Source organism: Hordeum vulgare, chromosome 7H, assembly GCF_904849725.1.
Source record: "Hordeum vulgare subsp. vulgare chromosome 7H, MorexV3_pseudomolecules_assembly, whole genome shotgun sequence".
NCBI lineage: Eukaryota > Viridiplantae > Streptophyta > Magnoliopsida > Poales > Poaceae > Hordeum > Hordeum vulgare.
Window position 1 is genome coordinate 597,662,105 of NC_058524.1, and position 72,089 is coordinate 597,734,193.

The 72,089-nt window shown below is 43.2% G+C and overlaps 4 protein-coding genes and 2 pseudogenes across 4 annotated transcripts; 2 read left to right on the plus strand and 4 right to left on the minus strand.

The window, feature by feature from the left end:
• Positions 1 to 550: 550 nt before the first annotated feature.
• LOC123411329 (phosphoglycerate kinase, cytosolic-like) lies at positions 551 to 9,907 on the minus strand. Its single transcript, XM_045104262.1, has 7 exons — positions 9,762 to 9,907; positions 9,478 to 9,685; positions 8,970 to 9,047; positions 8,602 to 8,862; positions 8,156 to 8,473; positions 1,133 to 1,291; positions 551 to 1,046 (listed from the first exon to the last, which is right to left on the minus strand). The coding sequence occupies exons 2-7, from the start codon at positions 9,670 to 9,672 to the stop codon at positions 852 to 854; spliced, it is 1,206 nt and encodes a 401-aa protein (XP_044960197.1). The 5' UTR covers positions 9,673 to 9,685; positions 9,762 to 9,907; the 3' UTR covers positions 551 to 851.
• Positions 9,908 to 17,283: 7,376 nt separating this feature from the next.
• Positions 17,284 to 18,816, minus strand: LOC123410289 (peroxidase 2-like). Its single transcript, XM_045103196.1, has 2 exons — positions 18,388 to 18,816; positions 17,284 to 18,273 (listed from the first exon to the last, which is right to left on the minus strand). Exons 1-2 carry the CDS (start codon positions 18,733 to 18,735, stop codon positions 17,536 to 17,538), a joined length of 1,086 nt encoding a protein of 361 aa, XP_044959131.1. The 5' UTR covers positions 18,736 to 18,816; the 3' UTR covers positions 17,284 to 17,535.
• Positions 18,817 to 28,752: 9,936 nt separating this feature from the next.
• Positions 28,753 to 30,296, plus strand: LOC123409443 (BTB/POZ and MATH domain-containing protein 2-like). The gene is given in 3 exon segments (XM_045102344.1): positions 28,753 to 28,843; positions 29,334 to 29,386; positions 29,388 to 30,296. Coding segments are annotated over 3 exon segments (1,053 nt in total).
• Positions 30,297 to 32,141: 1,845 nt separating this feature from the next.
• Positions 32,142 to 33,638, minus strand: LOC123409429 (peroxidase 2-like). The gene is made up of 2 exons (XM_045102337.1): positions 33,336 to 33,638; positions 32,142 to 33,187 (listed from the first exon to the last, which is right to left on the minus strand). The coding sequence occupies exons 1-2, from the start codon at positions 33,552 to 33,554 to the stop codon at positions 32,369 to 32,371; spliced, it is 1,038 nt and encodes a 345-aa protein (XP_044958272.1). The 5' UTR covers positions 33,555 to 33,638; the 3' UTR covers positions 32,142 to 32,368.
• A 4,121-nt stretch (positions 33,639 to 37,759) lies between these two features.
• LOC123413611 lies at positions 37,760 to 38,574 on the plus strand (annotated as a pseudogene).
• A 6,070-nt stretch (positions 38,575 to 44,644) lies between these two features.
• Positions 44,645 to 45,676, minus strand: LOC123412731 (annotated as a pseudogene).
• Positions 45,677 to 72,089: the final 26,413 nt, after the last annotated feature.

A 72,089-nucleotide genomic window follows, 5' to 3' on the forward strand; every position in this document is an offset into this window, starting at 1 on the left:
TCAGATAGTGTGAAAAGTTTTGTCTTACCAGACCGTAACACTATTTCCAAGGAATAAAACACCACTATTTTCCCACAAAGAAAAGAATCCTTTCCGAAAAAATAGTTTCATGTAGAACTAGAAGTCTGCGTATACTTCAGCACAATGTTCCAAATAATGCATTTTCTTTTGATAGGCCCCGCAAAAATAGCACTAAAGATTCTGAATGGGCGAAAACTGCCGAAAATGCTGAATGGAGGCCGGGCTCCATGGAGGCAGAATTTGAAAAATTGGAAATTCATACTTATATGTTTCAAAAAGATTTAAAAATATATTAAACATACATCCAGAGACGTAATGTACATGCGTGTAAATTTTCATGATGAAATACATTAAACTAAGATCTACACAAAGAAAAACAAACCTGTGGCTTTTCAGCACTTGCACCGTCATTCTCAAAATTCATAATTTTTTTGCAGTTCCCAATATAAGGTATTTCGTCATAATTTTTTACATGCATATACATTACATCCCTGTATACATGTATATTCGTTTTCAAAACTTTTTGAAATTGAAAAACCGCACCCCTTTATTCTCACAACAAGAAGTCAAAACAAACACAGCTCAAGCCATGCAGTATACAGTGTTACATCGACCAATAAAGGTTTGCTTGTGCCAAATAGTCTGACAAAACCTTGAGAGATGTTTGCTCCCATTGCGTCGGAAGTCAAGCTTATTCACTACTGATCGTCTGACAAAACCTTCAGAGAAACCTCTACTTCTATTTCAGGATACACTCGCATCTGTACACCAAGGGTCCGAACAATAGAGTGGAGTAAAGCTAGGTAACCACGTCTTGCCACCAGCCTAGCCTATGCGTCGTCGAGAGCAAGGACGCCTGGGAGAGTCTTGCCTTCCAGCAGCTCCAGGCTTGCGCCACCACCGGTCGAAATGTGGCTCATCTTACTCGCCAACCCAGCCTTCTCGACGGCAGCAACAGAGTCGCCGCCTCCGATGATGGTTGTCACGCCTTGTGCTGTGATATCAGCCAACTTTTTCGCGATTGCCTGAAGAAAGAATGCATGTTTTAGCAGCAGAACACAAACTCGCATGCGCACTGTAGAAAGTGCATGTGCTGAAAATGAGTACTCACATCGGTGCCAGCAGCAAACTTCTCAAATTCAAAAACTCCCATCGGCCCGTTCCAGATGACAGTTTTGGTAGTGTCCAAAGTTTCACTGAATTTCCTGATAGAATCCGGGCCAATGTCAAGGCCCATCCAACCATCAGGAATAGCAGAGGCAGGAACAGTCTGTAAATGGCGTCCGGATGAGTACATGACAGCTAGCAAATATCTCCATTCCAAACCATGAACAATTGTGTTGAGTTTGTGTCCATGTACAACGCAACGTGACATACTTCCTCCGTTCTTAATTAAAAAGACTTATATTTAGGAACAGAGGGAGTACATGATACAGGATACAGATAATGCCAGACATGTATGACAGAATCACACGACCATGCATGTCTTGCTCTGCCAGTTATGAACTACTCCCTCTATAAACTAATATAAGATCATGTACATACCTAAAGTAGTAATCTAAATATTTTTATATTAGTTTACAGAGGAAGTACAATTACCTATGCCAACATAAAAAAATTGGGTGCATATTCCACATTAAGTACATGTGACACTGAATTAGGATCAAATTGTTGAAATTAGTGATGGGCCTTAGGCCCATAAGAGAATTTCAGAAAAATTTCCAAGGGCCCATGTAGGTGGTGGCATGACAAGGTGGTGGAAAGTTTAGTCCCATCCCGTTAGTGGAGGAGAAGTTGGACCCCTTTATAAGGGTCTCTCTTCCACATGCTATTGGATAGTGAGAAGAGAAGGTGCCCTCGCGCACTCCCCCGCCGCCCGCCTCGTCACGACGCGCCGCGGGTTGCGGGAATGAGCCGAGCTCATACCTACACGCTTATTTTTGTCGGTCAGGAACGGAGAATACGTAACAGACACGGCACGATCCGAGACGTCGGATCGTTCCTTCTGCTGCTGCCGCCGGCGACTCCGTCCCGTTTACCGCATACACGGTCGACGGGAGAGCAGGCCTCCGAAACCCCGCCTCTCCGGTTCCTGTACGGGAGAGGGGCGATTAGGTTTTTGGGGAGCGATCACGCGACTGCTCGCCTCCGTCCGTCTGCTTCGTCTACGTCCGCGTCGTCCTCGTCATCGCCATGTCTTCACCATCCGAGGCCGATCGTCTCGCCCTTGAAGCTGAGAAGAAGAGAGCAGTGGATGCTGTTGCGGCTACGGCCGCGGCCAGCACCAACGCTGCTGCTACGGTCAATTGGCCTATTGGAGGGTATGACTCGTTTATCCTCATGTTCGCATTTATCCTAGCAGTACTACTTGTCTGCATAGATGTATCCACTATATGCATAGTATGTGCTAGGCTAGCTCAAGAACAGTACATCATTAATCTAGTCAATGCCATGCTAGTTATTATCTCGTGGATTAATATACTCGGAAAATTGCCTATTTACTCAACAATCCAAAAACCTAATTTGTGTAGGAATTTTTCGAGTAATGGTTTTGCTGCTCCGCTGAAACCGGACAAGTTTACCGGTACTTATTTCAAGCGTTGGCAAACGAGAACCACCTTATGGCTCACGGCTATGAACGTGTTCTGGGTAGCCGGTGTCACTCCAACGGGAACGATCTCTCCTGAACAGGAGAAGATGTTCGCGGAGGCCACCGTCCTATTCCTTGGAGCAGTCATAAGTGTGATTGGAGATAAGCTGGTTGACGCATACTTACATATGCATGTTGCCAAAGACTTGTGGGAGGCGCTCGAATCTAAATTCGGGGCCAGCGACGCTGGGAGTGAGATGTATGTTATGGAGCAGTTCCACGATTACAAGATGGTTGACAACCGTTCTGTATTGGAACAGGCTCATGAGATAATATGCATAGCTAAAGAACTTGAGGTTCTTAAGTGCAATTGGCCGGGCAAGTTTGTCGCGGGCTGTATAATTGCTAAGCTCCCTAATTCGTGGAGGAACTTTGCTACTACTCTAAAACATCAGAGGCGTGAGTTCTCAGTAGAGGACATCATCGGCCATCTGAGTGTTGAGCAGAACTCGAGAGCAAAGGACTCCAATGGAAAAGCGGTGGAAAGCTCTTCTGCTGCCAATATGGTACATCAGAGGAACTTCAATTCCCACAAGCCCAAGGGAAAGAATTCTGTCCAACAGAATACCGACTTTAAGAAGAAGGGAAAGAAGCCCTTCAAGAAGAATAAGAAGGGAGATGGCTGCTATACTTGTGGTTCAGAGGAACATTGGGCGAACAAATGCCCAAACAAGTACAAGAAGCCGGCGCAGGACTCCAAGTCTGCCAATATGATTGTGGGCAACAATGAAAGTGGTGCATCTGGGTACGGTAATTTACTTGCTGTATTTACAGTTTGTCAGTCCACCGATTGGTGGGTGGACACGGGTGCAAATATTCATGTGTGTGCTGACTTATCATTGTTCTCTTCTTATCAGGCCACCGGTCGCGGGTCCGTATTGATGGGGAATGGCGCGAGTGCTTCTATTCTTGGTGTTGGCACGGTCGATCTGAAGTTTACTTCGGGAAGGATCGTGCAGCTGAAGAACGTGCAACATGTCCCCGCCATCAAGAAGAACCTCGTTAGTGGTTCCCTTGTGTGTAGAGAATGGTTTAAGTTGGTATTCGAGTCTAATAAAGTAGTAGTTACGAAATATGGACTTTTTTGTTGGAAAAGGTTATGAGTGCGGAGGTCTGTTCTGCCTTTCCCTCGCAGATTTTTGTAATAAAATCGTGAACAATATTCATTCGAGTGTTAATGAATCTGAAGTTTGGCATTCACGTCTTTGTCACATAAGTTTCAGTGTTATGTCGCGGCTAGAAAAACTGAATTTAATCCCGACTTTCACTTTAGCCAAAGGTTCTAAGTGCCATTCGTGTGTGCAAGCAAAGCAACCTCGCCAAGCCTCACAAGGCTGCAGAGGAGAGACACTTGGCACCATTAGAACTCATACATTCTGATCTTTGTGAGATGAATGGTGTGTTGACTAAAGGTGGAAAGAAATATTTCATGACATTGATAGATGATTTCACTAGATATTGCTATGTGTATCTGTTAAATACTAAAGATGAGGCTCTACACTACTTTAAAATCTATAAGGCAGAAGTTGAGAATCAACTTGAAAAGAAAATTAAACGAGTCCGGTCTAACCGTGGTGGAGAGTACTTCTCAAACGATTTTTATTCCTTTTATGCGGAACACGACATTATTCATGAGAGGATGCCTCCCTATTCACCCCAGTCAAACGGGGTTGCCGAGCGGAAAAATCGTACTCTAACTGATTTGGTTAACGCCATGTTAGATACATTGGGTTTATCCAAGGTATGGTGGGGGGAGGCTATATTGACCGCGTGTCATGTCCTGAATAAAGTTCCTACAAAAGATAATGAAGTCACTCCTTATGAGGAGTGATCGAAGAGAAGGACGACACTCTCGTACTTACGTACTTGGGGCTGCTTGGCGAAAGTCAATGTACCGATCCCCAAGAAGCGTAAGCTTGGACCAAAGACTGTGGACTGCGTTAATTTGGGATACGCTAAGAATAGCTTAGGCTATAGATTTCTAGTAGTGAAATCTGAGGTACCTAACGTGAAGGTCGGTACAATAATGGAATCGAGGGATGCTACATTTTTTGAGGATATATTTTCCATGAGAGATATGCAAAGCACTTCTAGACAGGAATCTGAGATAACTCCTGAGCCTGCCATTCCTATGGAATACTATGAACAAACACATGATGAAAATCCTGAGGAGGATGACGAGGAAGCCCGTGGTAGGGGCAAGAGACAAAGGACTGCAAATACCTTTGGTGATGATTTCTTCGTATACCTCGTGGATGATAATCCAACTTCTATTTCAGAAGCGTATGCTTCTCCAGATGCTGATTACTGGAAAGGTGCGGTTCGTAGCGAGATGGATTCCATCATGGCTAACGGGACATGGGAAATCACTGATCGTCCCTATGGTTGTAAACCATTGGGATGCAAGTGCGTGTTCAAAAAGAAGCTTAGGCCCGATGGTACGATTGAAAAGTACAAGGCTAGGCTTGTGGCCAAGGACTATGCCCAGAAAGAAGAAGAAGATTTCTTTGATACTTACTCACCTGTGGCTAGACTGACCACCATTCGAGTACTACTCTCATTGGCGGCCTCTCATGGTCTTCTCGTTTATCAAATGGACGTTAAGACGGCTTTCCTGAATGGAGAGCTAAATGAGGAAATCTATATGCAACAGCCAGATGGCTTTGTGATAGAAGGTCAGGAAGGAAATGTGTGTAAGTTGCTGAAATCTTTATATGGTCTGAGACAAGCACCTAAGCAATGGCATGAGAAGTTTAATACAACTCTGACATCTGTTGGCTTTGTTGTTAATGAAGCTGAAAAATGTGTATACTATCGCCACGGTGGGGGCGAAGGAGTTATACTGTGTTTGTATGTTGATGACATACTGATATTTGGAACCAACCTCAAAGTAATTGAGGAGGTTAAGTCTTTTCTGTCTCAAAACTTTGAGATGAAGGATCTTGGGGTGGCTGATGTTATCTTGAACATCAAGCTGTTGAGAGATGATGAGGGTGGGATTACACTTCGGCAATCCCACTATGTTGAGAAGATTTTGAGTCGCTTTGGATATTCAGACTGCAAAATTTCTCAAACACCATATGATCCTAGTGTGCTTATTCGAAAGTTTAAAGGCACAACTATAGATCAATTGAGATTCTCTCAAATTATCGGTTCGCTTACGTACCTAGCTAGCGCAACGAGGCCTGACATCGCGTTTGCTGTGAGCAAACTTAGCCGGTTTGTTGCAAACCCGGGCGATGTTCATTGGCGTGCTGTTGAAAGAATTATGCGCTACTTGAAAGGTAATGTCTACCACGGGCTTCACTATACGGGATACCCATCGGTACTTGAAGGGTATAGTGATGCGAATTGGATCTCTGATGCTGATGAGATGAAGGCCACTACTCGGTATATGTTTACTCTTGGCGGTGATGCAGTTTCCTGGAAGTCTTGCAAGCAAACGATCTTAACGAGATCGACAATGGAAGCAGAATTAACAGCATTAGACACATCTAGTGTCGAAGCAGAATTTCTTCGAGATCTTTTGATGGACTTACCTGTGGTTGAGAAGCCGGTTCCGGCTATCCTTATGAACTGCGATAATCAGACAGTTATTGTCAAAGTGAAGAGTTCAAAGGACAATATGAAGTCCAACAAACATATAAGAATGAGATTGAAGTCTGTCAGACGTTTGAGAAACTCCGGAGTGACAGCGTTGGATTACATCCAAATGGCTAAGAATCTGGCAGATCCCTTTACTAAAGGGCTATCACGTGTTGTGATAGATAGTGCATCGAGGGAGATGGGTATGAGACCCACATGAGTTGCCATGGTAGTAACCCAACCTATATGATCGGAGATCCCGTGAAGTAGGACCTGGGAAAACAAGCCAGTGGTGAACTGAGGAGAGTAACTTTACTAACCCACTCCGTTGGAGATGCAATGCTCTCGGATACTGTATGGTAGGATGACTACTGTCTTATTGTGTTCTAAAGCTTATGTGTAAGTAAGATGTTGTCCTACAGAGCGATCTTTGGAGGAACACACCTATATGAGCTTGACTGCAGGTCACAGTCTATGAGATTTGGGTGATCTCTAATAAACTCATGAATAGGCAAGGAGTATGACTAATATGCTCCACACGAGGGGTCACCTTCGGCAGTCTAGTACTAGTAAGACTTGTGGTGAAGCTCCTTTACGTCAAACTGACAATTCAAGGCATAGTCCATTGTTCAGTTGTAAAGGAGTGTAGCTACTTGCTCTAGGTGAAGCTCAACCTTAACAGGTCTTCACTAAAATGATGGTATATTAAAACAGTGATTGGAACGAGGGAACACGATGTGCCCTTGAGATTTGGTGGGGGATTGTTGAAATTAGTGATGGGCCTTAGGCCCATAAGAAAATTTCAGAAAAATCTCCAAGGGCCCATGTAGGTGGTGGCATGACAAGGTGGTGGGAAGTTTAGTCCCACCCCGCTAGTGAAGGAGAAGTTGGACCTCTTTATAAGGGTGTCTCTTCCACATGCTATTGAAGAGTGAGAAGAGAAGGTGCCCTCGCGCACTCCTCCTCCGCCGCCCGCCTCGCCGCGGGTTGCGGGAATGAGCCGAGCCGAGCTCATACGTACGTGCTTATTTTTGTCGGTCAGGAACGGAGAATACGTAACGGACACTCGGATCGTGGGCTGTTACCGACTCGGACGTGGGTTGGGGCCACGTCTCTCTGTCCAGTCGCCTATATAAGCAGGCTAACGCCTACCCTAGCCGTCACGAGAATCAGATCACATCTGCCTCACGCGTTCGTTCCTTTTGCTGCTGCTGCCGCCGGCGACTCCGTCCTGTTTACCGCGTACACGGTCGACGGGAGAGCAGGCCTCCGAAACCCCGCCTCTCCGGTTCCTGTACGGGAGAGGGGCGATTAGGTTTTTGGGGAGCGATCACGCGACTGCTTGCCTCCGTCCGTCTGCTTCATCTACGTCCGCGTCGTCCTCGTCATCGCCATGTCTTCACCATCCGAGGCCGACCGTCTCGCCCTTGAAGCTGAGAAGAAGAGGGCAGAGGATGCTGCTGCGGCTACGGCCGCGGCCAACGCCAATGCTGCTGCTATGGCCAATTGGCCTATTGGAGGGTATGACTCGTTTATCCTCATGTTCGCATTTATCCTAGCAGTACTACTTGTCTGCATAGATGTATCCACTATATGCGTAGTATGTGCTAGGCTAGCTCAAGAACAGTACATCATTAGTCTAGTCAATGCCATGCTAGTTATTATCTCGTGGATTAATATACTCGGAAAATTGCTTATTTACTCAACACAAATAGTACTTGCATCAGCTGGTGCCCCCAACACTAGTATTTTCTTTCATTTATTCTACCTGACTTGTATGAAATGGTTGTGTGGTTGCTTGCTTTATAAATAAAACGGGACTAAGGCCTTTTTCGGTATAATAATGCTTGCAATGAATATAAAATCTAATGCACAACCACTACTATTGAATGATCATACCTTGCTCTCGGCATCTGCAGCAAAATTATTTGCTACTACAATATCAGTGGGAAGCAAAAGAGAGACTCCCTTCGACTTGGCCTTCTCAATAAGCGAGTTTGCCAGTTCAAGCTTGTCATCCTCCACTAGAGATTTTCCAACAGCATGACCCTGTGCCTTGTAAAATGTGTAAATCATACCGCCACCAAGGATGAGGATGTCAACCTTCGCCAAAAGAGACTCGATCACCCCAATCTTGGTCGACACTTTTGATCCACCAACAATTGCAGCAAATGGCTTTTTCGGGTCGGCAACAGCCCCGACAAGATAGTCAAGTTCCTGCAGTGAGGCAATCATGCATTATCTAGGACACTTAGCTCAAGAGTGAAATCAGTTGCACTGATACTGTAAATAGTAGCAGTGGAACATTTTCAGTAGTTCATGGACCAATGCAACTTCGGCAGTACCTTCTGCATAAGAAAGCCAGCGACAGCAGGCCTCAAATACTTGGTAACCCCCTCTGTTGAAGCATGTGCTCTGTGTGCAGTGCCAAAGGCATCGTTTACATAAAGATCAGCAACGGATGCTAGTTTCTTGGCGAACTCAGGGTCATTCTTCTCTTCCTCCTTGTAGAATCTAACATTTTCTAGAAGTAAAACACCTCCATCTGGTAAAGCAGCAGCTAAATTCTCTACTTCCTCACCGATGCAGTCATTGGCCATCACAACCTTTTTAGAGCACATGAACAAATCAAGAAAATATAAGATCAGCTAGGGCTTTAGATTAAAGTAAAAAATAAGCATGAGTTTTAATACTCTTAACACTTATGACGTACATCAACCCCAAGAAGCTCAGACAGGCGTGGAACAAGAGGCTTCAAGCTGTACTTCGGGGTGACACCTTTTGGACGGCCCTGTAAAGCCAATAGCGTTAGTACGTACAAAAAAAGTTAGTTTTTGATGAGCTTTTTTGTTCTGAAAAAAAATATATGCAGTTCCTTGTTGGTTTAAGTGTTAAAAAAATAAAATTCAGAAAATGCCACAAAAATAAACAGTTAAGTGGCATGAGGCTGAGCTCTGAGCATTTCTCAGTATACAGCTCTGTGCCATCTCATATTCTCATTCATGGATCAATAAGTAGTAAGTAACACATCATTGTTAGGAGTAAAACAAATTAAGTACTCCCTCCGTAAACTAATATAAAAGCATTTAGAATACTAGTTTAGTAATCTAAATGCTTTTATATTAGTTTACAGAGGAAGTAGTAAGTAACACATCAATAAGTATATATAAGCAATTTAACACTAAAATACTAGGTGACAGGCGTGCTCTGCTTTTGCTCACCAGATGGCTGGCGAGGACGACCTTGGCGCCCTTCCCCATGAGGAACTTGATGGTGGGCACGGAGGCGCGGATGCGGTTGTCGTCGGCGATCCTCTGGCCGTCGTCCAGCGGCACGTTCAGGTCGGCGCGGAGGAGCACCTTCTTCCCGCCGAGGTCCTTGTCGCCCAGGGTGCCCACGCTCCTCTTGGTCGGCATTCCTTCCCCTCCCCTGCACCAAATCCGACGCCGGGAACATCAGAATAGTCCGCGGAGGAACCATGGGCTCGGATGACCGGGAGATTTACCAGGCCAGGGATCGGTCGGGGTAGATGGGGTGATTTCAGCCGCGAGGTGAGGTGGATGGGAATGGAGTTTGAGTCGAGGAAGGGAAAGTGTTGAGCTTTCTGCCTTTCTCTTCTTTCTTTGTTGGCGCTGTGCCGGTCAGGCTCACGAAGATACAGAGGCATAGCCAAACGGGCCGATTTTCACGTGCCTGCCAAGTGACGGGACTGGCTTGACATGGGACTAAAACGTAGGCGTTTGAATGAAGTGAGAGCTTTTAAGAGCAACTCCAACCAGTCGACCAAACGGATGATGATTTTAATCGCTTTACGTCTGTTTGGATCGTTCGCTGGCTTTGTGTCCGTTCGGTTTATGATCTAGATTGACAGCGCGTTCAACACGTCGATTCATATTTGTCCGCATGATCAGCGAACCGTCGATTTTTGAAAAGTACAAATATTTTGCATATTTTTCAAAATCAAATGATATAGAATAGTTTCACAGTCGAAAATAAAATATAGCAAAATTTTACAATCCTAATAAAAACTAAATTGTCTAAAAAATACACCTATTGATTGCCAACATGACCCCACATATGCTCAACCAAATATTCTTGAACTCAATATGAGTTTCCAAATCATGCATTTCATGATGAAATTGGATGAACTGTGCAAACGATGCCGCTTATCCGCCATGCTGAGGCACCACATTGTCTCTCTGAAACTTAAAACCTTGATCGTGGAGACGTTCTGGGCACTCATCCTTTACGATCATATTGTGCATGATCACACAAGCAGTCACCACTTCTCACAACTTCTTGGTGCTCCAAGTTCTAGCAGGATACCGAACTATGCCCCATCGAGATTGCAGAACACAAAAGGCACGCTCGACATCCTTCCTAGCACTCTCTTGCTCTTTGGCAAATCTTTTCCTCTTCTTTCCGACGGGGTTGGAGATTGTCTCCACAATAGTGGTCCACTATGGATAGATTCCGTCGGCTAGATAGTATCCTTCGTTGTAGTTGTGACCGTTGATGCTAACATTGACCGGCGGGCGGTTGCCTTCGGCAAGCCTTGCAAACACCGGCGATCGTTGAAGCATGTTGATATCATTGTGGCGATCGTTGAAGCACGTTGATATCATTGTGCGGTCCCGTCATGTCAAAGAAAGAATGTCAGATCCAGAGATCTTGAGAGGCCACAGCCTCAAGTATGACAGTGCAAGCCTTGACATGGCCCTTGTAAAGGCCTTGCCAAGCAGAAGGGAAGTTCTTCCACACCTAGTGCATGCATTCTATGCTGCCAAGCATCACTGGGAAGCCCCGGCTAGCATTGGTCACCAACAAGCGGGTTGTGTCTGCAGCAGTCGGCTCTCTCAAGTACTCAGGGCCAAACACTGCAATCACACCCTTGCAGAATCTGTACAACGACTCTAGACACGTAGACTCATTCATACGGATGTACTCATCGATAAGATCATCGGGTACTCCATAAGCAAGCATCCAGATGGCTCCATTGCATTTCTGATAAGATGAGAAGACAATCTTTCCAATGACTTCCTCTTTGCACTCGAAGTAGTCATCGTATCCGACCACGCCATCTCGAATCCGGTTGAAAACATGCCTAGCCATACGAAAACGACGCCGGAATTTCTGATGTTTGAACATCGGATTACTTGTGTCAAGTCCTTCCATAGAAGGAAATGGCCGCTAGGGAAGTACGGGAGGAGGCTGCCGGAATTGGGCGGCGGCGGCAGAGACGACGTGGCTGGGGCGAGGCAAGGGCTAGCTGTCAGCGCTGTCGGTAGGGGTGGAGAACGGCCAATGGCCAGGGGATGGAGAAAGCGAGCGTCGCCCGCGTCCGCTTTCTGTCCGCGCCGACCCAAATCATGCCCAAAATTGGGCCAGAAATGGGACGGCAGGCGGACTAAAAGCGGATGCTCACTAGGGCATTTAATGCTAATAACTATGGGAGTTACTAGAAACGGTGGCTTTAACTACAACGTTACTCGTAATGCGGGTATTCATGGGCCTTCATGTAGGCGTTTAAGTCCTTGGCCGTTGCAGTCCCTTCGTTGTCCCTGCCTAGCTGTGGACCGAGTGCTGGGGAGCGTCCGACTGCCGCAAAGCAGGCCGAGTGACCTCATGTGACCGAGTGAGGTTGAGACTATCACGATGACTTGTAGGACACTGATTTCCTTACGGGTACTCAGGTGGTCCGTATGGAAACGGGTCCATAGGCCTACCCCTTAAGTATAACCCCGTCAGCCCATTTGGCCTGAGACTTTATTGCTTTCTTGGCTTCGAACTTGATCTCCAACGGGAGGAGCTCAATCGCCCATCTGGCCACTCGGCTCGTGGCATCCCGATTGTGCAGGATTTCCGCCAAGGGAGCATCACTAATGACCGTGACCGAGTGATCTTGGAAGTAATGGACCACCTTCTTCACCGTGAGATAGATTCCGCACACAAACTTTTGATAGTGTGGGTACCTCCGTTTTCAAGGGGTCAAGACTTCAGAGATGTAGTAGATTGGCCTTTGCACCTTGTGTGCTTTGCCTGCCTCCTTGCGCTCGATGGTGAGAACGGTGCTAACCACTTGGCTAGCGGCAGCGATGTATAGGAGCAGGGGATCCCGGCTGCTCGGAGCAGCTAACACCGGCTGGGTGGAGAGCAGGGCCTTGAGTTGGACGAATGCGACCTGCGCCTCGTCGGTCCACTCGAATCGGTCGGATTTCTACATCAGTCAGTAAAGAGGTAGAGCCTTCTCACCGAGTCTTGAGATGAAGCGGCTCATGGCCGCAAGGCAGCCCGTAAGTCGTTGGACGTCGTGGATGCGCTCCGACAGTCTCATCTGGACGATGGCGCCAATCTTGTCGGGGTTGGCGTCGATACGTCGTTCGGAAACGAGGAATTCGAGTAACTTGCCGGCTAGTACGCCGAATGTGCACTTTGCCGGATTGAGCTTGATACCAAAGCGCCGGAGGTTCGCGAAGGTTTCGGCGAGGTCGGTCAAGAGGTCGGAACCTTTTCTGGACTTGACCACGATGTCGTCCATGTATGCTTCGACATTCTGAATGATTTGCTTTTGAATAATGCGCTGGAAAGTGGCACCAGCATTATTAAGACCGAGTGGCATCGTGATGTAGCAAAAGCACCCGAATGGGGTGATGAAAGATGTTTTTATTTCATATGGTCCGTATATTCGGATCTGGTGGTACCCAGAGTATGCATCCAGGAACGACAAGCTTCCACATCCGGTAGTCAAATCTATGATATGATCTATGTGAGGAAAAGGGAAGTGATCCTTAGGGCATGGATGCCCGATTAAGGTTCTTGAAGTCAATGCACATTAGGAGTGAATTGTTTTTCTTTGGCACCAGCACCACGTTCGCCAACCACTCGGAGTGGTAGACCTCACGAATGAACTCGGCAACTAGGAGTCGAGCGATCTCCTCGCCAATAGCCTTGCGCTTCTCTACGGAGGAGTGGCGCAGGTGCTCTTTGACGGGCTTGTCTTTTGGGTCCACTCGGAGGCGATGCTCAGCCAGCTCCCTGGAACCCCCCTCATGTCAGAAGGTTTCCATGCGAAGATATCCCAGTTCTCGCGGAGGAATTGAATGAGCTCGGCTTCTTATTTCTCCCCGAGTGAAGTGGAGATGTTCGTCGCGGAAGCACTTGGATCGGTGGTGTGGATGTGGACTTTCTTCATCTCGCCGGCCGACTGAAAAGCGGACTCAGTAGTCGGCCGCTTTGCTTTGAGCAGATCTGAAGTGTCCACTGCCTTCTTGTACCCGTCTAGCTCGGCCGCGAGGACCTGCTCGTTGGTGATCTTCGAGCCTTGCTGGAGGCATTCTTCGTCCACCTTCCGATTGCCATTGACCGTAATTAACTTTCGGCCCTGGCATCTTAAGTTTAAGATACACGTAGCATGGACGGGCCATGAAACGTGCGTAGGCAGGCCTACCCCGGATGGCGTGATAGGCACTTCGGAAGTCACTACCTCGAAGGTCAGCTTCTCCTTCCTGAAATTTTTCTCGCTCCCAAATATGACATCCACAGCTTCTCCTTCCTGAAATTTTTCTCGCTTCCTGAAATTTCCGCTTAGCGATCTACACGGGTATGTAGATGCACTCCCCCTCTCGTAGTTGTTAGTCTCCATAGATTGATCTTGGTGAGCGTAGGAAATTTTTTGTTTCCCATGCGACGTTCTCCAACAATATTAATTTTCGGAACAAATCTGAATGTCATTAAGGAGGTCAAGGATTTCCTATCTCGTTGTTTCGAGATGAAGGATTTAGGAGTAGATGATGTTATTCTGAATATCAAGCAGCTGAGAAGTGATGATGTTGGGATTACATTGCTTCCATCTCACTATGTGGAAAAGATCTTGAGTCGCTTTGGTTATAGTGACTTCAAGCCCTCTCCAACACCGTATGATGCTAGCGTGCTGCTTTGAAAGAATCCAATAATTGCTAGAGATCAATTGAAATACTTCAGATAATTGGCTCGCTTATGTATTTAACGAGCGTTACGACACGTGACACCTCTTTTGTTGTTAGCAAGCTGAGATGGTTTGTCTCAAAACTTGGAGATGATCATTGGAAAGATCTAGAAAGAGTTATGCACTATTTGAAGGGCACTACAAGTTATGAAATTCACTACACTAGGTACCCAAAGGTACTTGAAGGATATAATGACTCAAATTGGATCTCTGATGCTGATGAGATAAAGGCCACGAGTGGATATGTATTCACTCATGGTGGTGGCGCTGTTTCTTGGAAGTCTTGCAAGCAAACCATCTTAACAAGGTCAACAATGGAAGCAGAACTCACAACACTAGATACACCAACGGTCGAAATAGATTGGCTTCGTCGGCTCTTGAATGACTTACGTGTTGTTGAGAAACCTGTATCGGGTGTTCTTATGAACTGCAACAATCAAATTGTGATCGCCAAAGTGAGTAGTTCAAAGGATAACATGAAGTCATCAAGACATGTTCAAAGAAGGTAAAATATGTCACGAATATGAGAAACACTAGAGTTATTGCATTGGATTATGTCCAAACATCTAAAGACCTGGCAGATCCTTTCCCTAAGGGTCTATCACGTAATGTGAAAGATAATGCATCCAAGGATATGGGTATGAGACCCACAATATGAGTTGTTCATATTGGTAACCTATTCTATGTGATCGAAGATCCCGTGAATTAGATGTGGAAGACAAGCTGTTGGTCAACTAAGAGGGAAGTATCCATACCATTGATAATACCACTCCATGAAGGTGCAATACTTTCCTAATCTGCATGGCAGGTTGATATATATTTTAATGTGTTCTAAGTGGTTTATTAAAGCAGAGATGTTGTCCTACATGACATCTTTTGAAGAACACACCTATATGAGTCTGATTGTTAATGTCGCAATCTATGAGAGTAAGGTGCTCTCTAGTAAACTCATGAAAGGCCTCGGAGTGTGACGCATAAGCTCCACCCGCGGGGAAGTCCCACGGTATCCTAGTATCGGTCAAGGCTCTGTGTGAAGCTAGATTCACAGAAAACTTGCAGTTAAAGGCATAGTTCACTGTTCAAATTGCTTACTAGTGTAGCAGAGAGTTCTAGGTGGAAGTTCAACTTAAGAGTCTCCACCGCAGTACCAGTATATAAATAGTGTTTTGAAACTAAAGGAAAATTTTATGTGCCTCTCGGATCTGGTGGGGGATTGCTGGAATTTAATCCATATGGACCAGCCCAATCACCATTTGTAAAATTCGTAATAAATCCTAGAGGCCCACTTAGCCCATTCGTGCAAGGCAAGAGGTGGAACTAAAGTTTAGTCTTACATTGCTAGTTTGGTAGGAGTTGGACCTCCTTATAAGGGAGGATGTTTCCATACATGTATGAGCATGAGAACAAGAGAGACATACATGTGTGCTCCTCCTCCTCTGCCGAGTGCCTCGCCTCTCCACGACGTGCCGCGGGTTGCAGGACTGAGCCGAGCCGACGAATAAATTTTTGCCACGCACGACTGGTATACGGAAGATCGCTCGGGAGCTGAAATGTTTTGCTATAGTGGATACTAAATATGAACGCTGCATCCTTCAGCTGTTGCCTGTTCGTTTCGTCTCCCTCTTTTGCTTCGCCTCCCGTCACTGCATGTTCACCTCCTTCTCTTCTGCCTATATAGGAGAGGTCGCTCCTCTCCAGAGAGACACACGAGAACATCATCTTCCTCACGCCATCGAGTCACAATCTCTGAACTAATGCTAGGTTCTTCCCCATGCCGGCTTGCGGCATACACCGCAGACTGAGACAGTAGGCCTCCGAAACCCCGCCTTTTTGGGTCCTGTACACGAGAAGGGTGATAAGGGTTTTGAGGAGTGCTCTGCGCGACTACTGGCTTCTTCATCACTGACACCACGGATGGCGACAACCACTTTTCGGACGATGACTTCTTCCCCTACATTAACAACCTTTTCGACAACATGGCCGGTGACGACGTCAATGCCAATCCCACTGCTGCTGTTGTTGCTGTAACCTAGTACGTGTTTGTGTTCTTCTTGTTTGAATTTCTGCCGCAACTTCTTGTTCTAGATATGTTCCATTCCTATTCACCACTTCATATGCTATTTGCATACTCTCTGCATGATCGCATGACTTGTCCTATGATTGATATGATAGTCATGATTTATCTATCTTTTCTGCTAGTAAAATCGCATGGTGAATCGCTCATATTTCCAACACAACTTACGGGCACTCTAACCACTAAATCCACCCATGATTTCAACTATACCACCACCACCGTATGTTTTCCAATCAGATAAGACCACATCAGCATGTAGGTTGTAATTCCGTAGAATTTGTCCGTAATTGTATCAAGTTCCCCGTGAGTATGTCCGACATCACTGGTAGGAAGATACCGATGGGTAGAAGACCATGCCCTCAAGGGAGCATTTTATAATTTGGATCGAAAGCATTAATGCTCGGGTTTTGCGCAACAAATGCGCTCCGTCCATGGTCTTGCTAAACTTGATCAAGGAGATAAACTTTGGATGACCAGGGGCACGAAGTAACTAGGGGTTTTGATGTCCGGTGAGTCCCGTCGCTGTGTGTGGGTCACCTGTAATACAAACTCTATTCTTCTATTAATCAATATACAAGACAAATCTTTTGCCTCTGTTTGAAAAAACATTTAAGTAGTCCAATTCATGATCAAAGTTTAGTTTTAAGATGCGTGTGTGCCTTATTCATTGGAATGGAGGCAGTAAGTAACATGAACCCTTATTCATTGGAATATGTGGTAGATATTTTGATGTGTGAGGTCTGTTTTAAATTTTAATTTATTTGGACATCTGAGCAACTCTTGACAAAAAAGTCAAATCGGATCAGAACAACTAGTGAAAAGTAAATCTCTTTTACAAACCTCGATTTGTCTTTTTTACTTAGAGCTGCTCAAATGTTCAAATAAATTGAAATTTGAAGCATTCCTCACGCATCAAATTATATATATTTCTAATTTTTTGTTTTATGAGTGCGGATGCAGATGAGCACAAGAACAGAAACACAGCTCTCATTATAAACGTGACGAAACCAACAATGACACTTATTAAAAAGTGATCGCCAGGAAAGCGTTACATTTTCTCAACCGGGCAATCCCGCCATGGAGCCAGCCAACCACCATGCATTACTACCACTTCCTCTGTCCTTAAATACTTGTTGTTGGGGAGAACTAGACTAGTTCTCTCCAACAACAAATATTATGATACAGAGGGAGTAGGTAGTAGTACTAGACTACTAGCCAACATTAGTTGTTGACTCTCCAGCATACCTTTCTGATCTCTGCATCTTTCCCGCGTCTGGTTTTGATCCCGATTTTCCCCATATTCTCCATGGCTCTCTCGAACTTCCTCTCCCACATCCCTGCCTTGTTCGCGTTTTCTTTCACCTGCTTTATGGTTTCGGTCGAGTTAAGCACGGCGTCCGATGTGAACAGCACTTTCCTGTCGATAATGTCCTGGTAGTACCGCCTATCCAGGACGTCGGGGGTCACATGGTCTTGGTTCACGTTGGTGTCGTCGTCGCACCGGGCCCTGAGCTTGGCGGCAAATGCCGGGTCCATTTCAGAGAATCGGCTGGAGAAGAAGGCGCACCGGGCGCGGCCGATGGTGTGCGCGCCGGAGAGCGTGACCATTTCGTCGGAGGTGAGACCCTTGGCCCTGAAATTGCTCTGGAGCACCGTAGCGCCGGAGAAGGGCCCGGGCAGCTGGTCGGTCTCGTTGGCGAAGGACTCGCGCCCGTCGAAGCGGCCGCCCTGCATCCGGATGTTGATCCTGCGGTTGCTGAGGATGGAGGACGCATCGCGGGCGGCGAAGGCGACGATGTCCGCGCATGAGACTCTGCCGGGGCAGGCGGCCTCGATCGCCGCCTTGGCCGCGTCGATCACCTCTAACCCTCGCAGGCTGTTCTTGTTCGGTTGGCCTTCCCTCTCCGTGTCGCTGTTGTTGGAGTTGGTCTCGGTGAGGAGGACGGAAGCATCGCAACCCTGAATATAGTTAACGTAAAAGACCTCATATATGATCATGTTGATCTTCATATGTACACAAACAACAATGCAGTTAGTATACAAGCTAGAATCGACTAGGTGTGTCTAGTGTACCCGAACGAAGCAGTCGTGGAAGAAGAGACGGATGAGCCCCGCACCAATGCCAGGTTCCGCGGCCACGGCCTTGCTCACGGTAGCCCTCACGATCCCTTCCGCTCTGGGGCAGTACGACGACCTCGAGCTCCTGTTGTTGTAGTACCCGAAGCCGAGCCCTAACCCCGAGGGGCGAGGCACCAGCTGCCGCGGAATGCCGCTCCTCATCCTGGAGCCCGGAGGACAGAGCCGCGGGTCCTGGATGGGTAGCCTCAACCAGCCGTTGAAGCAAATGATGTCGCCCTCGCATGCCGGGGGCTCGGCGAGGAACGCCACCAAGACGATGAGCGCTGCGAGCTTAGTCGCCATCTTCTTTCCGCACTAGCTGCTAGGCGCTAGATATACATCATAGATGGTCGTGTACGCTGAGTGTTCTTTGCTCCGGCTGAGTACGGCGGATGGCATAATTATAGCTCGTCCCCGACGACGACGAAGGCAATAGGCCACGACTTATTGTATGGGCAGCCACGTTTCGTCCAGCTGGGTAGTCAGTTTGACTACCTAATTTTTCTTAGGCTGGTCACAATGGAGAGTAACATAAGGTAGGAACCTACACACTTTTCTAGACTATGTTCCTATACCTCCACAATGGGGAGTAACATATATGTAGTGTCAATGCAACAATGCATTTATTAGGCTATAGACTCATTGTTTGTTGGAGTGTGTGATGTTTCGGTAACTAGCTAGTTACCACAAGCACCTCTCTCTTCATTAAATATGTGCCACATAAGCAAAGTTGTATTGGAGTGTGTGATGTTACTGCTAAGTTCCTCCCCATTGTGACCAGCCTTAGCCCTCTGTCAATGCTAGTTTTTTTAACACGGTTTTATAGTCATTTTGGTCACGTGTCATATTAGTTAATAAAGAAAGAGAATAACCTTGTTTGGATACTCTAACTCGGTTAGAGGTTAGAGTTAGATTCTAACCCTGGACTAACTTTAAACTAACTCTAACCAAAGAGGTGTTTGGATGATAGGGTTAGATTGTCAATAAAGACACTTTTTTCAACCATTTGACTCCTTTAACTAGGATTTGGTGTGGTGGAGGTAGAGAGAAAAGTAACTTTTTTTGGGCCCCACCTAACTCTGACCCAAATAGGCACCTCTTGGGTGTGTTAGTTTTTTTGGATGAGTTAGAGGGTGCTTGGATACGTTTTAGTCTCATGACTAAAAGTAATGAGACTAAAACTTGCTAGCCACACCCATGCTTGGATCCAAATACTAAAGAGACTAAAATTGAGTTAATGAGCATTTATTATCCTCCAAACCCTCCAATCCAGAACTTGTCTGAGGAGTTAAATGAGGAGAGAGAGGACTAATGCATTTCTTAGTAGGGGTACCCCTGACTAAAAGATTTTAGTCTCAAGACTAGTTTTAGCCTCTCTTTAGTCAAGGGTGCTTGGAACTTTAGCCTCTTAAAGAGACTAGTTTTAGTCAGACTAGTTTTAGTCTCTTGGATCCAAGCACCCTCTGAGATGCATCTAACCAACTATAACCCTCCTGTTTGGATGTTTTGGGGTTAATTTGGTCCAATCTAACCAACTCTAACTCTAACCCATGGAACCAAACAGGGCCAATGAAGTTATATCTTAGCTACTACCTCTATCACAGTTTAGAAGGCGTGTTTGGAAGTTCTCTGAAACCTAGGTTGTTATTGATTGGTTGTGAGATGAGTTAAAAAATAGCATTCATACTATGATGCATATGGAAGTAGTACAACGAAGTACTAATTAGCTAATAGGAGTAAATGCAATGCATCTTAAACCTTGTCTATTGTGAAAATGCACGTAAATTTAACTGTGCTTCTAAACCGTGACGGAGGGAGTAACATACAACCGGTCATATGCAAAAAATGATTCTAGCCCAATCATAATATTCACGCACTTAAATGTAGATACAACTCATAAAAACAATGCATTGACATGGTTGTACTCCCTCCACCATAATTTAAAAGGCATGCACGTGTATCTAAATCCTCAATTTGACTTAAATAAAATATATTGTTTAACAAAAAATTATATCATTAGAAAATAGAACATCTAAATTTCTAATGATGTATTTTTTATATACATGCCTCTCATCAAGTTGGTCAAATTGACGATCTAGGTACATATGTCAAACTTGTAAACTGAGACAAAAGAAGTATTTTAAATTATTAATGTTCCTATGATAATATAATAAAAAACGATGCATTGATACAGACCTTATATGAAATCAGCATATACTATCTGCGTATCGGTTAGTTTATTGGTTCCTTTTGTATTTTATGTTAAATTTTAATTAAGAATTTAGCTAATAAATTAAAATGCATGTTACCAGAACTTATATCTTCTGATTCATATTTGTATAAAGTTGTCAATGATATTATTTTTGATGACATCCATTAACATTTTTTTAGTTAAGTTTGAAATCAAAATTTAGCATAAAATATAAAGAGGGCTAATAAACTAGACGAATGTAATGCATGTTTGGATCTTGCGAAAAAATACTATAAATTCACATACTGTCACCATCTCGGTGTATAAGTCATCTTACGAAAATTAAATAATCCCAAAATACTTAAAGGCGGTGCATTAATTTTTATCTCATTTCTTGTTTTTTGACATGAATAAAGAAATTAATCTATAAGTGACGCGGGGTGTGTATGTTTTTAATAACTTTAAACTAACTAGCACGACATGCAATGATCAATTCATTACATGCAATGATATTAATTAGTAAATTAACATTAATTCTTCAAGTTTTTCTTTTCGTGTTGATCACGGTGCACAACATAGAATGAATTATACATAGAGACGGGGGAGTATTTAACTACAGAATTGAAAATTGACTACACCAGATTAGGCTGGCCATAGTGGGAGTAACTTAAGTAGTACTTCCTTCGTGTCTTTTTAGTCTGCATATAAGATTTGGTCAAAGTCAAGTGAAACAAAGTTTGACCAAATATATATCAAATGATATCAACATCTATAATATTAAACATATATGCTATGAAAATTAATATTATGGTGCATCTACTAATATTGATTCAATATTATAAATGTCGATATTTTATTCTATAAATTTAGTCAAAGTTTATGACTTTGACCAAATCTTATATGCGGACTAAAAAGAAACGAAAGGAGTATCATATACTTGGGACTAGCAAACATGCTGATGTGGCAGACAATTAAAGTTGAGAGAGATGGTTAGAGTAACATAGGTAGATAATGTAACATGTTAAATGCTATGCTACTATGTGTCATGCATATCAATAAATAAGGTCATCTATGATACTAATTTATGAATGTAGTATCATACAATAGTACTACTATATTAGAGCAAGTACAATAAGGTACAATCAGCAGGCTGTAAGGATTAAAATACTATATTTTTGCTGAGTTGGATGAGAGGGAAGAGGAGAGAGAATGGAAACAGGCTCTTCGTGAAGAGCCAGCTCTAGCACGTGCCCCAAGGTATTTTGTGAGAATGAAAGGTGAGCCATATATGATAAAAGTAGTACTCTTTTATAGCTAACTATTGTACAAGCTAGCTATAAGATGGGCTATAAGATGGCTTATAGCCAGCAGTTGGCTATACTATTAACCATGCTCTTAGTAGGTGCACCATAATATTAATTTTCATAGCATATAGGTTTAGTATTATAGATGTTGATATCATTTGATATATATTTGATCAAACTTTGTATCACTTGACTTTGACCAAATCTTATATGCATGATAGTACTACTCCCTCCGTCTCGGTGAATAAGTCATCTTACGAAAATTAAATAATCCAAAACACTTAGGCACGATCCATTAACTTTCACCTCGTTTTTTGTTTTTTGACATGAATAAAGGAATCAACCAATAAGAGACGTGGGGCATGTATGTTTTTAATGACTTGAGACTAACTAACACAACATGCATTGGCCAATTCATTGCATGCAATGATATTAATTAGCAAATTAGCATTGATTTCTCTCGTTTTCTTCTTCATCTTGATCACGGTGCACAACCTAAAATGACTTATACACCGAGAGAGAGGGAGTACTATATGATACTCCTCACTATGACCAGCCTTAAAGTTCTCACACCACAAGCGGCGCACGTTGCGATGGACGTGAATTTCAATTGGAGCTGAAGCAGTTGACTGGCGACGTTCGATACCATGTCTCGATCTTGTCGTGGTGCGATCAAGTTGCGTTTTGACTCATTGATTGCGCGTCCGTCTCGAGAGGTGCTGACCTCGCTGTACATTAACTCCGACATTGGATCACGGGTCAACCGGTGCACTAATTAACTTCGGCATGCAGGTTGCATTGCTCTTGCATGCATACTCATGTTTCGTGCATTAGAGCATGCTCAATAATACAGCCTAGTGTTGGGTAGCTATAAGATGTTGTTATATTATTTACAATCAATATATGTAATCATTTATATAATAAGATTAGCTATAAAATTAGTTATAAGATTAGTTTTTCTTTTTTTGATATTTCTATCTATTTCTTCACATTTATTGTAATCTAGAAGCATGCATATAGTTACTCTCTTGTATAAGTGTCCACTTCCTTTACTTTTTTTACTTCTCTCTCCTCCACGGCTCCACATAAAATAATGTCATGTAAGCGTATTATAGGCCAACTATTGTGCTAGTTCCTGTTCGAGTGCGTTTGGTTCCGAGCCAAAGTCAAACTTACCAAAATAATTAGGATGTATTTGGTTGCCTGCATCGATTTTGGGGTGTTTGCATAGACTTGTCATATGGGCATGGTTGAGGAAAAACTGGCTCTAATTAAATTATACCATATGCACATTGTTTGATGACCCGCGTATAGGTTAGCTACATGAGGAAACTAACTTTGACCCACTTTTTTGTTGGCCAGAGAACATTAGGCGTACATAGGGCACGTTATTTTATTACAATCTGTATCATGTGTTGTCTCCACTTCTCACTAGTAATGATCTCACAACACACGATCTTAACAGTTTCACTCTTACCTAGGAGACAAATTATGGTTCATCATAGGTAGTACTATCAAATGATAGTACACATTATTAAGAGCCAAATCGTTGAATGGGGAAAATTCATCATCCATCCTGTTCATGTTCCTCTTACCTGTTCTGTTGCCGTTGTTGTTCCTCCCCCTCTTCTGCTAATGTCCCTCTTCTGTTGCTGCTCTTGCTCCTCTTCTTCTTCTTCTTCATGAAAAAGTATAAACAAAAGTAGAAAAGAGAAACAAAAAATAAAAACCCAAAACATGAAGAAAAAAAACTATGGGCCGGCCTAACTGGCGGTTCCCTTCAGCAACTCAGTGGCTCCTATCGCGTAACGGGAGGAGAGCAACTAGTTGGCGAGCGCTCCTTCGGGAGCCTCCCAACGATCACTCCCAGGGGTCGTAACTAGGAGTATTTTCAGCCGCTCTCACGTGTTGTGCTCTGAACATTTTCTTTGGTGTTTTTCTACTTTTCCGCACGTATTTTTGGTTTTTAGGTGAGTTTTTTCCAGGGGTTTTTAGTGTTCCGGTTTCCCACCGGTCTTTCTTAGCTTTTGGATGAAAACATACAAATTTTTCTTGAAAAATGTGTTTTTTTAAAGTATGGTTTTTCTTTCGCGAGAGGCACGGTCGTGCTTCTCCCAAACAAAAAAACATGTTTTCTTTTACTCGAGAGGCACTGTTTTGTTTCCGCAAGAGGCACGAATTTGCTTTCACGAGAGGCACGACCGTGCCTCTTGAAGACAAAAAAACGTGTTTTTTTCCTTTTTTTCATTCCTGAAAGGCATGGTTTTGCTTCCACGAGAGGCATTGGTTTGCTTCCGCGAGAGGAAACAAAACAAATATGTTTTCTTTTTTCTTTCTTCTGCGAGAGGACTGGTATTTTCTTCCGTTTTTTTCATGAAAAAAGTTCATCAAAATTTATCAACATTGGATATAGTTTTAAAGATCTCGACCCGGGGAATCCAACGATGAGAACGATTCGAGGACGCACAACTCAAGAGATAAAACTTTTTAAAAATAAGGATCTATGAAAAAAAGGGAAACCTATCAGATTATGACAAGTGTGAGACATACGGTGCGCCACTCGTGGCAACCTGAGGAGGTGAAAGTGATCTTTGAAAGGAGTACTACTCAATTAGTGATTTCGGAAAAATAGCCGGGCTGCTATTTTATACCAATGGAGCGAACGGCTGGGTAGATGGGATTCTAACAAATCCTGACCCGCTCGCATCGATGGTAAGGAGATGGTTCTAAAAAATCCGGTTCTCGTATTGATATTTGGCATGACCCTGCAAACCGACTAGTGCAACACGAAAAGTGATTACAGCAAAGGGACTGTTAATGTTTATCTAAAGTGGAGGAATTGATAAACCTTTACACAGGCGGGTGGGATGAACAACTTCTACGGGATTGCTTCTTGCTTGTTGATGTGCAATGAATCTTGCAAATTTCACTTAGTAGTAATCTAGAGGAGGAGTTTGTGGCTTGGAACTACACAAGATCGTGGACCTTTTCCGTCCGATCAGCTAACTATAAGGAACTTGATCACCAGTTTGGCGACAGGCTCTCTAGTTCCGATGGACAAGGAAATACCCATGTCAATTATATATGGAAAGAGGCTTGGAAACTTAAAAATCCGTGGTATTGGCATGGAAAGTTTTACACAGAGTCTTGTCAAGTTTTGGGGTATTGGCTGTACGACATATTCTGCTTTTGTCCCAATGCCCTCGCTGCAAAGTTGGGATGGAAGATACCCAACATACACTCTCCAACAGTCGAGGAGTTCAGAAGGTCTGGTCGCAACTGGGTCTAACTGATACAATACGGAAGGAAATTACTGAGGACAGATACGGCTCTGTAACGATGGAAATTCTTCTCAAGCTAGTAGCAATAAGTGATGGCATTCCTACGACAAAAACTTGCATCTTTTGCAGCTTGGTTCTTGTGGTGACGGCAACAACAGATTGTGAAATGGGTGTGAGCACAAACACCGGAGAAGACACCCATGTCCATCATAGCGTTAGCAACCAATTACATCAGATCACTTACCTCTAAGCTGTCGCTGAGGCTAGGAGATCATATGTGGAAGAAACCGACTTGTGGCATGGTGAAGATGAATGTTGATGCATTTGTTCATGCGGATACACTTTCAGGAGCAAGTGTACGTGTGGTACGAGATGATAAGGGCGAAGTTATTGCTGCAGTCAAATGGTTCATACAACATGTCCGTGATGCTGATTCCGCTGAACTTCTTGCTACCAGAAATGGCATTTATCTCCTATCTAGCATTGGAATCACTAAAGTGGAGGTTGAATCTGATTGTTCTTTTACGATGGAATTCATACAACTCTTGAACAATTATATGGGGCCTGACAGTGTTGTTATTGCGGAGTGCGAGCAATTATCTATCGACTTTACTAAATTTCCTTTTGAGCATTGCTTTAGAGAAGCAAATCAGGTAGCTGATGAGTTAGCTAAACAAAGCTTTAGGACTAGATCTTGTGGTTCGTTCGGTTCTTCAGCCCCGGATTTTATTTTTCACATCCTTATAAACGACATGTCTATTATATGTCTCATGGCTAGGCGCAGTGCCTCCACGTGGAGATTGAGGCGCCCGATCGATGTGTGAGCCACTACGTACGACTCATTAGAGCATCTCCAACAGCTTGTTGGTTAGCTTGTTGGTAAAATATGCCATGTCATCAGCCAACACCTTAACATACAACTACTCCAATGGGTTGTATCTAGTTTGCCCAAAAAATGTGAGGTAATAAATAAGGTGCTCTCTCATTCTATATTGGAGCTTGTGCAAGGGTGTTGATTAATTAATTTACATACAACCTTACTCTCTTTCCTCATTTATTGTAAGACACATTATCAAAAATTTCATGTATTAAAATTACCAACAACTATCTTATAACCATTGAAGATGTCCTTAGAAAAGCAAACAGACCAGCTAGTAGTGGTCATGCACGGTGATCGTTGGTATTCTACGTTCACTGATATCGTTTGTTTCCAACATGCACCGCCCAATGGCCTAATGGTATGCACTCTAGCCTCTTTACGCAAGGAGACACAGCCTCACTAGTTTTTAGGACATGTTTTTTTTTAAAAGTCCTAAAACTTTTTTTTAGTCCCAACTAAAAAGCCCTAGTCCCTATTCGTTTGTTTCCAGAAAGAGTTAAATACACCACGGGTGCCTTAACTTGTCATGTTCGGTCAGTTTAGTGCCTAAAGTTGAAAAATACATGAAAGTGGTGCTCTAACTTGTCCGGCTGTGCAAATACGGTGCCTCGTACAGTATCCAGGCATATGCCTTGCCCGCATAGCGAGCCACTATGATGACGGCCCGCATGTCAGTGACCGGGAGCATTTTTTACATCCAACCCCTCACATTTTATTTATTTACTCATAATTGTATCACATACAGATGCATACTGATGGGTCCAACCTGTCAGGTTTGGATCCTGCATATCAGCTACACCAAGCACGGTTGTATGTGCAAATCATAGATATAATGAAAATTATAATAATGATACCGTGCAAGATATTAAAGAAAAATAAGAAAGAAAAAAGGGATCTGAAGTTTCAAACCTAGGAGCTCACATGTGCCACCCTTGCAATCTAGCCGATAAACCAAGCAAAATCTTATGTTTATTTAGAGCATTTAGTTGGAATTTTCCTATGAATTTATTTATCTCACCCTCTAAAAAATGTAAACATTATTTCTCCATTTTAGGCATCACGTGGTGTCGTGCCTCGTGGTTATATTGTTCACCGAGGGACCTCTCATTTGATGCCTAAATGAGATAATTTACTTCTTAAACATTTTAGTATCAAAGGAGATTTAGGGAATGTGCTGGTGCATTTGAAAAAAAAATGCTTTTGAAACATGTGTCACGGGTATTATAAAATTATAAACTTATATTTGAAAGATGTTTGTCATGCGTTCAGGAAAATGACAACATGTATTTTTATAAATGTTCAACGTGCATTAGAAATGTTATTGTGTAAAATTGTTCTTACATTTCTACAAACACATTTAAGATATTTTAATACATTTCTAAAATTACTATTATTACACACTAATTTCTAATGCACATCGAACAGTTACATTGTCAATTTTTCTGTAATTGTGTATTTTAAAAAATAGTAATACAGTGAAGATACACACTAATTGTCCGTGCTTGTGGTCTTGCATGAAGATACATAAATTTACACAACAATTTTCAATATACATTGAACTGTCTAAAGACACATAAATTTTTTAAAACGTTCACGTTAACCTCTTCAAAGTACACAATAATAAAGATATAATAGATGTTTAAAATACACAATAATGCCCTACCGATAATTACTGTATATTTATTTGGTAAAATTTACATATCATGAAAATTAAACATGATCTTGATTTTTTCTATAAAATTGATGCAAATGTGTTGAAGAATTGCAGAACGATACGCCGAATTGGTCTGTATACATTTCTAGCTAATACTACCACGTATAACTTAGTTTGGCTCGGTGACCAGCATGCTATTGCATTAAGCAGGATGTCCGAGCTTCAAATTTTCATCCCAACAAAAATAAAAAATTACTCGTTCACTTCCAGCCACTGACTCGTGGGCCGCCGCCATGCTGGCACGTCACACGGGCAAGGCGTACATCCGAATACGGTAGGAGGCACCGTATTTGCACGGTCGAACAAGTTAAAGCACCATTTTCGTGTATTTTACAACTTTAGGCACCAAACTGACCGCACATGACAAGTTAAGGCACCTTTGATGTATTTAACTCTTCCAGAAACTAAAGGTCATTAAATGACATGCAAAAATATCATGTTACCCCTAGTAATGTACTACTCCCTCCGTTCCTAAATATAAGTCTTTGTAAAGATTTCATTAGTGGACTACATACGGATGTATATAGACATACTTTAAAGTGTACATTCAATCATTTTGCTTCGTATGTAGACATCTAGTAAAATCGCTTAAAAGACTTATATTTAGTAACGAAGGGAGTAGAAGTTATTAAATGACATGCTAAAAATAGAGGCACTGTTGAAAACAGTGCCGGAAAAGTTCCAAAAAGACCCTCTCATAGGGACTTCTTCCTTTAGTCCCAAATGCCCCCTTTTAGTTCCTAAAAGTCCATACTGTTTATTTCACATGGGACTAAAATGAATCTTTTTTAGTCCCTACAGCAAAAAGTCCCTGTAAAAAACCATCCCCTTAGTAATACCACTGCTTTTGAAGGTTACCGTGCTCCACCATTTTTCTCACCCGCAAGGCCGCAACCTCCACTTCACAACTTCCTCAGCTCTCCCCACCCTCCACTTCTCCAGATTTAGCCATGGCTAATGCTTGCACAAACCTCACCGACACTGTGCGCTCTGTGCGGTTGTTCAAGATCGACGGTTTCAACATTGTCTCTATTGGATTTAGTCCCACATCGGTTGTGGGAGGAGACATAACACGACTTATAAGAGTGGGGGTGTCCCCTCCTAACACGCTAGTCTTTTGGAGGGAGAGGGCCCAAGGCCTGTCATAAGTCGGTGTTGCTCTCCGGTTCGGCCTGTTGACGCATGTGGGTCGAAAACGAAGGTGTTAGCGGATCCGAGATTGCGTAACAAGTGGTATCAGAGCCCAGGTGCCCGGAATAAATCTCCGTGGACTCACGGACGGTCGGTCATGGTAGGTGGGCTGGAACGCTGGTGTTAGCGGACCCACCAAAAGGTGGTCATGTCGGTCATGGGTGACCGATGTGTGAGGGAAAGATTGCTGGGTTTAGTCCCACATCGGTTGTGGGAGGAGACACTCTTTTGGGGGAGAGGGCCTAAGGCCTGTCATAAGTCGGTGTTGCTCTCCGGTTAGGCCTGTTGACGCATGTGGGTCGAAAACGCTGGTGTTAGCGGACCCGGTATTGCGTAACAGTTTCCTCCACCCTTGGCCCCCACGGTGAGACTATCAAATCCAGGTGGGATGTCTGACAGGTACGAGTGAGAAATCCATTGCTATCCACCTGGTTGGTTCCCTGATTGGGTAGAACTCAACCTTAAGCTGCTGAGTGAAGCCCGTACTGGCGGTGTGACGGCGAGCCTAAGCTGTTTCCTGGAACATCCGAGGATGGAGGATGATATGGCACAGTCTGAAAGGAGGGTGTCACATGTGTTCAAACGCCACGAAGATTGCCCAAATCGACTCAAGCTCGTGCAAGAATCATCTCTACCACTGCCAGCTTGTCCCCAGGATGATTACTTGATTGTGCGGTGCACCATCACAGTTATGAAGGAAAGGTCGGATGCGGCAACCACGGTGCCCGTGCCGACCTCCAACTTGCACCACCACCTTGGTGAGCTGCTGCGGAGCGGCACCGGAGCCGACGTCACGTTATTCGTCCGTGGTGAGTCCTTCCTTGCTCACAAGCTCATCCTCGCAGCAAGGTCCCCTGTCCTCATGGCTGAGTTCTTCGGGCACATGAGGGAGGCAAGTTCTCCAAATGTTGTGATCGAGGACATGGAGCCGGCAGCTTTCAAGGCCATGCTGCACTTCATCTACACCGACACCGTGCCTGAACTTGATCAAGAGCTGTTAAACATGGCGCCTATGGCTCAGCATCTTCTTGCGGCTTCTGACAGGTACGGACTTGGCAGGCTCAAAGTCATCTGTCTGGGTAAGCGCTCCGCTGGCATCACCGTCGACACGGCAGCGACGACTCTGGCTTTGGATGAGCAGCACCATTGCTCGCACCTCAAGGCCAAGTGCGTCGAGTTCATCATCAGCACGCCTGCAATCTTTGACGCCGTGGTGGCGACGGATGGGTACAGGCATCTGGAGGCAAGCTGCCCTGCAGCGCTTACTAGCATTCTCCTCTCTGTGCGTGGGAGAGTGTACTGAAGGCGAAGCTGTAGGTGTTTAATTACTCCATTATGCATTTTGTTACTTCCTTTTGATGGAGTACTATATTTCCTTTTGATGGATGATTTACTAGAACTTAATTATGGTGTTGTAGAACTTAATCATGCATGTATTTCGCCTCATGATGACATCTATCCTACTCCCTCAGTTACGATTTAGAAGGCATGTTTAAAAATTCTATAGAACGTATGTGGTTATTAATTGGCAGTGAGATGAGTTAAAAAATAGCATTCACAATACGCATGCATATAAAAGTAGTACAACGGAGCACTAATTAGCTGCTAGTAGTAAATGCAATGCGTCCTAAATCTTGTCTATTATGAAAATGCATGTAAATTTAACCATGTCTTCTAAACTATGATGGAGGAAGTACTTCTATGTGTGTTTATGAGCAACTGTCATTCCACTGCGTGTTCTACTTAAATTTGAAGGATTTGAGTTCGTGCTAAATGCTTGAGTGTGTGCAAAATCATAATTGCCACGGTTGTTTTGTTATCCCCGTGCATATGCCCCCCCCCTCTTGCATATAAGGATTTGAGTTCGTGCTAAATGCTTGAGTGTGTGCAAAATCATAATAATAACAGGTTATTTCTTGCATATAAGATTGCAGCTACTTGTTCAGTTCTTTTTGAACTCGATAAGACTTGGTGAGAACGGTTTCATCGGCCATTATAGTAACAGGTTATTGCTTGGTCATATTGAGGTAATGTATAGGGGGTGTTTGTTTTCAAGGACTTTTTGGTGTAGGGACTAAAAAAAGTCCCAAAAAGTCCTATGTGAAACAAACAGGAGAGACTTTTAGGGACTAAAAGGGGGTATTTGAGATTATTTGAAGAAGTCCATATGGGAGGGTCTTTTTGGACTTTTTTGGCACTTTTTCCAACAATGCCCCTACTTTTAGCATGTCATTTAATAACTATTACTACATTACTAAGGGTAACATGATCTTTTTGCATGTCATTTAGTGACCTCTAGTCCCTATTTAGTCCCTGGAAACAAACGTGTAGGGACTAGGGACTTTTAAGTTGGGACTAAAAAAAGTCTCGGAACTTCTGAAACAAACAGGGCCATAATTTGACTTGAAGACTATCGACCGAGCAAAGTTAGCTCATTTCCATAACAACGGCGATACTGTAACGAAAAGGCCCCGTGTCGCTCCCACGAGCGGCCCGGGCGCAACCCTAGGCGCCGCCGCCGGCACATACTTCGTTGCACACCTCCCACACCGCCGCAAGAGGGTGTCGCCGGGCAAAGCCCACGCGTGCGTCGATGGCGACGGGGCTCTTCTCTCCCCTCCTCCGTGGGGCTCTTATCCCCCTCCGTACATGCATCGATGAACCAATACCTGCATTTGGCGTCGGGGCTTTGTCGGGGCTGTGCGGGATGCTCCCTGATCAATCCATGGCTTGACGGAGCCGTTGGTGGCTGGAAACACCAAATCCGACGACCGCGACAAACAGGCGTTGATCTGCAACTTTTCGACCGACCGAGGCAAGAGGAATTGGTGGAGGTCAATCTCGGGCATGTGGCAGCCCGCCGGCATGATCCCGACGTTTGGTATGGTTGGAATCATAGGTGGAGTATATTTTTGCTGAGTTAGATGAGAGAGAAGAAGAGAGAGAAGGAAAGCGGGCTCTTCGTGAAGAGCTAGCTCTAGCACGTGCTCTTAGGTGTTTTGTGAGAATAAAATATGGGCCATAGATGATAAAAATAGTACTCTTTTATAGCTAACTATTGTACAAACTAGCTATAAGATGACTTATAGCCAACAGTTGGCTATACTATTAACCATGCTCTTATGATTGTAGTGTCTCGGCTCATGACTCACGATAATGATGTTTGATGTTTCTAATCATTTGTAATACATTTGTAAAACCGTAATTTATTGCCTGTGATACATATATATATAGCCATAAAATACAAAACCAATGGGAATCAAAAGAATGGATAGAACCAGAAAAAACACAAGATTATTGAAGACACACTGCCAGGGGGCAAAGTTTCTTGGTTGGCATGCATATGCATGCACCGATGTATTACGTACGACTTGTTTAGTGGAGAGGGTGGCTGGCGATGCTGCACTTCTTCCTGATCCCGCCCTTGCTCCCGGCGGGCATGGAGAGCTTGCTGAGCTTGAGCAATGACTCGGCGAAGTCCCCGTCCCAGAGCGTGGCGTTGTCGGCGTACTCGTGGACGTGTCCCCTGGCCTCGGTGTGGGTCATGAGCTGCCAGTCGGAGTTGAAGCTGACGATCCTGGCGAGGTTGTTGTGGTAGAAGGTGTTGTCCAGGACGTCGCTGATCTTGCGCACCCGGCTGGTGAACCCCGGCATGAACCTGGCGACCGTCTCGTAGTCCTCGTCGCGGACGTTGTTGACGACGGCGGGGTTGGCGCCCTGGTGGCACTTGTGGTTGAGCAGGTTGCGGTAGGCCGGGTTGATCTGCTCCGGCGGCGCGGTGAGGCGGCCGGTGAAGGAGGAGCAGTGGCCGACGCCGATGGAGTGCGCACCGGACAAGATGACCAGCTCCTCCACGTCGAAGTCCTTGCGGGCGAAGTTGTCGATGAGCTGCTGCACGGTGAAGGTGGAGTCGGGAAGCTCCGCCTGGGCCTCGGCGGCCGAGGACACGAGGCCGTCCAGGCGCCCGGCGGGGACGTCGAAGTGGATGTTGCCATTGCTGAGGGCGCTTGCCGCGTCCCGGGCCGCGTAGATGAGGATATCGGAGCAGGAAACCACTCCCGGGCACCTGTGCTCCACGGCCGCCTTGATCTCCTCCAGGAGGTCGAACGCCGCCAGCCCGATGTTCACCGGCGCGTCCTTCTCCGGGTTAGGGTTCTGGGGGGACGCGTCGAGGAGGACGGAGGCATCGCAACCCTGCATGCATGTCATCGTTAATTAGGCACGGTTAGACACATACGTCAGCAACATAAGGAAACTCAGATGAAAATGAAAATGAAAGTGCCTAGAACTCATCTAAAAGAGATATAATTTGATCTCATCCACAGTGGCGAAATGTACGTACCCTGACGAAGCAATCATGGAAGAGGAGGCGGACGAGGGCGGCGCCGGCGCGGCGGTTGGTCTTGAGAGCCCTCCTGACGTGCCACTTGACGACGTTCTCCACGCCCCGGCACTTGTTGTCGTAGTACCCGACCACCAGCTCGCCGCCCTCCGCCGGCGCGGCGAGGAGCGCGACCTGGACGGCCACCAGGGCACACAGGAGAACCACCGCGAGCCTCATGTTTCCTGGACTATCGAAGCGAGAGAAGCTAGTTAGCTTAGCTTACCCTAGCTGCTTCGTTAGATGATGTGATGCTGTGGGCTCAAGGCTCGACGGGGGTATATAAAGCCGGGTTCGGCTAGTTTTTTAACGGTTGATGCGTGGTTTTCCGCACCTATTTTTATTCGAAGGAACGGTTCATGATTGAGTACAGCACCGAGAGCCACCGATAACGAGAGCCCAACAGGAATGTTACCACCGATTGTTATTTCATTTTTGATATGAACCATGCATGTACCCGACTTTGAAAATGTGACGCTGTGTGGTGGTATAAACAATACTATCTGCACGGGGTATTGCTGATCTGGTTACACGAAGATACAATACACATATGTACACCACACACACCAGAACACACCACTTGACCACTACACATCGATGATGGTCTGCAACCATCCAAACACCGGTGACCTGGCTCCGCTCGAACCTTCCCTTCTGTATGCATGTTCAAATGATAGATAGGAATATATACCGACCCGGCAGATATAATTAATTGATCTAAACGGTGCAATCCATCATTAGCCAATGAACAAGACAAGGCTACTACCAAGAACCAGAACGGGAGCTATCAACGGAGTGTTGCAACGTCGCGATCATGCATGCGTAAAAGAACAAAGGGATCGATCGGAAAGGTACGTAATCACGGAGACTGTCGGCTAGGCCGTCGTCCTACCCCTACCCAACCGATCCCCATGTTGACACTTTGACTCGAGAATCCCGTTTATCCTCTTAACAAAAGAACACATTTCCCATATGCACACGCGGCAACCTCCGTCTTCTCATCAACAATCCCCGCATGTTGTGCCATACGTTTGTTCGCGCGGCTCACGCAACGTAAAAACCACTTGTTTTACACCGTTCAACTACCTCGTCGTGCATATGATATGACACGCGAAATGAGGGAATAAACAAGCTACCACATGGCCCGGATAAATGTGCTGATCGTGCGCACCTACCACATGCATTCCTGCCACCCTAGAAGTCTTCGACCAGAGAGACGAACAGAGAGCCTTCTTGCCCTACTTTATTTCAGTTCCAGCTAGAAGACGATAAACGTATTCGGGTTGAAGAGAACTAGCTAGTACACGGAACACGCCACTTGCCCAACTTCCATGTATTATTCGCTAGCTGTTCCCGTAGGCGCACAGGCTAGCACGTTCATTGACCTTCCTTCTTCCTACCCAACCCTACTTTCCCTTAGTTTTATGTATATATGTATCATGAGGAGTGTGGTAGCCACTCGCTGTTATGCCAGTTACCCCTATATCCACGCCCTCGCTTCAGAATTATTTAACGAGATGGTGTTACAGCTCGTGGCACGTAGTTTTTCCGTTGACGTGATGAAGCACAAGTAGTTGAAGACACAACTGTCATATTGATTTTGTCAATTTTGGATCGAGACTTGTAAATGGTAAGAGTGAATTCCGGTTTTTACCCCTTGTTTTGATATATTTTTACAGTAATTACCTCATTTAACAGGATTTCATCCGTTTTACCCCATTTAACCAAAGTTCTGCCACAATTTAACCTATTTAAAATTTTGTGAGCGTCTTGAAGGGAAAGTCTCAATTGTCTTGCATACCAAGTCGATGATTTTTTATGTCTATATTGCTTCATGTTGAACCAGTCCTCGCAGCTTATCCCGACCCGAACGGCCCGATATGATCGCATCAATACAGTTCGTTCACGAAACCGGCCAATGCATAACTCGGTTTTAGCAGGGTGATACGTATACACGTGATCTTCTAAGAAGCATCTTAATTCTGCACGAATCAAACGCCTCATCGGTCAATGCATGAGTCACGAAAATTTAAGAATATACAAATTGCTATGATAGTGATGATCAAAATCATGTGGAAAAGGATACGAATGAGAGGGCAATAGACCCCCATCTATTGAGCACAACCTGATAGGGTCCAACTATATCGCTAAAATAGAAAGGACAACTAAGCATATCATGATGGTGTCACGTATATGCACACGCTCATGCCGACGTCGTCGAGCTTGACGGAGTCGTCAGACTCCATGGGATCGTATCTTGCCTTGATGTTGCGGCCATACAGCCCTACTCGAGAAGGTATGGAATCGCATCACCATCGCCATCATCGTTGCCTGACAATCCCTAACCCTATATTCAAGTGAGCCTGATGGGTGCGTGTAGTCGGAAATCTGGACGGGCGATGCAATCAATTAGGGGCGAGTGTGGCGCGGTCGACTTAAACATTGTACGTTGGACGTGATGCGAGCGACCTACATTAGATCGGGTCTGATCGAAAGAAGTTGTGATGACCGGTTCAGTAGAAAGAAAAATAGGCAGGAAAACAAGTTTAAGTGATTGAATGCTCATAAAGTTTTAAACGGAATAAATCGTGGTAGAACTTTTGCTAAATGAGGTAAAACAAATAAAATCTCACTAAATGAGATAATTAGTATCAAAACCGTTAAAATAAGGGGTAAAAAACGGAATTCACTCAAATGGTAATGACATGGGAGATTCTAAGTGGACCGATAGATTACAGAGGTTTCTTCTAAATACTAAAGTTCTTTTGGAAGGTTTAGAGCATCTCCAACAAGCGTCCAAAAACTACTCCATGGGTTAAAAGCGCGCGGACCATAGGTAGTATCATGCATGTCAACTAAGCAATTTTGATGAGGTGACATAGAATTAAATGAAGAAAGAGAGGGTTGAGTATACTATGCATTACGGCTGTAGTATCATACGCTAATATCATAAGCATGATATTAGTATATGATACTCCCCATTACAACCAGCCTTAGCCGATTTATAAACAACTACTTTACTCCGGTGCTATCCAGCTCATCGGGCAAACCATACAGCGTGGACAACTAGCTTTTTTCAGAGAAAGAAAAAAACACGGCAAGCCTCCCGACCACGGTTTTGGGTACCGAGCGAGAAAAACGGATACCGGGCGGTACCCGTGATTCTCGCTACCCCTTGAAAATTGGGCATCCCGAGCAAAAAAAAAATCAAATTTTTGAAATTTTTGAATTTGAACGCTGAAACAATAGCTAAGTAAGGTCCAATCTCATGTAAATCATGGTAGTTCTTTTGCTGTGGTGGTTAAAGCTTAATGCTAGTCGACGTCAGGTCACGCGTTCGAGTTCCAATTCGCGCATGTTTTTTGCGTTCTCTAGTATTAAGTTGACGAAATCTAAAAAAGAAAATTTGCCAAAAGCAGGGATTGAACCTACGACACAGCAAGTACTTAGAGCAAGTACAATAGAGCTGAGTCAGCTGGCTATAAGGAATAAAGTAGTATATTTTTGCTTAGTTGGAGGATAGGGAAGAGGAGAGAGAAGGTAAACGGACTCTTAGTTAAGAGCCAACTCTAGCACGTGCTCCTAGGCATTTTGTGAGAATAAAAGGTGGGTCGTATAATAAATAAGTAGTACACTCTTCTAACCAACTATTGTACATGTTAGATATAAGATGGGCTATAGGTGACATGGCATGAGCTTACAACCGGCAGCCGGCTCTATTATTATACTTGCTCTTAACAGCAGGCTAGTTACCACTGTGACAGGAAACGGCTCATGTTCAACCAGCGTACAATAGCTATCCATTACATGCTTGAAAATTTTGGATTCAAAATTCGTTTAAAATATTTCAGTTGGTATTTGAACGGTATTTCACGTATCCACGGTATCCGCATATTCCGGCGCCCCTCGGTAAAAAAGTGCAGCCCGGTAACCAAAATCTTGCTCCCCACCTGTTGAAAAAACAACTCTTTTGTTTTCCACTTTAGCTATACGTAAGTCCTTCGAAAGTTAAATTTGGGTCAGTCAATTTTTTTGGCTGTTCTTTTTTTACTGACCCCTGTTTTGGATCAGTCAATTCTTTCACGCGATGCCTTTGTTTGGCCAATCTAACTCCTGAGCCCTCCTCTTTCTCTTTCTTTAGAACATCTCCACACCTCCCTCCTCCCACTTTCCCCAACAACCCCTTGAGGGCCATTTTTCTGCGTCGGTTGTAAAAGAATGCCTAGCCGTGCACCTAGAAGCTTATTTTTCGTTGGATTTGGCTAAAGTTTCAGCCAGCGCTCCGAGGCGGACCCAATGCGTTCGGGGCGAGCTGGGAAGACCGGCGTTATTTTTCAGCGTGCAATTGGCCCACAGTCAGTCACATTTTCCCTCGGTCTCCCCTATTTGCCGTCGTCAGCAGTCCAGCTCCAGGACCTAGCCACAACAATGGCGCGCTTGGTGATCATCCTCAGCTCCGAGTTCCCGGACCCGCAGGAGGACTACCGGGAGGAATAGCAGGACGACGCCGCCGACGCGTCGGGCGATAGCTTCGAGATCGCGTTCGCACGCAGCTGTCACCTACGGGCGGGAGCACCCGGCGGAGGCGCTCGCGGACGACCTCTTCATGCACGGCCGCATCCTACAGGCCTACCCGGTGTTCCACCGTCGCCAGACCCACGACGACGCCTCAACCTCGTCCGCCACGACGCCACCCTCGTCGGACAAGTCCACGGGCACGGGCGAGGCCACGCGCCGGTTTCACCTGCGCGACATCCTCGGTTCCAGCGGCCGCTCCCATAGCGACAGCAAGGAGAAGTTCATGTTCCCGCAGACCACGCTCCCGCCAAGCCCAAGCCCAGCGCGCAGGCTCTTCTACAGCAAGCCCGACACCACGGTCGGCCCCGGTGGCGAGAGGACGACGACCAACACAAAATGTCCTACCTGCCCTACCGGCTGGCCATCGTCGGCTTCTTCGCCACCGCGCCCACCGTCGCAAAATCCCACGCCACCCTGCTCAAGTCCGACGCCACCTCCTTCACTCCCTGGAACCAGCTCCTCACCTCCTACTCTCTCACCCCTCTTGGCCTCGTCGGCGCGTGCCAGGTGTTCGACCAAATTCCCCACCCGGACGCCGCCTCCTTAAAGCAAGTACAATAGGATGATGTAGGCGGGCTGTAAGACTTAAAATAATATATTTATGATGACTTGGAAGAGAGAGAAGAGGAGAGAGAAGAGAAGCGGGCTACAAACTAACAGCCGGCTGTAACACATGCTCCTAGACACTTTGTGAGAGAGAATGATGGGCCTTGTATCAATAAAGTAGTACTTATTTACATATAGCTATTGTACTTGTGGGCTATAAACTTGGCTATAAATGACGTGTCAATATCATATAGCCAGCAGGTGGCTGTACTATTAACCATGCTCTTAAAATCCCTCGTTTAGTGGCTGGGGGCGCAACGACTGAGAAACTCACCCCCAGAGCAAAATTAGGGTCGGCAAATCTCAGTCCAGCGCAGAAATCGTCCCTAGTGTGGCACAACGGCTGGAGATGCTCTTATCTTATACTACTTGACCACGGATTGATGACGAGATGCACATACATATTATTTATTGTGACAGATGCATGTAGAACACAATGTCATATAGTCTCTCACTTTGTCACAAACCCTTGCCTATTTGTTTTTAATTTTTTGGTCCCCCAAAACAACCTGCCCCTTGCTTCCATATCCCTCTCCAACAACTGTCATATCTACCTTCAACTATGTTGATGTTGCTTCCTTGTTGTGATTTCCAATCATGTTACTTTCAGTTATGTCTTTGCATGCATTCTCCAACTATTGAGGTGGTTCCCATCATCTAATTCGGCTCCAAGAAGCACATGCCCCTGTAGACCAAAAATGTTATATTTTTCTACCTATAAATCTGAAAGAAAAACATAATTGTGCTCATGGTGACATCCAGCTGTTTATTAGTAAAGCGTAAGCATTTTGACGTGTGCAAAAAGAAAAACAAGTCCAACACCCAATGTATTACACTTAATTTGTTTTTTCACTAATGAAGTACCGTTGACTCGTTTCACATGAAAATTGTCAAGCATGCTTGTTAAACTAATATGAGCATCTAAAAACATATATTTTTAATTGATTGTTTATTTGGAAATTTATGCTCCCCAAAGGCAAAACGGCCCTCTCGTATGTGAGCTAGAACCTCAATGGGATTTATGCTGGATATTCAACATCATTGTAAAAATTAGTTTTTTTGTGGCACTGTTGTCAACCTCTCTTGTTAACGTTGCCTCTGCCCTATCCAGGATTGAGTCATGTTCTCTCGCCTTTTTCCATCTCCTTGCAGTAGTTGTTTGTGCACATTCTTTTGTCGGCTTGGTGACTACCCTTTATCAAGTCACATTCTTATCTCGTTATGGCAATGGTTTTCAAGGGAGTACGTTCCCATATCACATATGTGAAAGATATATTTACAAGCAAGTAGATGTACCAAATAAGAAACAACTATTTTGTTGATTCTCATCCATGAACTCACAAAATCAATTCCGCCAAGATAGCTAATGGATTCCAACAGTATATAGAAAAAGAGGTTGCCAAATCTCAGTCAACTAAGACTAAACAAGTCTTAGTTGATGCTATATTCGTAAGATCTTACATGGAGATTTGTGGATTTCTTTCTTCTTGTTTATATGCTCTATTACTTGACCGGGGCATGGTTAAGTCTCTATGATCTAGCCACACCCATAGAAAAAGGAAACTGTTTGCATAGCAAATTTCCATTCAAAATACTGAGAAATGGTAAAATAGAATCAATAGGAAGGGGACGGGACACAAAAATTAATCCAATAAAGAAGCTACTTTTACAGAAGTAGTCAACGAACTATTGCCTCATTGCGTAACTCATTGTGACACACACTCTTCACTAATAGGTCTGATGTGCAGTACCTTTTGGGATTTTTGGTTCCGTTCTTCTCGGAGCGCAGTTGCCATGTTTCTTTGAGATAATATTACTCAAACATGTAGGGGTAGTCTGATATATAGAGGCAAAATCACATGATTTAATTTGGGTGGTCATGCATGCATAATCAAGTGCACTATCCTGAAACTGAAATCAACGTTCGCATACAAGAGTAAGCAACTCACCTCTATGACACATCAATAATAAACCAACACTTCATTTTGTGGTCTATCGCTGGCCTACGGCGACAACCCAAAGTTATCATAGAATCATGCTCTAACTACCATCATGCTGGTATGTACAGTCTAGAACATGTACATGGACTTGTAATGAGGATGCAAAAAGGAGTAAAATCGGTCTTTCTACCTCAAGGTACCTATATACATCTAATTAGAATTCATATTTATTTTTGACAAGTGAATTCATATATCCTCTAAGTGTGTAAAACTGAACTGAAATGCCATCAGTACACTACACTGAGAGGTGGATTATGTAGAAGTATTGACACCTTACAAATGAACAGCCATGGTTAATGTATTTGGAGGAGATCCAGGCAAAGTTAACTGATATCACATGACCATGATAAGCACCCAACAAAGTTTACAGTTGACAAATCACTAAACTAAAAGGAAAATCTAATATGACCTACCTCATCTTCGGCTAACCATATCACTCGCGGAATCATGTTGCAACCAGAAGGTATGACACACACCGGTAAATTTGATCCAGCACAGTGCACTACCAATACTATTGTAAAATACCATATACATTCTAGAGAGCCACTTCCACAAAGGAGAAAGTCAAGAGTATTTTTAGTCTGAAGAAGAAAGGACAATTTTTTTCTTTATGACCCACACTACCATTTAGCAAGCAACCAGGTTGAGCTATTTGGAACCTACATACTCAAGAAACAAGTTTAATCTCCTTTCATTCTCACAACCAACAGATTAATAGATAATTGCCATAAATGGAACCGTTGTACTTACATGTTTGAAAGAAGAAGATATATATGAATGTTTCTTCATAAATAAGAACTGCACAAATATATTACAATAGAGTTAGCTTAACTGATCTTTCAAACAAATTGAACTTCAATGTGAATCAGAGCAGATATATACTTTTAACTGTCAGAATAGTGCACATTACTTACCTGCATTTTCTTCTCACAAATATTTTAAATCAGGATCACCGTTAACTAATGTATGATTGTTCACTACATATTGGAAGCAGAAGCAGTTGATACCTGATAACATCATACAATGATCCAAGCAATAACACATGTAGCCCACTCTATAAAAGTTGTTGCTTCACATATGCAGTAACGGGGTGGTGAGAGGATTGATATAAACAAGAAGTTTAATTTATATTATACAATAAAATCTATACTTGGAGAAGGAATTTTGTTATCAAACCAAACATGTAATTAGATGATATGGTAATAACTACACAGACAATGGCGGACGCATCAGGTGTGCATCTACCTGATGCTGACGTGACTAAGAAAATACACAGCCTCACGCACCTACTTCTAAAGCCGTTGATTGCTTGAAACATGCGGGCAGCATATCAACTAAAGTGAGTGTGGGCAGCAAGCACGAATATATACCATGGTGGCGGTGAACTGAAAAGCCATGGATCAATTTGTCTCTGCAGATTAGAGCGGCAACACGGGAGATGCCTTTGCACCATTGAGGTAAACCTGATTGGTCTTCTTTTTTTGGATGCTTGACTGATTCTTGCATGTGGCGTATCCCTTCAGCGACCTTTTTTGGCATCGTCAAGCTGATGTGGTGCAGCGGCCATACTGTCATGTAGAGCCAGGCAACTCCAAAGCTGGCAGTGCTGCCGAACAAGCTCCTCCTCAGAGCATCCGAGCTCTTCGTCACCGCTGCAACCACCCATACTCTCGCTGTCAGATTGCTCGATGTCGCAGCCACCTCCAATGAGATCCACGTCGCTGCGACGCGCCGACGCCTCTCACCCTTGCCGTCGTGATCGAGGGCTGCGCGGCCTCGCTGCCCTTGCCGATGACGCCGTTGCCAGACTCCTCTGAAACCGCACGCGCAAGGCCGTCTTTGAGGAGATCGGATTGGGAGAGAGCGGACGGAGACGAGATCGGGAGAGAGGACAGAGACGAGATCAGGATCGAGGGGTGGGCGATATGGAGGCGTGGGAGGTTGTTTTTCTTTTCGTTTTTACCAGAACGTGGGTGCGCGGTGGGTTGGTTTCCAGATTATATTTATCGTGCGACCCTGAGATTTTTTTCTGTCGATGGTTGTCGTGGATGGGAGATGGTCGAACCATCACGACGATGATAGATTCCCCTTTAATAATAGAGATGTATTCTATTTCTATGTGTTTTTGCTTTAAAAAATTTATATTCTTTATTAGTTCGTTTTCCTTTTTTTTATGTTTCTGGGTATATTTGGGATGTTGGGTGAGTGTAAATGTATACATAAAATACTATACAATAAATGTGAAGGCGAGCACTATTGTATGATTATTCTTTGCATAAAAGCACCGCAATTCAGGTGCAAAATTGTGTGATGTTTTTTGTTACATTATGTTTTTCTTGAAAGACAATATATTCCTTGTTAGAAAACTATTTCTTTAAAAGTTTCACTATTATATTGTTATTTCTTGCATATTACTAAAAAATCAATTTCTACGAAAGTTGTGTGCATCTTTTGCCATTATTTTATTTATTCATATATCATTTTTTAAAGCTAATACCAATTCACTAAGTTATTGATCCTTTAAAATTCTGATTTTTTGAATTTTTTTTAGTTTTTATTTTCTTCTTAAACAGTAATATCAATGTAACTAATTCATTAGTCCTTGCAAAAACTTCATTTTCTAGCTCTTAAAGTTTTGTACTAGTGTTTTAATTTTTTTGTATTTTTCTCTTCTTATTAACGGGTAAAACAAGTGTCACTGATTCATTAATTTTTTTAAATTCCATTTTGATTTTTTCTTTAGTTTTCATTTAATTTTGTTTCTTCCTTAAGGGTAATACCAATGCGACCAAATCATACTTACTTAGTAAACTTCTTATTTGCAAAAGTTATACCATTATATGCTTGGTTAAAATACAAACAGGGCTAGTAAACTTCTTAGTAAGTCTTTGGTTAAAATTAGTTTGGTGTTAGTCATGAGTTAGAAACTAACTCTCAGTTCTAGCTAAGTTAGAGTATCACAAACAGGGCCGATGCGTAGGAGTGTGGCTCTCTAGCTGTTGGCGTCTCCGGACGCTCTTACGAAGCGGCTGCAGCTCGATGATGCATATGTTGCTCCTCCTCTTGTTGTCAGACTTCTTGCTGGTTGTGGCGTATTTGAGCTGGCTATCAATGGGTTTGGTGCGAGTTGTTTTTTAGAGATAGCTTAACAGGCTTGCTGCCTGGTGGGTTTGGTGCGAGTTGTGCATGAAAGGTAGCGCTTTCACTCGCTTCATGCCAGACGGAAGACCCTACTCGCCTCAAGCGCTTCCTTAATGTGCCGGCCCATGGAGGAGCGTTGGCTTTTTTTTTCATCGTTTATTATTTATATTTATATTTTAGAAATGGGAAAATATTTTTAATTGAAAATTATTGCATTGTGAAAAAATGTCCGTGCAACTTTTGTAAAACGTTAATAGTGGTAAAAAAAACTTTCAGGCATTTATAAAACTTACAAAATGTAAAAAAAAAATGTGCGCTCACCTTTTTTTAATTAATTGAACCATTAGCCAAAAAAGTGTGATATTTAAAATGTTATACAGTGTTAATGTAAATATTTGTGTAAGTCATACAAAACATGTCCTACCATTCAAAAAATGCAAGTGACCATATAAAATGTTCACTGGTTAGTGCAATTAATAGATGCTTGTTGTAGATCTTTTCAGCACTTAAAAAAAAATATGTAGATGGAAATTGTACGTGTTGCTTTGCCAAATTTGAATTCTCAAATTTGCTCCTGCTGCCGCACTCATGATTTGGTATCAGACAATTTGAGGTTCGGCCATACATACCCAGATGAAGACAGTACATTGACTGATTTTAAACAACGGCGCCATATTACAGAAGTCAATTTTTATATTATAGTAGTTCTCCGTCATTCTTTTTCAATTCAAAGAGTATAAATACTATTCAAACAGCAGTCTTATGCGCGCCAAAATATGAGTGCGAAATAGGCATGTCGGCAATCACAAACATTTTAATAAAAGTTGGACAGTAGTTGATAATTTGTAAAAAGATAAACATAAGTTTTACAGCTCATGCATATGATAAGGTGGAGAAATACTAAAACGCATAGATTAAATTGGAATTTGAGCACCTAGCCCCGCTTCAGTTCCTTCTCCCACGCATGGAGATGACAATGCTAGTAACTGCGGAAGGGCAGCTCTCTTCCAGATGCTTATACCCCTCCGACGCCACCACAGCATCAAGGATAGCAGGAGTGCTGACAATGAACTCGACGCACTTGTCCTTAAGGTGCGAGCAGTTGTGCTGCTCAGCCTACGCCAATGTCGTCGCTGCCGTGTCAACGGTGATGCCACCAGAGAGCTTGCCCTCGCAGATCACCTTGAGCCTCTCGTACCTGTCAGCTGCCGCAAGCAGATGCTGAGCCATCGTTGCCACGGCCTCCAGCTCCTGATCAAGTTCAGGCACTGTGTCGGTGTAGACAAAGCCAAGCAGCGCCCTGAACACGGCCGACTCCGTGTCCTTGATCTCCACGCTCCGCGAGCACGTCTCCTTCATGTCTCCAAAGAACTCTGCCATAAAAACCGGGGACCTCGCCGCCAGCACGAGCTTGTGCGCGGGGAACCACTCGCCAGACACGAGAAATGCAACATCAGATGCGGCGCCGCTTCGCAACAGTTCACCAAAGTGCTCGTGCAAGTTGGATGGTGGCATGGACAGCGCTTCTTTAACTGGGATGGTTGGCACCGGTAGTTCCTTGAGCACCGTGATTGTGCATTCCACGATCAGAGTATCATCCTCGAGGTAGCCCGATGCCACTAGATCACATCTCTTCCCAAGATCAACAAAAACTGTAGGTGAGCTACCGTTGGGGCGCTTGAATGCTCCTGACTTGCTCTTTCTTTCAGATGGTTCAGCTACGCCTCTCGGATCAACCAGTCGACAGCTTAGGTTCGCCCTCACGATGGGCGTACGGGCTTCACTGATAAAGGCAAGGCCTACTGCCACCAACTGCCCTGCGGGGTAAATACGGATCTCCCACACATAGCCATCGACGTTCCATCTGGATTTGATGGAATCGCTGGTAGACATGGCCGACGTGGTGCAAAAGCCACGGATCTTGAGCTGCTGGACCGAGCGTGCAGCATCAGTGAGTTCTGTGCATGCATTAGACATGGCGGTGGTGGAGACTAAGGATGTGAGATTGTGAGATTACTGTGGACTGGAGTGCTATGCAATTTATACAACAAAGGTGGCGCTTCGGGTAGAGTGGCCAGCATGCATGGACTCGGGTAGAGTGGTCAGCATTCATGGATAGCATGCATACTACTGGACGTTGGAAGTTGCAAACTCTCTCTATATCATCAATACAGAATACTCACTTACATCAGCATTTTTTTTTTCCGAAGACCAAACATCAGCATTTACCAACTCTTCTCGCCTTCTCGAGGACTCGTCGTGGCTGTGGCCAACATGCAGCTGTTGGAAGGATATCGCGATTTTTAGTTTGAGAAAAAGATTACTTTCCCGCAATGATGGTTGCATGCATTGTTCTCCCATTCTCTCTCCCTGTCCCCAATCAAAATACATGCCTTCCATTTTATTTTATTTTTGATAATTTAGATGATTCATCCTGTTAAACCAACATTTTGTTATTTTGTACGCTTTTGAATTCCCGACGATAAAACTTTGAAAAACAAGACCAATGTTGGATGCATTTCGAACTAATTTAAATTGCATTGTTTTAATTAAAAAAAGCACACGTTAAATATTTTCTGAAACTGACTGAAATAACTGACATATGTGTTAAATGTTTTGAATTTGATTAAAATGTGACTAATTTTTTCAAATACCAATAACATTCCAGTCATTTATCACAAGTTTAGTCCCACAAACTTCACGTTATTTCCTGAAATAAACAATTTAAGTACCATTAGACAGCTCTCGCTTCACAAAATTCACTTGCCTTCACGCTGAAGGAGATAAAGCTTGTGAGGGCCGAGAGGAATCAGCTGAAACTGGAGAAAACCCATTTCAAACAAGACGCTAGAGGAAGTTAATCCTTCAGACAGAGAGAGAGAGATGTGAGATGTAGGTAGTTTGTTTGATGATGGCCTTTGTGAAGATGAACTGCTAGCTATAATACTGACTTTTGTGGAGTTTGTGAACATGTAGGTAGTTTGGTTGACGCTGAACTTTTGTGAAGTTGAAACTAGTAAGTTTAAATTGCGTTATATAAGGACTAGGTTTAAATTGCTGCATATAATTTTGTTTTATTAGCAAAAAATCATATTGTTGGCGTTGGAGAACAAGGCACGGCAGTGATAACATTGTTTAGAGTTGATCAACAGAAGCGAGAGACAATGAACATAATAAATGAGTAGTAAAATCGTGACCCTTTATTGATGATTTAGTTAGACAATATATATGCCCCGTAGGGATGTGATGGTATAGGGGGGACGCGAGTAGCGTAGGTTTGTGAGATCAAAGGGAGATTCGTCCATTACCAATAGGCAACCGTATGGCAGTTAGCAAGGGGAGATTATGTTCCATTTAATCATGTGTTTAATTCTAACATAGATCCCAAATATATTTGAGGGACCAATGATGTATGCTAGGTTGGTGGTATCGGTACGCAACCGAATTATCACAGATGGAAAATACTTGATAGCTTTTCTGGTATCAAAGAGAGAGGGGAATAATATTAGAGCTCTTTTACCGTACCATGTAATCAATACTGACGGTTCATTCTTGTAAATCCAACGTCCCAAAGAAATTTATACTGCTCGAATCAGCTTTGCAGTACAGCTTGCACTACTCGGTTCAACACGAGCAGTATATGTGATTTGAGGGCAATTTCAGATGATATTTAATTTCCAGCTCGTTAGACAGATTGAGGCGATCAACCTGTTCTTCCTCTCATCTTCCTCCGCGAGGCCATATCCTGTCCCTTCCTCGGCCTGCCCGTGCTCGTGGACCAGGCGCTTGGCAGCATTGCGCGGGTCACGTCCGACGTCTCCTACGTACATCATTTTCCTCTTCATTGCCAAGCCGTATTAGATGCACTTACATTAATCGTCGTGGCCTGGTTCATGACGGTGGTGCTGAAACCACCGATCGTCGTTGTCGAGCTTGCCGTCATGAACAAGAAGGCCATATAAGAAATACGACATCCCCACCACGGTTCTCGGGCAGCGGGACGTAGCCGACATGACAGGCACTCACGGTCATGGATAATTTAGTGTTCATCTTTATAGAGTTGGCCATGTCCAATCAAGGTAATTGATGTGGGAGCCTGCAAGGTCTACAAGAGGAGCATGACAGACAACCAAATGGACCGAGCGAACTAATGCAGCGGCAGCGGCAAGAGCGGTCGATGGGAGTTGGACTGCCGGCTGGGCGCGCTATACGAGGGACGGCGTGTCGGGATTAAGGTGGAGCTTGGCTCCTTGAGGCGGTGGCGGGAGGCAAGATTGCTCCGCGCGCGATGGCGTTTTCTCTCGACGGTGTTGAAAGATTCGAGATACAATGAAGAGTTTTAATCTAAAGATTAGGGCCTAAACTACCCTTAGGAAATCAATGGCAAAGATTAGATACACTAGTGGGGACAGGGCCTATAGCCCCGACCCGTAAGGGGCTTTAGTCCCGGTTCACCAACCGGGACTAAAGGGGCGGGACTAAAGGCCTAACCTTTTCGTCCCGGCCCTCTTACACGCCGGGACTAAAGGTGCTCCACGTGGGCGACTCGTAGCGCCCCAGGGGCAGGCCCTTTAGTCCCGGTTCGTTACACGGTCCGGGACTAAAGATTTTCAGATTTTGCTGGCTTTTGGGTTTTTTTTGAATGAAATTATTTTTGGGTTTTAGGGTTTTAGGGTTTAGGTGTTCAGGAGATTAACGTGATGCCTCGTTTTGTGTTCGGGAATTAGTTTTCATATAATTTAAAATAGAAATAATTATGCATATATATATAAGATTAACTTATCTTACAAGCGATCATATATATACAATTATATGGAGATCTGAATTATCGGGACTAGAGCCCGTCTATTCGATTACATGGACGAACATCAGTAATGGCCCTTAGCTACACTAAATCGTCCTTTGTCTTCTATAGCTTCCGTCCTCAGAAATCCGGCAAGCTCCTCTGCAACAGCAATCGCGCGTTGCTCTGGTAGGACCTTCGTCCTCATGGCCGTGTGCTATATAAGAAGAGAAGATGAATATGAATATCAATCATGATAACAAAGAATGACAGGTAAAAATAGAGGTGTGAATGTTCATTGCTTACGTCGAATCTGTGCTCCTTGAACTCAGAGGTAAACGTGCGAATGGTCTCGCAAACATAGTATCCGCATAGATGCGTTCCCCGTGGCTGCTGGTCGCACTTTACGAGAATGAAATATATATAATAAAAATAATAATCTAGCATCATAAATGTATTGACAGTTAATAGAAGTATATCATACTACTACTTACCTGAGCCGCTCTAAAGGTCGGCTTCTCAGGAAAGTTATCGGGAGTCACGCACTTGAACCGATTCCAAACCCTGCCCGATAAGGATAATGATTTGCTAAGTTTTTCATTAATTGATATATCAGAAAATCATCGAAAGAGACCGATAGAGCGCAAGAATGATTAAAATTACCCTTGGAGCATGTCCTGCAGGCTTTGGAACTGTTCCAAGGGTCTCGATAATGGGTCGAAGGCATCAACTCTTCCCTTATCAATTTGAATATATATATATATATATATATATATATATATATATATATATATATATATATATATATATATGTGTGTGTGTGTGTGTGTGTGTGTGTGTGTGTGTGTGTGTGTGTGTGTGTGAGTAACTTATCAATTACACTTATAAGTGAATGGACACAACAGAGTAAAGACCCTCACCTGAAGTTGTATGGAAACAGTATGTGGTCACAGAAATTTTTATCTCTTAGAAACCTTAGAAGGTTTTCCTCCGTCTCCTTGGGATAATTAGTTAGCGTCGCTATATGTATTTTATCTGGATCAATAAACCCAATATTTATGATGCTCTTACTTTTACACTCCAGAATCTTCATTCTGCATAATAGAGTACAAGTTATATAGAGACAATGAATTCAAATAACTAAACAAGTTATATGTAGACAACGAATTGAAAAACTTACAGACAATAGCAACTCATAAGCGATTTGTCGAGGGCGTCGCCATTGTACATCTGGAAGAGTTCATCAAAGTCGATATGGATTTCTTCGGAGCGGCCGTAGTACTCCTGTGGGACACTCAGCACGATCATCGTTCTCCCATTCTTTGATTCACTTAAGTACCATTTATGCAAGTAACGCATATTTGTTGGGAGATCATCTTTGCTGACCAAAGGTGTTGGGGAACGTCGCATGGGAAACAAAAATTTTCCTACGCGCACGAAGACCTATCATGGTGATGTCCATCTACGAGAGGGGATGAGTGATCTACGTACCCTTGTAGATCGTACAGCAGAAGCGTTAGTGAACGCGGTTGATGTAGTGGAACGTCCTCACGTCCCTCGATCCGCCCCGCGAACAATCCCGCGATCAGTCCCACGATCTAGTACCGAACGGACGGCACCTCCGCGTTCAGCACACGTACAGCTCGACGATGATCTCGGCCTTCTTGATCCAGCAAGAGAGACGGATAGGTAGAAGAGTTCTCCGGCAGCGTGACGGCGCTCCGGAGGTTGGTGATGACCTTGTCTCAGCAGGGCTCCGCCCGAGCTCCGCAGAAACGCGATCTAGAGGAAAAACCGTGGAGGTATGTGGTCGGGCTGCCGTGGAAAAGTCGTCTCAAATCAGCCCTAAAACCTCCGTATATATAGGTGGGAGGGAGGGGAGGAGGCAGCCTCAAAACCTAAAGGTTTGGCCGAAATTGGAGGTGGAGGAGTCCTACTCCAATCCTACTTGGAGTAGGATTCCACCTTCCCACTTGGAAACTCTTTCCACCTTGTGTTTTTTCCTTCTCAAACCTTATGGGCCTTAGTGGGAACTTATTCCAGCCCACTAGGGGCTGGTTTATCTCTTCCCATAGCCCATGAGACCCCTTGGGGCGTGACACCCCTCCCGATGGTCCCCGGCACCCCTCCCGGCACTCCCGGTACACTACCGATGAGCCCGAAGCTTTTCCGGTAATGCACGAAAACCTTCCGGTAACCAAATGAGGTCATCCTATATATCAATCTTCGTTTTCGGACCATTCCGGAAACCCTCGTGACGTCCGTGATCTCATCCGGGACTCCGAACAACATTCGGTAACCAACCATATAACTCAAATACGCATAAAACAACGTCGAACCTTAAGTGTGCAGACCCTGCGGGTTCGAGAACTATGTAGACATGACCCGAGAGACTCCTCGGTCAATATCCAATAGCGGGACCTGGATGCCCATATTGGATCCTACATATTCTACGAAGATCTTATCGTTTGAACCTTAGTGCCAAGGATTCATATAATCCCGTATGTCATTCCCTTTGTCCTTCGGTATGTTACTTGCCCGAGATTCGATCGTTAGTATCCGCATACCTATTTCAATCTCGTTTACCGGAAAGTCTCTTTACTCGTTCCGTAATACAAGATCCCGCAACTTACATTAAGTTACATTGCTTGCAAGGCTTGTGTGTGATGTTGTATTACCGAGTGGGCCCCGAGATACCTCTCCGTCACACGGAGTGACAAATCCCAGTCTCGATCTATACTAACTCAACGAACACCTTCGGAGATACCTGTAGAGCATCTTTATAGTCACCCAGTTACGTTGCGACGTTTGATACACACAAAGCATTCCTCCGGTGTCCGTGAGTTATATGATCTCATGGTCATAGGAACAAATACTTGACACGCAGAAAACAGTAGCAACAAAATGACACGATCAACATGCTACGTCTATTAGTTTGGGTCTAGTCCATCACATGATTCTCATAATGATGTGATCCCGTTATCAAGTGACAACACTTGCCTATGGCCAGGAAACCATGACCATCTTTGATCAACGAGCTAGTCAACTAGAGGCTTACTAGGGACAGTGTTTTGTCTATATATCCACACAAGTATTGTGTTTCCAATCAATACAATTATAGCATGGATAATAAACGATTATCATGAACTAAGAAATATAATAATAACTAATTTATTATTGCCTCTAGGGCATATTTCCAACAGTCTCCCACTTGCACTAGAGTCAATAATCTAGTTCACATCACCATGTGATTCCAACGAATCCAACACCCATATAGTTATGGGGTCTGATCACGTCTTGCTCGTGAGAGAGGTTTTAGTCAACGGTTCTGAAACTTTCAGATTCGTGCGTTCTTTACAAATCTTTATGTCATCTTATAGATGTTGCTACTACGTGCTATTTGGAAATGCTCCAAATATCTACTCTACTATACGAATCCGTTTCACTACTCATAGTTATCCGGATTAGTGTCAAAGCTTGCATTGACGTAACCCTTTACGACAAACTCTTTAACCACCTCCATAATCGAGAAAAATTCCTTAGTCCATTAGTTACTAAGGATAAATTTCGACCGCTGCTAGTGATTCAATCATGGATCACTCTCTGTACCTCTCAACATACTTTGAGTCAAGGCACACTTCAGGTGCGGTACACATCATGGCATACTTTAGATTCTACGGCTAAGGCATAGAAGACGACCTTCGTCTATTCTCTTTATTCTGCCGTGGTCGGGTTTTGAGTCTTACTCAAATTCACACCTCACAACGCAACCAAGAACTCCTTCTTTGCTGGTCTATTTTGAACTCTTTCAAAAACTTGTCAAGGCATGCATCTTGTTGAAACTTCTATTAAGCGTTTTCGATCTATCTCCATAGATCTTTGATGCTCAACGTTCAAGTAGCGTAATCCAGGTACTCCTTTGAAAACTTCTTTCAAACAACCTTGTATGCTTTACAGAAATTCTACATTACTTCTGATCCACAATATGTCAACCACATATACCTATCAGAAATTCTATAGTGCTCCCACTCACTTCTTTGGAAATACAAGTTTCTCATAAACCTTGTACAAACCCAAAATCTTTGATCATCTCATCAAAGTGTATATTCCAACTCTGAGATGCTTGCACCAGTCCATTGAAGGATCACTGGAGCTTGCATACTTGCTAGTATCTTTAGGATCGACAAAACCTTCTGGTTGTATCACATACAATGTTTGCTCAAGGAAACCGTCAAGAAAACAATGTTTTGACATCCTACATGCAATATTTCATAAATAATGCATCAACAACTAACATAATTCTAACAGACTTTTAGCATCGCTACGAGTGAGAAAGTCTCATCATAGTCAACTGTTTGATCTTATCGAAAACATCTTTGCGACAAGTCGAGCTTTTCTTAATAGTGACTTATCACCATCATCGTCTGTCTTATTTTAAAGATCCATTTTTACTCAATAGTCCTATGACCATCAAGTAGTTCTACCAAAGTCTACACTTTGTTTTCACACATGGATCCTCTCTCGGATTTCATGGCTTCCAGCCATTTGTCGGAATCTGGGCCCACCATCGCTTTCTCCATAACTCGTAGGTTCACTGTTGCTCAACAACATGACCTCCAAGACAGGGTTACCGTACTACTCTGCAGCAGTACGCGACCTTGTCGACCTACGAGGTTTGTAGTAACTTGATTCGAAGCTCAATGATCATCATCATCAGCTTCCACTTCAATTGGTGTAGGCGTCACATGAACAACTTCCTGCGCCCTGCTACACACTGGTTGAAGTGATGGTTCAATAACCTCATCAAGTTCTACTACCCTCCCACTCAATTCTTTCGAGAGAAACCTTTCCTCGAGAAAGGATCCGTTTCTAGAAACAAACACTTTGCTTTCGGATCTGAGATAGGAGATGTACCCAACTGTTTTGGATATCCTATGAAGATGCATTTATCCGCTTTGGGTTCGAGCTTATCAGACTGAAACTTTTTCACATAAGTGTCAAAACCCCAAACTTTCAAGAAACGACAGTTTAAATTTCTCTAAACCTCAGTCTATACTGTGTCATCTCAACGGAAATACGCGGTGCCCTATTTAAAGTGAGTGCGGTTGTCTCTAATGCATAACCCATAAACGATAGTGGTAATTCGATAAGAGACATCATAGTATGCACCATACCAAATAGTGCGTGGCTATGATGTTCAGACACATCATCACACTATGATGTTCCAGGTGGCATGAACTGCGAAACAATTTCCACATTGTCTTAACTGTGTACCAAAACTCGTAACTCAGATATTCATTTCCATGATCATATCGTAGTTTATCCTCTTGTTACGACGAACTTCACTCTGAAATGGAATTGAACTTTTCAACATTTTAGACTTGTGATTCATTAAGTAAATACTCCTGTATCTACTCAAATCGTCAGTGAAGTAAGAACATAATGATATCCACTGCGTGCCTCAGCACCCATTGGACTGCATACATCAAAATGTATCACTTCCAACAAGTTACTATCTTATTTCATCTCAATGAAAACAAGGCCTTGCTCATGTGGTATGATTCGCATGTCACTAGTGATTCAAAATCAGGTGAGTACAAAGATCCATCAGCATGGAGCCTCTTCATGCAATTTATAGTAACATGACTCAAGCGGCAGTGCCACAAGTAAGTGGTACTATCATCATCAACTCGTATCTTTTGGCACCAATATCATGAACATGTGTAATACTACGATCGAGATTCAATAAACCATTGAAGGTGATTATTCAAGAAAATAGAGTAACCATTATTCTCTTTAAATGAATAATCGTATTGCAATAAACACGATCCAATCATGTTCATGCTTAACGCAAGCACCAAATAACAATTATTTAGGTTTAACACCAATCCCGATGGTAGAGGGAGCGTGCGACGTTTGATCATATCAATCTTGGAAACACTTCCAACACGTATCGTCACCTCGCCTTTAGCTAGTCTCCGTTTATGCCGTAGCTTTCATTTCGCGTCACTAATCACTTAGCAACCAAACCGGTATCCAATACCCTCGTGCTACTAGGAGTACTAGTAAAGTACACATCAACATCATGTATATCAAATACACTTCTTTCGACTTTTGCCAACCTTCTTATCTACCAAGTATCTTGAGTTGCTCCGCCTCAGTGATTGTTCCCCTCATTACAGAAGCACTTAGTCTCGGGTTTGGGTTTAATCTTGGGTCTCTTCATTAGTGCAGCAACTGTTTTGCCGTTTCACAAAGTATCCCTTCTAGCCCTTGCCTTTCTTGAAACTTAGTGGTTTTACAAACCATCAACTATTGATGCTCCTTCTTGATTTCTACTTTCGCAGTGTCAAACATCGCGAATCGCTCAAGGATCATTGTATGTATCCTTGATATGTTATAGTTCATCACGAAGCTCTCACAACTTGGTGGCAGTGACTTTGGAGAACTATCACTATCTCATCTGGAAGATTGACTCCCACTTGATTCAAGCGATTGTTGTACTCAGACGATCTGAGCACATGCTCAACGATTGAGCCTTTTCTCCTGTGCTTTGTGGACAAAGAATCTTGTCGGAGGTCTCGTACCTCTTAACAAGGGCACAAGCATGAAATCACAATTTCATCTCTTTAGAACATCACTTATGTTCCGTGACGTTTTACAACGTTTTCGGCGCCTTGCTTCTAAGCCATTAAGTATTTTTGCACTGAACTATCGTGTAGTCATCAGAAACGTGTATGTCGGATGTTCACAGCATCCACAGACGACGCTCGAGGTGCAGCACACCGAGTGGTGCATTAAGGACATAAGCCTTCTGTGCAGCAACGCGGACAATCCTCGGTTTTACAGACTCAGTCTGCAAAGTTTGCTACTATCAACTTTCAACTAAATTTTCTCTAGGAACATATAAAACAGTAGAGCTATAGCGCAAGCTACATCGTAATTCGCAAAGACCATTAGACTATGTTCATGACAATTAGTTCAATTAATCATATTACTTAAGAACTCCCACTCAAAAAGTACATCTCTCTAGTCATTTGAGTGGTACATGATCCAAATCCACTATCTCAAGTCCGATCGTCACGTGAGTCGAGAATAGTTTCAGTGGTAAGCATCTCTATGCTAATCATATCAACTATACGATTCATGCTCGACCTTTCGGTCTCATGTGTTCCGAGGCCATGTCTGCACATGCTAGGCTCGTCAAGCTTAACCCGAGTGTTCCGCGTGCGCAACTGTTTTGCACCCGTTGTATGTGAACGTTGAGTCTATCACACCCGATCATCACGTGGTGTCTCGAAACGACGAACTGTAGCAACGGTGCACAGTCGGGGAGAACACAATTTCGTCTTGAAATTTTAGTGAGAGATCACCTCATAATGCTACCGTCGTTCTAAGCAAAACAAGGTGCATAAAAGGATTAACATCACATGCAATTTATAAGTGACATGATATGGCCATCATCACGTGCTTCTTGATCTCCATCACCAAAGCACCGGCACGATCTTCTTGTCACCAGCGTCACACCATGATCTCCATCAACGTGTCGCCATCGGGGTTGTCGTGCTACTCATGCTATTACTACTAAAGCTACGTCCTAGCAAAATAGTAAACGCATCTGCAAGCACAAACGTTAGTTATAAAGACAACCCTATGGCTCCTGCCGGTTGTCGTACCATCGACGTGCAAGTCGATATTATCTATTACAACATGATCATCTCATACATCCAATATATCACATCACATCGTTGGCCATATCACATCACAAGCATACCCTGCAAAAACAAGTTAGACGTCCTCTAATTTTGTTGTTGCATGTTTTACGTGGTGACCATGGGTATCTAGTAGGATCGCATCTTACTTACGCAAACACCACAACGGAGATATATGAGTTGCTATTTAACCTCATCCAAGGACCTCCTCGGTCAAATCCGATTCAACTAAAGTTGAAGAAACCGACACTTGCCAGTTATCTTTGAGCAACGGGGTTACTCGTAGCGATGAAACCAGTCTCTCGTAAGCGTACGAGTAATGTCGGTCCAAGCCGCTTCAATCCAACAATACCGCGGAATCAAGAAAAGACTAAGGAGGGCAGCAAAACGCACATCACCGCCCACAAAAACTTTTGTGTTCTACTCGAGAAGACATCTACGCATGAACCTAGCTCATGATGCCACTGTTGGGGAACGTCGCATGGGAAACAAAAATTTTCCTACGCGCACGAAGACCTATCATGGTGATGTCCATCTACGAGAGGGGATGAGTGATCTACGTACCCTTGTAGATCGTACAGCAGAAGCGTTAGTGAACGCGGTTGATGTAGTGGAACGTCCTCACGTCCCTCGATCCGCCCCGCGAACAATCCCGCGATCAGTCCCACGATCTAGTACCGAACGGACGGCACCTCCGCGTTCAGCACACGTACAGCTCGACGATGATCTCGGCCTTCTTGATCCAGCAAGAGAGACGGATAGGTAGAAGAGTTCTCCGGCAGCGTGACGGCGCTCCGGAGGTTGGTGATGACCTTGTCTCAGCAGGGCTCCGCCCGAGCTCCGCAGAAACGCGATCTAGAGGAAAAACCGTGGAGGTATGTGGTCGGGCTGCCGTGGAAAAGTCGTCTCAAATCAGCCCTAAAACCTCCGTATATATAGGTGGGAGGGAGGGGAGGAGGCAGCCTCAAAACCTAAAGGTTTGGCCGAAATTGGAGGTGGAGGAGTCCTACTCCAATCCTACTTGGAGTAGGATTCCACCTTCCCACTTGGAAACTCTTTCCACCTTGTGTTTTTTCCTTCTCAAACCTTATGGGCCTTAGTGGGAACTTATTCCAGCCCACTAGGGGCTGGTTTATCTCTTCCCATAGCCCATGAGACCCCTTGGGGCGTGACACCCCTCCCGATGGTCCCCGGCACCCCTCCCGGCACTCCCGGTACACTACCGATGAGCCCGAAGCTTTTCCGGTAATGCACGAAAACCTTCCGGTAACCAAATGAGGTCATCCTATATATCAATCTTCGTTTTCGGACCATTCCGGAAACCCTCGTGACGTCCGTGATCTCATCCGGGACTCCGAACAACATTCGGTAACCAACCATATAACTCAAATACGCATAAAACAACGTCGAACCTTAAGTGTGCAGACCCTGCGGGTTCGAGAACTATGTAGACATGACCCGAGAGACTCCTCGGTCAATATCCAATAGCGGGACCTGGATGCCCATATTGGATCCTACATATTCTACGAAGATCTTATCGTTTGAACCTCAGTGCCAAGGATTCATATAATCCCGTATGTCATTCCCTTTGTCCTTCGGTATGTTACTTGCCCGAGATTCGATCGTTAGTATCCGCATACCTATTTCAATCTCGTTTACCGGAAAGTCTCTTTACTCGTTCCGTAATACAAGATCCCGCAACTTACATTAAGTTACATTGCTTGCAAGGCTTGTGTGTGATGTTGTATTACCGAGTGGGCCCCGAGATACCTCTCCGTCACACGGAGTGACAAATCCCAGTCTCGATCTATACTAACTCAACGAACACCTTCAGAGATACCTGTAGAGCATCTTTATAGTCACCCAGTTACGTTGCGACGTTTGATACACACAAAGCATTCCTCCGGTGTCCGTGAGTTATATGATCTCATGGTCATAGGAACAAATACTTGACACGCAGAAAACAGTAGCAACAAAATGACACGATCAACATGCTACGTCTATTAGTTTGGGTCTAGTCCATCACATGATTCTCCTAATGATGTGATCCCGTTATCAAGTGACAACACTTGCCTATGGCCAGGAAACCTTGACCATCTTTGATCAACGAGCTAGTCAACTAGAGGCTTACTAGGGACAGTGTTTTGTCTATACATCCACACAAGTATTGTGTTTCCAATCAATACAATTATAGCATGGATAATAAACGATTATCATGAACTAAGAAATATAATAATAACTAATTTATTATTGCCTCTAGGGCATATTTCCAACAAAAGGCTCTCCCATGACAAGCTGTGGCTTAGGGGCTACCACAGCCTTGGGTATCCTGTCATCTTGGGAAGCCAGCAAATTTTCAACCAAGATACCACATTCATCCGCCAACTCCTTTGTTTTTTCAAAAGCTTGCCCCTGCACCGGAGGGGGAACATTCTCGGTTAACACCTTGAGGGGTGGGATTGACTGTTTGGCCTGTTGTCCAAGCTGAGGAACGTCTGATTTTTTCTTGCTTGTAGTTGAACCTCATTTGCTCCCACTTGCACTTGCATGTGACCTGCTGTTTTTCACTTCCTTCTGCAATGTGCGTGTATAGTCATCAGGCTTATAGTGTAAGTCATACTGTGATGGAGTGGTTATGAAGTCTTTTGCCCATGCTATGTTCTTCTCGGTGTATTTTGGGCGGGGCTCGGGTTCCTTCCTTTTCATCTGCGCCCCATGTTGTTCCTTTGCTATCCTGGCGTTTTCCTCGGGGGTACGATCATAAGGTCTGATAGGAAGATTAGCATGAGGTACCTTTGGGAGGGGCGACAGTTTGCGCTTTGGGGAGCTCCTTCCCTTAGAAATCATCGACGAAGCGTTCTTGCTGGCACGCTTCCGCTTAGTATCATGTGCGGGCGGCGGCGGAGACGGACGACCCAAGTCCGGCGGCGGTGATCGAGATGGACTCGTGTTGTGCTGGCCGACGTCATGTGGAGGGCTTGGAGGTAATGGAGGTGTAGGTGACCTGCGACGACTCGGAGCGGTGTTGTCCTTGGGGCCGAGCCTGGAAGCTTGATGTAGTTCTTGTCCCATAGGATGACTCCACCTAGTACTTCTCCGAGTGTCCTCTCATCTTCGGGTCCAGCTATGTCGAGCTCCATATCATTAAACCCCGTCATGATTTCATCCACCCCGACTTTAGCAAAGCCAGCTGGAATCTCACGGCCATGCCAGCGTGCATCAGGGCCAGAAGGTAAAGCTTGTCCGACGGCCACCTTCATGGATATGTTCTTGAATTTCTGATGGAGTTCACATGATGTTGACTCCTTGATTCCATCCACGGGGTAGCCGGGACCGCCCTCTATCATTCTTCGTTCATCGTCGGGCGGGGCCTCAGATTCAGCCACGCTACTTTTCCGCTTAGATGGGGTATCGGCGCGGGCGGTGGACACCCAAAGAGAAGGAACCATCACAGGATCATAGCTCCAGTGAGATCCCCGAAGAACCTGCCAGGTATGCTCGAACCTGCCCTCCAACGCAACCATGTAGCGACGGACGTGCTCATCCTCCTCGCTGACACGGTGACGTACCACCTCCGCGGTGTCCGGAACCTCGGCACCCTCACTGGCCCACGCGACCGCCACCAAACAAGGATCGGGTCAACGACGAGCTGGCTCCTCACCAACCTACGCCCCCCGAAGGTAGCACCTCCCAATACCAGCCGGGCGGAGCCCAGTCCCGGACAGGGCCCCTCTCATCAAGCAGGTGTCTTCCGCCGAGTCGACGACGAGGATGCGGGATAGGCATCGTAAAATGAACTAAAAAAATAAACTAGTTCTATTAATTTTCTTGCTAAAAATAAACTATTAACACTTAAGCATATACAATAGCAAAATTAAAGTATTAACACTTATTTTCATTTTTCTTCTCCTCCTCTTCTTTCTTCTCTTCTCCTCCTCTTCTTTTCTTCTCTTCTCCTCCTCTTCTTTTCTTCTTTTCTTATACACTATACACTACATACACTATAGCAAAATTCCTCCTCTCCTTATACACTATACACTATATACACTATACACTTAAGCATATACACTATACAATATACACTTTTTCTTCTTTTCTTCTCCTCCTCTTCTTATTTTCATTTTTCCTAATCTTATTTTCTTATTTTTGTTCATATTTCTTCTTCTTGTAACCCTAACCTAATTCTAAATATTACTAACCCTAATAATCTAGCACAAACCTAATAACAATAGGAATTAAATGACAAAAAAATCTTTTCTTTTTCTTCTTTTCTTCTCCTTTTTCTTCTTTTCTTCTCCTTTTTCTTCCTTTCTTCTCCTTTTTCTTCTTCTCTTCTCCTTTTTCTTCTTTTCTTCTATATTGGCCGGAGTGTTGGGGAGGAGGGGGCGGGGGGCTTACAGGCCGGAGTGTTGGCGAGGAGGACGGCACGGAGGACGGCGCGACGGCTAGGAGGACGGCGCGACGGCGAGGAGGACGGCACGGCGACAAGGAGGACGGCGCGGCGGCGAGGAGGACGGCGCGACGGCGAGGAGGACGGCGCGGCGGCAAGGAGGACTGCCGACGGCGGGCAGCCTGACGACGTCGGTTAGTTCGTCGCTGTGCCGCGCCGGGCAGGAGAACGAGAGGAAGAAGAAGAGAAATGGACGAATTGGGTTGGAAATTTTTGAAGTCCCGCTTATATAGGTGGATGTATAGTCCCGGTGCGTGGCTCGGGCCGGGACTAAAGACCCCCTTTAGTCCCGGGTGGAGCCACGACCCGGGACTAAAGGCCTCTTTTCGGGCAGACCAAGAGGCGGGAAGGAGGGGGTCTTTAGTCCCGGTGCGTGGCTCCAGCCGGGACTAAAGGGTGTCTTTAGTCCCGGGGCGTGGCTCCACCCGGGACTAAAGCCCCTCCTCGGCTGCACGATAAGTTTAGTCCCACCTCGCCCAGCGAGGGGGACTAACACTTGTTTATAAGCCCCGTCGCAGCTTGTCCATCGAGCTCCTCTCTAAAGCAGGCTTACGGACCTAAACTTACTTAAAATTGAAACTATATTCGAAATTGTGGATAAAATTCAATCTGAATTCAAAGTGAATTCATGTCGAATTTTGTCCATGATTTCTCATATAGTTTCATTTTTTTTCTATTTTCAAAATTAATTATTTTGACTATCCAAACTATTAACTTATTTTGTTATTTTCAATTAAAAACTATGTTTATTAAAAATTCTTTTTGCATATTTGAGAATTTGACAAAACTATGATAATGAAAAGTGTTTGAAATTGAATAAATAATTCAAAACTATTTTATATTTTCAAAATTAATAATTTTGACTATCCAAACTATAAACTTATTTTGTTATTTTCAATTAAAAACTATGTTTATTAAAAATTCTTTTTCCATATTTGAGAATTTGACAAAACTATGATAATGAAAAGTGTTTCAAATTGAATAAATAATGCAAAACTATTTTTTATTTTCATAATTAATAATTTTGACTATCTAAACTATTATCTATTTTTTTATTTTCAATTAAAAACTATGTTTATAAAAAATTCTTTTTGCATATTTGAGAATTTGACAAAACTATGATAATGAAAAGTGTTTCAAATTGAATAAATAATGCAAAACTATTTTTTATTTTCATAATTAATAATTTTGACTATCCAAACTATTATTTATTTTGTTATTTTGACTTCATTTGGTATATTTCATGCATATACTTATTTTTTTTGAGCTAGTTGACCCTGAAATTGAAAAGCACTATAAATGAACTCTGAAAATGGTGAAAGTTGGCATGCTATCATCATTTCACCCACATAACATGTGTTAAAAAGTTGAGAGGGCTACGACAAAAAATGTATGCAGTTCGTGTACAAAACTGACAATCTTTCTCGAAGTAGGAGGGTTTCGAACGAGAACTCATCTCTTACAAAGGGATGTCATTTTTTTTAAACTTATTTGAACTCCATACTTTTTGTGTGTTCAAAATGCACCATTCAAAGGCACATCACAAAATTTCAAAATTTCTGACTTCATTTGGTATATTTCGTGCATTTACATATTTTTTTTGAGCTAGTTGACCCTGAAATTGAAAAGCACTACAAATGAACTCTGAAAATGTTGAAAGTTGGCATGCTATTATCATTTCACCCACATAGCATGTGTTAAAAAGTTGAGAGGGCTACGACAAAAACCAGGTGCAGTTCGTGTACAAAACTGACAATGTCTCTCGAAGTAGCAGGGTTTCGAACGAGAACTCATCTCTTACAAAGGGATTTCATTTTTTTTGAACTTATTTGAACTCCATACTTTTTGTGTGTTCAAAATGCACCATTCAAAGGCACATCACAAAATTTCAACAATTTCTGACTTCATTTGGTATATTTCGTGCATTTAATTATTTTTTTGAGCTAGTTGACCCTGAAATTGAAAAGCACTACAAATGAACTCTGAAAATGTTGAAAGTTGGCATGCTATCATCATTTCACCCACATAGCATGTGTTAAAAAGTTGAAAGGGCTACGAAAGAAACTGGATGCACTTCGTGTACAAAACTGACAATCTCTCTCGAAGTAGCAGGGTTTCGAACGATAACTCATCTCTTACAAAGGGATTTCATTTTTTTAAAACTTATTTGAACTCCATACTTTTTTGTGTGTAGAAAATGCACCATTCAAAGGCAAATCACGAAATTTCAACAATTTCTGACTTCGTCTGGTATATTTCGTGCATTTACTTATTTTTTTGAGCTAGTTGACCCTGAAATTGAAAAGCACTACAAATGAACTCTGAAAATGTTGAAAGTTGGCATGCTATCATCATTTCACCCACATAGCATGTGTGAAAAAGTTGAGAGGGCTACGACAAAAACTGGATGCAGTTCGTGTACAAAACTGACAATGTCTCTCGAAGTAGCAGGGTTTCGAACGAGAACTCATCTCTTACAAAGGGATTTCATTTTCTAAAACTTATTTGAACTCCATACTTTTCGTGTGTTCAAAATGCACCATCCAAAGGCACATCACAAAATTTCAACAATTTCTGACTTCATTTGGTATATTTCGTGCATTTACTTATTTTTTTTGAGCTAGTTGACCCTGAAATTGAAAAGCACTACAAATGAACTCTGAAAATGTTGAAAGTTGGCATGACATCATCATTTCACCCACATAGCATGTGTTAAAAAGTTGAGATTGCTACGACAAAAACCAGATGCAGTTCGTGTACAAAACTGACAATGTCTCTTGAAGTAGCAGGGTTTCGAACGAGAACTCATCTCTTACAAAGAGATTTCATTTTTTTGAACTTATTTGAACTCCATACTTTTTGTGTGTTCAAAATGCACCATTCAAAGGCACATCACAAAATTTCAACAATTTCTGACTTCATTTGGTATATTTCGTGCATTTACTTTTTTTTTTGAGCTAGTTGACCCTGAAATTGAAAAGCACTACAAATGAACTTTGAAAATGTTGAAAGTTGGCATGCTATCATCATTTCACCCACATAGCATGTGTTAAAAAGTTGAAAGGGCTACGACAAAAACTGGATGCACTTCGTGTACAAAACTGACAATCTCTCTCGAAGTAGCTGGGTTTCGAACGATAACTCATCTCTTACAAAGGGATTTCATTTTTTTTAAACTTATTTGAACTCCATACTTTTTGTGTGTTCAAAATGCACCATTCAAAGGCAAATCACGAAATTTCAACAATTTCTGACTTCGTTTGGTATATTTCGTGCATTTACTTATTTTTTTGAGCTAGTTGACCCTGAAATTGAAAAGCACTACAAATGAACTCTGAAAATGTTGAAAGTTGGCATGCTATCATCATTTCACCCACATAGCACGTGTTAAAAAGTTGAGAGGGCTACGACAAAAACTGGATGCAGTTCGTGTACAAAACTGACAATGTCTCTCGAAGTAGCAGGGTTTCGAACGAGAACTCATCTCTTACAAAGGGATTTCATTTTTTTAAACTTATTTGAACTCCATACTTTTTGTGTGTTCAAAATGCACCATCCAAAGGCACATCACAAAATTTCAACAATTTCTGACTTCATTTGGTATATTTCGTGCATTTACTTATTTTTTTTGAGCTAGTTGACCCTGAAATTGAAAAGCACTACAAATGAACTCTGAAAATGTTGAAAGTTGGCATGCTATCATCATTTCACCCACATAGCATGTGTTAAAAAATTGAGAGGGCTACGACAAAAACCAGATGCAGTTCGTGTACAAAACTGACAATGTCTCTCGAAGTAGCAGGGTTTCGAACGAGAACTCATCTCTTACAAAGGGATTTCATTTTTTTTGAACTTATTTGAACTCCATACTTTTTGTGTGTTCAAAATGCACCATTCAAAGGCACATCACAAAATTTCAACAATTTCTGACTTCATTTGGTATATTTCGTGCATTTACTTATTTTTTTGAGCTAGTTGACCCTGAAATTGAAAAGCACTACAAATGAACTCTGAAAATGTTGAAAGTTGGCATGCTATCATCATTTCACCCACATAGCATGTGTTAAAAAGTTGAAAGGGCTACGAAAGAAACTGGATGCACTTCGTGTACAAAACTGACAATCTCTCTCGAAGTAGCAAGGTTTCGAACGATAACTCATCTCTTACAAAGGGATTTCATTTTTTTTAACTTATTTGAACTCCATACTTTTTGTGTGTTCAAAATGCACCATTCAAAGGCAAATCACGAAATTTCAACAATTTCTGACTTCGTTTGGTATATTTCGTGCATTTACTTATTTTTTTGAGCTAGTTGACCCTGAAATTGAAAAGCACTACAAATGAACTCTGAAAATGTTGAAAGTTGGCATGCTATCATAATTTCACCCACATAGCATGTGTGAAAAAGTTGAGAGGGCTACGACAAAAACTGGATGCAGTTCGTGTACAAAACTGACAATGTCTCTCGAAGTAGGAGGGTTTCGAACGAGAACTCATCTCTTACAAAGGGATTTCATTTTTTTAAACTTATTTGAACTCCATACTTTTTGTGTGTTCAAAATGCACCATCCAAAGGCACATCACAAAATTTCAACAATTTCTGACTTCATTTGGTATATTTCGTGCATTTACTTATTTTTTTTGAGTTAGTTGACCCTGAAATTGAAAAGCACTACAAATGAACTCTGAAAATGTTGAAAGTTGGCATGCTATCATCATTTCACCCACATAGCATGTGTTAAAAAGTTGAGAGGGCTACGACAAAAACCAGATGCAGTTCGTGTACAAAACTGACAATGTCTCTCGAAGTAGCAGGGTTTCGAACGAGAACTCATCTCTTACAAAGGGATTTCATTTTTTTTGAACTTATTTGAACTCCATACTTTTTGTGTGTTCATAATGCACCATTCAAAGGCACATCACAAAATTTCAACAATTTCTGACTTCATTTGGTATATTTCGTGCATTTACTTATTTTTTTGAGCTAGTTGACCCTGAAATTGAAAAGCACTACAAATGAACTCTGAAAATGTTGAAAGTAGGCATGCTATCATCATTTCACCCACATAGCATGTGTTAAAAAGTTGAAAGGGCTACGACAAAAACTGGATGCACTTCGTGTACAAAACTGACAATCTCTCTCGAAGTAGCACGGTTTCGAACGATAACTCATCTCTTAGAAAGGGATTTCATTTTTTTTAACTTATTTGAACTCCATACTTTTTGTGTGTTCAAAATGCACTATTCAAAGGCAAATCACGAAATTTCAACAATTTCTGACTTCGTTTGGTATATTTCGTGCATTTACTTATTTTTTTGAGCTAGTTGACCCTGAAATTGAAAATCACTACAAATGAACTCTGAAAATGTTGAAAGTTGGCATGCTATCATCATTTCACCCACATAGCATGTGTGAAAAAGTTGAGAGGGCTACGACAAAAACTGGATGCAGTTCGTGTACAAAACTGACAATGTCTCTCGAAGTAGCAGGGTTTCGAACGAGAACTAATCTCTTCCAAAGGGATTTCATTTTTTTAAACTTATTTGAACTCCATACTTTTTGTGTGTTCAAAATGCACCATCCAAAGGCACATCACAAAATTTCAACAATTTCTGACTTCATTTGGTATATTTCGTGCATTTACTTATTTTTTTTGAGCTAGTTGACCCTGAAATTGAAAAGCACTACAAATGAACTCTGAAAATGTTGAAAGTTGGCATGCTATCATCATTTCACCCACATAGCATGTGTTAAAAAGTTGAGAGGGCTACGACAAAAACGAGATGCAGTTCGTGTACAAAACTGACAATGTCTCTCGAAGTAGCAGGGTTTCGAACGAGAACTCATCTCTTACAAAGGGATTTCATTTTTTTTGAACTTATTTGAACTCCATACTTTTTGTGTGTTCAAAATGCACCATTCAAAGGCACATCACAAAATTTCAACAATTTCTGACTTCATTTGGTATATTTCGTGCATTTACTTATTTTTTTGAGCTAGTTGACCCTGAAATTGAAAAGCACTACAAATGAACTCTGAAAATGTTGAAAGTTGGCATGCTATCATCATTTCACCCACATAGCATGTGTTAAAAAGTTGAAAGGGCTACGACAAAAACTGGATGCACTTCATGTACAAAACTGACAATCTCTCTCGAAGTAGTAGGGTTTCGAACGATAACTCATCTCTTACAAAGGGATTTCATTTTTTTTAAACTTATTTGAACTCCATACTTTTTGTGTGTTCAAAATGCACCATTCAAAGGAAAATCACGAAATTTCAACAATTTCTGACTTCGTTTGGTATATTTCGTGCATTTATTTATTTTTTTGAGCTAGTTGACCCTGAAATTGAAAAGCACTACAAATGAACTCTGAAAATGTTGAAAGTTGGCATGCTATCATCATTTCACCCACATAGCATGTGTTAAAAAGTTGAGAGGGCTACGACAAAAATTGGATGCAGTTCGTGTACAAAACTGACAATGTCTCTCGAAGTAGCAGGGTTTCGAACGAGAACTAATCTCTTACAAAGGGATTTCATTTTTTTAAACTTATTTGAACTCCATACTTTTTGTGTGTTCAAATTGCACCATCCAAAGGCACATCACAAAATTTCAACAATTTCTGACTTCATTTGGTATATTTCGTGCATTTACTTATTTTTTTTGAGCTAGTTGACCTTGAAATTGAAAAGCACTAAACTTATTTGAAATTATTTGAACTGAAGACTTTTTGTATATATATGTGGTCGAAATGCATGATACCATGAAGTTAGAAAGGGCTAAACCATTCAAAAGTAGCAAATGAAATTAGAAAGGGCTAAACCATTCAAATTTGGAAACTATAATGGCACAAACAGAAACTAGACATATATAAATTGGTCCAAGAAGTACATGATACTAGCCCAAACAGTACATAATAATAGCTACCATATATATATATACAAGTGTTAGACGTTCAAAACACTACTCGTCTGAATCATCTAAATCAGAATGTCCACGTTTCTTGAGGTGACGCTGGCCATAGTTGACGACTCGAATCTTGCGGTACAACTCGTATGAAACGTATGCATCTTTTGCTGCATACTGAATGTTGATATCATCAAGTGGGCCCTTCTCCCAAAGTTTGTGCTGATACTTTGGGAAACTGGTCTTCATATCACCATATGACTCGTCGATCAAGGCAACTGCCATATGAGCCATCGAAGTCCTGTCATGTCGAAGCCTGAATATCGTTTAGAGATCAACGAGGCAACCAGCTGGTATCTCAATACCGAAGTTGTTGCCTCATCTTCAGCCTGTCGTTCCTTATGTCAACGGAAGCAAAAGTGACGCCGCTGCGAAGGAACTCCATGAGTCCAGGACAATGCTTGTCACTCCTGCAACAGAAACAAATTAGAATGGAACAAATGTTACATACTGCTGCAATAAGGAAACATGTTTCACTACAACTAAAGAGAAACTTATCTTTAGAATTCAAATAGAACATATGCAATGGAACCTAGAGAGATCACTACAACTATTTGAAGCGAACCAACTATGATTCCAATGGAACATATTAAACACTAGTTCATTCTAATACGATTTTTCAGATTATGGAACACTATTCCAATCAGATTGTGTTCCCCTTCAACTAATCAAAATTGTTTCACTACAACTATTTGAAGCGAACCAACTATGATTCCAATGGAACATATTAAACACTAGTTGATTCTAATACGATTTTTCAGATTATGGAACACTATTCCAATCAGATTGTGTTCCCCTTCAACTAATCAAAATTGTTTCACTACAACTATTTGAAGGGAACCAACTATGATTCCAATGGAACATATTAAACACTAGTTGATTCTAATACGATTTTTCAGATTATGGAAGACTATTCCAATCAGATTGTGCTCCCCTTCAACTAATCAAAATTGTTTCACTACAACTATTTGAAGGGAACCAACTATGATTCCAATGGAACATATTAAACACTAGTTGATTCTAATACGATTTTTCAGATTATGGAACACTATTCCAATTAGATTGTGCTCCCCTTCAACTAATCAAAATTGTTTCACTACAACTATTTGAAGGGAACCAACTATGATTCCAATGGAACATATTAAACACTAGTTGATTCTAATACGATTTTTCAGATTATGGAACACTATTCCAATTAGATTGTGCTCCCCTTCAACTAATCAAAATTGTTTCACTATAACTATTTGAAGGGAACCAACTATGATAGAAACAAATAAACTTATACAATGTCATTATCTTGGATTAAAGAAAGCCTCAAAACTTACCTCGCCCATTGGAAGATCAAGACATGGCTTGCGAAGCATATTTGGATGACGGCAACACCGCGTTGATCGGCCGTGTACTCCAGATCAAGCCCAAAGAACTTCTCATGATCCGGTGCGTGGTTAAACCATCGTTCCTTCAACTGTTGAAGGAAAAACGGCACCTCCGTGCTCAGGTTCATGTACACGACACGGAGCTTCGTCGTGCCATGCGCGACCACCTCATGAAAGCTAGTTGGCATGGTGGAAGAAGAGAAGGGAAGAAGAGAGGAGAAGAACAGAGAGGGCGACGCGAGAGAGAAGAAGAACAGAGAAATGACGACTGTACGCTTCGGTTTGTGCTTTTCATCGCCCGAAACGACGCGGGATGCAAACCGTTTGGGCCTTTAATCCCGGTTTGAGCCACCAACCGGGACTAAAGAGGTATACCAAACGGTTGCCACCACTACGGCAGGCCACGTGTTAGGCTTTTAGTCCCGGGTTCAACCACCAACCGGGACTAAAGAGGTATACCAATGGTCGCCCCACTACGGCAGGCCACGTGTTAGTCCTTTAGTCCCGGGTTAAGCCACCAACCGGGACTAAAGGGGGATACGAACGGTTGCCACCATCACTGCCCGCCGCGTAGCCCTTTAGTCCCCGTTTGTGACACGAACTGGGACTACAGGCTCCTTAAGGGCCGGGACTAAAGCCTTGAGGGAGGCATTGAGAATTGGGGCGACGTGGCCGGGCCTTTAGTCCCGGCCCAGAGGCAGGCCGGGACTAAATGGTCCAGGCCAAAGGCCCGTTTTCTACTAGTGATATATACTGCTGCCTTCGCCTGGCAATATAGGGTACCATAAAAAAGCTATAATATTATGCAGTTTAATCATGGACATGGAAAACTACATGACTCCAAATAAAGTTAGTAAGTAGCAATTCCGAAATAAAGATCATGCAATCAGCTCTAATTCTTTGAATAAAAGGATTCTAACAAACCGTTTTGAGTCTAGAGATTAGGAAAAAATGCTAAAATTCAATTTGAGGGCCATAGTGAAGCCACCAAGGAGAATTCTAAAATATTATTCATTTGATTTACATGAAATTGATGCCAGGATAATGAGCAGAAGGTTTCGCGTGAATAAAGAACACCCTTAAGACCGAGATGGGGAGTAATTATGAAGAGTGGAGCGATGGACCGGAGCACTGCAATATTACTTCATTGCATGCCCTTTAAATCCAGGGAGATAGCGGTCCTCGGGCACCGCTTTGAACAATACGATGCATCGCTTGGACGTGAGGATGCGTTTTAGGTGGTGTTTCTTTGTCGAGAAAATTGGATTTTTACCACTTTCAATACCTGGCTTCTCAAAATTGCCACTTTCAACGTTGGCTTTGCAAAATTGCCACTCTGTTCGTTGGCTTGTTGATTACCATACCACTTCTCTCCTTTTAGTGATTTTCTTTTTCTTTTTACATTTGTAAGCACAAGAAAAGACCAAACTGCCCCTGACTGTATATACTCACACCTTATCTGTATGGCTTATCCGTATGAGCAGGGACGAACAAGCTGCAGAGTGCAGACCGACCATGTCGCTGCCTGCCCGACGGACCGCCGTGGTCGCTCGCCCTGCCCGACCACCATCGTTGCCGCTCGCCCCGCCCGACCACCGCCGTCGCTACCTCCGCTCGACTGCCGTGGTCGCTCGCCCCGCCCGACCATCGTCGTTTGCCGCTCGCTCCACCCGACCACCGCCGCCGCTACCTCCGCTCCACCGCCATCGCCGCCCGCCAGTGTGCTCGCGTCCCTCGTCCCGGTCGCCTGACCACTCGATTGGGATGAGGGGCAGGAAGGAGCGTCCCAGGAGGATGAGGAGGTTCAGCTTTTGCTAGCTTCAGCTTCTCCTTCAGCTAATGGGGACAAAAATAAGGAGGTATTCTCATGATGTATGGTTTCTAATTTAATCATAGGATTAATGGTCAAATTTCACATGCCTCGATGCTGCATGATTGCTGAGATATTGCTAGTACGAGATAGAAAATATTGATATTCCAATTAGGGGGTGCCAAGTTAATAGCCTAGTTCAGCTATAAAAAAGTCAATAGCCTAGTTGTTTGCTAAATGGAATTAATATGTGTGTGAATGCCAGAAACTTGATTTTATCAGACTGCGAGATACCTGCTCAACGGTAATTTGGTGACTATCAGAACTCAGAAGTGGTAAACTGGCAAGGCAGTGTAGACAGAAACATTTTGTGCTGTTATGGATTGATAGTCATTTTGTTCGGATTGTAGTTTTTTGTTCACATGACAAGAATAATAATGAGACATAAATTGTTGCATCTCAAAACTAGCTTAAGTTTTCAGTTCCAAGCTCATGGAAATTATGAGTTCACATCTCAGAGTGAATAAAAGTACTAGTGAGTTCATTTCTCCCATAACAAGCATATTTCAAACAGATAATTCATCCAACCAGTAGCTTCCTCTTTGGAGTCATCTTCTTTGGTGGAGCTGCTGTCGGCATCCTCCTTGGGGTCATCTTCTTTGGTGGAGCTGTAGTTCAATTTTTTTAAATTTTTTGGCATGATGTGATAATTTAAGGTTTGAATAAAATAAAAACACTTGTCTTTTTTTGGTTCCATTGAGTAGACACTTGTAACTAGCTTGCCTATGACCCTTTTCGCCACATTTCTTGCAAGTCACTGGCCCTCTAATCATTTTCTTCCCTTTAGAATTGGTGGTAGCAGTACTATCATCCTTGGAAGTGTCATTGACACCTTTCTTCTTGTGTGCACCTTCAAGACATCCTTTGATCCTCAGTTTCCTTTGTCTTCCTTTATTTCTTTTTGCAAGTGGTGCCCCCACAACAAATGGTAGATCCACACGTGGCCATTGTGATTTATCTGTCATTGGCTCAATCTCTCTCCCATAAGCAGCCTTGAATTTACCCACAGAGTAGTACTCATGCACAAATTGTTCAAGGTTTACTCTCTTTTGGGATGTCACAAAGGCCAAGACATGTTGACACGGCTTACCAGTGTGCTTCCATTCAAGACAAGTACACATTTGTTGATTTAGCTTCACATAATTGATCATCACTCAGTAGTTCAATTTGACCTTCGTCATCATGTGTCTCCACTATCTGCAAGTTATCCCAATCGACTTCTGGGATA

Coding starts and splice junctions, on each gene's coding strand:
- LOC123411329 (XM_045104262.1), bottom strand. CDS start 9,672: ATGCCGACCAAGAGGAGCGTGGGCACCCTGGGCGACAAGGACCTCGGC. Junction 9,048..9,477: donor TCGTCCTCGCCAGCCATCTG/GTGAGCAAAAGC, acceptor TTGGCTTTACAG/GGCCGTCCAAAAGGTGTCAC. Junction 8,863..8,969: donor CTGAGCTTCTTGGGGTTGAT/GTACGTCATAAG, acceptor TGCTCTAAAAAG/GTTGTGATGGCCAATGACTG.
- LOC123410289 (XM_045103196.1), bottom strand. CDS start 18,735: ATGGCGACTAAGCTCGCAGCGCTCATCGTCTTGGTGGCGTTCCTCGCC. Junction 18,274..18,387: donor TCCACGACTGCTTCGTTCGG/GTACACTAGACA, acceptor AACTATATTCAG/GGTTGCGATGCTTCCGTCCT.
- LOC123409429 (XM_045102337.1), bottom strand. CDS start 33,554: ATGAGGCTCGCGGTGGTTCTCCTGTGTGCCCTGGTGGCCGTCCAGGTC. Junction 33,188..33,335: donor TCCATGATTGCTTCGTCAGG/GTACGTACATTT, acceptor ACATGCATGCAG/GGTTGCGATGCCTCCGTCCT.